We start from the raw sequence: 68,699 nt of genomic DNA on the forward strand, positions 1-68,699 counted from the left end.
GGTCCAGCACAGTCCTGCATGTACAAACTGCTGAGACCTGGACAGAGGCAGTAGTATGGGGGGAGAGACCCCAGAGATGCCCTAGCAAAGAAAGAAAGCCTGAGATGCCAGGAGAGCCAGGGGTGAGAGGTTCCGGGAGAGGGTGAGGACCAGAGGAGGCTGGAAGAAACAATGAGTTCAGTGGTTAGAGGGGCAAGCTGAGTGGAGGAGGAGAGTGGAGATTGGAGAGAGGAATGGGGAAGAAGAAAGGAGAAAGGACAGCACAGGGTAGGGGGAAAGGATGAGGGTAGCAGAGAAATAGCAGGGAGGAAGGGGTAAGAGGAGCATTTGGATCACAAAAGAGAGAAAATGGGGAGAAGATGAGGGTCACAGGTGGGGACAACATGGAGCATGAAGGGGGTGGGGGAGCAGTGTTTTGCTGGGTCCTCCAGCCCCTTCCCAATTGCCTGCTAATTAACTCCTTAATTGTCTCTGCATTTGCTGAGCTAGCAGATGAAGTGGATGCAGCCAGATTGGGGTGCGTGTGATTTCACGCAAGGGAGCGGAGAAGAGCTGCCTGGAAGTCCCAGGGGGCCTTGTGCCCCCTTTACCCTCCTCCCACCCGTCTCTGAGAGGCTGGAGGGTGCTTCTGCACCTAGAGCAGATGGGGCCATCTGCAAGGGAAGCGTCCATGGGGAATTTGCTCTCATCAGCTTTTCAGGGACGATTGTCATGCTTGCCACTATTGATGGAACACCCACTGTTTGCTAGACACACATTGTTTCATCAGCATGGGCATTAGCTGGGTTTTATGGTTTGTGGAGAAAAGTGAGACACAGGCTAAGTAAGTTACTTGCCTAGGACCACCCAGCACTGGTGTGACAGAGCTGAGATTTCAGGTCAGCAGGATCCCAAAGCGCTGTGTGGGTCCTGGCTAGATGCCTCTCACCAGTGGAGGGAGGAATATTTCCAAGCCTACTTTCCTCTTAGCTCTGGGGCAGGTGGGTGGGGAAGTGTCCTAAAGTCTAGGGACTGCAGGGGCCAGAGATAATGAAGTGCAGACACAGACACGAAGCTGGGAAGATGCTAAAGGAGCAAGGATAAGTCAGGGCTTGGACCAGAGGTGGGTGGGTCAGAGAAGCAGAAAGAAGCAGTGGGAAACTAATTATAGCCCTTGGATCCATCCCTCAAGCATTATCTTAGAGAGGCCCACAACACCGATTTCCTCTTTTCCTCATCTCTGCCTCACAAACCCCTGTCAGAATGACTGCCCCTGCCACTCTAGTCTGGCAGCCCTGGCCCATCCCTGTATTTCAGTCCTGGTCTTTGCATGAGAGTCACTGGTCAACATGTTCGCCTCTCTTTTCACAGTGGGATATTTGAGGGCAGGGACTACGCCACTCCTCACTTTGTCCACAGGGCCAATCTTGGGACTTGACACAGGAAAAACCTCAGTGGAGGTTTGCTGCAATGAACAGGGGAGAGATGGAGGGATATATGTGGATTTAGGGACCCATTTCTTCTCTAATGAAGAAGAAACAGCAGCATGAGGGATTTAGGCTGTGCATAAGAAAGAACTTCCTAAGACTGGGGACTGTGATATACTATGGAAGCCTTGATATAGACCCATAGATTCTGAAGAGCAAGGTTGCTCAAAATTGGCTGCATATTAGAAGGTCTTAAAAAGTTGAGAGATCTGGGCACCACCCCTAAAGATTCTGCTTTAATTGATCTATGGTGGGGTAATTGCATCAGCATTTTCAAAAGTTCCCTAGGTTTCAAATGCACAGCCTGGGTCTGAGAACCTCTGACTTAGATTCTGCCCTGATTTAGCTGCACTGGCGGTTTTACCACTGGATCCAAATACTAATGCTAATAATAACAGTTATTTACTTATTAAGGATTTACTAAGTACAAGCCAATGTATTAAGCACTTTCCATGCATTAGCTCATGTAGTCCTCAAAAAATCCTGAGAAAAAATATTATCTCCATCTTACAAATGAGGAAACTGAGATTCAGAGCGGTCAAGGGATCTGACTGTGCTGATGAATGGCTAGGCCAGGTCTGGGCGCTGAGATCACAGGTTTCACACCTCCTATCTTCCCCCAGACTCTTCATGAAGCTGTTCATTGGCCTCGATCAGTCCTTAACTGCCTCCACCTCACCTCATCACCTTTCCTCCACCCCCGCTGCTCCCTCAGTAACATCCCAGGTGACTGAAGCAATTTGCAGCCATTTGAAGAGGCTCCATGTGTCACTCAGCCTGTGAGGGTGGGGAGGTGGGGGAATTACAGATGCTCCAAGATGGTCTTCCCCTCCCCCTGAGAACATTTGTTGGGAATCAGAAATCAGACTCTGCCCAGTGCTTCCTAAGGTTTCTGTTTGGGACCCTCCCTGGAGAATTCCCACTCCCAAATGCCCCCTTGAGTTGATTCTAAGTATCTGGGAGAGGGCTGCCACCCAGTGGCTGCCCAGGGACATGGCAACCCTCCGGCACTTCCTGGTGCTGCTGGACAGCTCCCCAACCCAAGACCTGAATGGAAGATCCTCCCTTCTTCCTTTTGACAGCTCAGTGCCCCAGCCCTGAGCTGGGGTTAGATGGATCATAACCTCCCTCCTCCAGTCTTAGTCCACACTCCATCTAGGGATCTCCAGATCCCTTCGCTGGTTTCCCATGTGCCCCCTACCCTCAAGCCTTCACTTCTCATCAACTTCTTTCCACTGTGCTATCCCCTTCTCATGGCAGATTCTTTTCCAACTTAAAGCCAGGCACCATGTCCTGGGAACATGCTTCTCACCTTCCTTCCCCCAAAGCTGCACCAGCCTGCAAGTGGAATGAAGGAGCCACTAGAGATAGAATTCTGGTCCCCCGCACTGCACCCTCCTCCTCATCATCTGACACCATCAGACCTCAACAGTCTCAGTGCTAAGAGCCCCTAATGAGCATCAGCAAATTAACAACTTCCCCTTGATTGCTCCTTCTCTGTTAACTGGATAGGGAGCCCCCAACCCCCGCCTCTCAGAAAGGAGGAGGGAGGAAGGGAAGGAGAAAGGTGACAGCTACAGAAGCAGCTCCTCGGCCTGGTTTCAGCGCCCAGACTCCTGCTCCATCCCTGAGCATAGCTCCCCCTTCCAGCCCCTCCTAATCCTGTCCCCTCACTCCTTTTCTTACCTCTGTCCAAATTCCCTTGACCTCTGGCTATTTCTCCTTCCTTCTCTCTGCTCCTTCTTTAGTGATTTGGCAGTGAGGGGCTGCAATATGCCACCAGCCTTCCCATTCCTCCACTTGGTCAAGCTCAAGGCTAGAAGGATGGGGTCTGAGTGGCCAAGGCCATGTGTTTGTTCACATGTGTGCATGTGTGTACGTGTCACATGTAGGTGGGGAGCAGGGATAAGAACAGGTGAGTGCTTGCCATGTGGGTCAGGCCTCTGGGATGTGTGGGCGTCTGTGGGGTGTGTGTGTGGCTGTAAGTGGTGTGGTGTGACTCTGGGCTGTATGTGTGTCTATGTCTCCATATGGGCCAAGTGCTTGAATCACTCAAGTGTGACTCGGAGCTTGTGTGTGTGTGTGTGTGTGTGTGTACACGAGCGTGTGTGCCACCAGAGGAAGCAGCAGCAAGAGGCAGGAGCATCGATCCGAAGGAGACAGCGCGGGGAGGGGGACGCTAGGGGCAGACACCCTCCCTCCTGCGCGCACACACTCGCGCGCACACACACCCCACACACACGGTCACACACACAAGCCATACATAGGGCCTCACGGGCAGGGAGACGGCTGGCTCCGGGACCGGGACCCGGACCGGGACGAAGAGAGGCAGGGCCGCTGAGAGCGGCCGTGAGAAGGGGGCGAGCCAGTGGGGGAGCCCTCGGTCCCGCTCCCCGGTCCGGGGGCCCCGCGCGCACACCCGCCCAGAGACACCCTCGCAGACACTCGTAGGCGCGCACGCGCACCCTCTCCCCTCCCCCTCCTCCTCCCCTCCCGCCGCCTCCCGGCCGGACGATGGATCCCTGCAGATCCCGGGGCTGAGAGCACCGCGCACCGCGCCGAGGCCGGGCGGACCGAGCCGAGGCGGGCAGGCGAGCGAGCGAGCTAGCGCGCGCGGGCGGGCGAGCAGATCCAAGCCGAGCCGGCCGGGCGGGCCGCTCCCTGCAGGGCTCTGCGCGGCGTGCCGCGGCTGCAGCCGGCTCCGGCTTCGGGCCATGAGCCCCTCCGCGGCTCGGCGCTGAAGCCGCCACCGGTCCCGCGCCCCAGGACCCGCCGCTGGCTGCCGGCTTTCCGAAGCCCCCTCAGGTAGGTTTCCGAGGCCCCCGCCTTTGGCCGCGGGGCTCCCCAGCGCCCCGCAGCCAGGACTCTCCTCCCCTCTGGATTTCCCCAGCTGCTGCTGGGGCGGCTCGGTGGCTGGGGAGGGGGGCGGGGGCGAGCGGGGAATCTGACTGCGACCAGAAGCTGGACTGGAGGGGTGGGGGGTGCGTCCGGGGCGGGGACAGCTCGCTGTCATACGGAACCGCGCCCCCCCCATACATCCACCTCGGGCAGCCCGCCACCCCTTAACCCCCACTCCCAACATACACACACACACAGCTTGCGCCTGTATAAGAACTGGAGACAACCGCTGGTGAGGACTGAGGCTGGGCCCCTGCTCAGATGTACCTACCTCCCTGGGGGTTTTCTGGCCCAGGTTTAACTCATGGGGTGAGAGCCCAGCCCTGGGGATACCCTTGACCGGAGAGGAGCTCCTGACCCAGGGTTCAGCCCGTCTCAGGGAGTTTTCATCTCCAGGAAGGGGTGGACATTCCTGTCCCAGAGTGACCCCACATCTGGAGGGAACTCTCATGCTTGCCTGTGAAAGCATCAGGACTTCCCTTTCACCCTCAGATGACTATATCTAGGGTCTCCCTGACCTGGGAAGCTTCTCTGGAAGAACATTCTCTTGGCCTGAGCTGACCCCACAGGCTTCTGTATTTGGAGAAACCCTGTCCTTTGGTCAGCCACCTCTGGGTTTGCACACCAGGGAAGTCTTCTGCCCCAGGAGTGGTGACCTCTGGTGATGGGGATTCCGGATGGACACATTTGGAGGGGCCCCATGTGTACTCTCATTCCAGGACAATGACAAACTGTCCTCCCACCCCCACCCCCAGGATTCCCTTGACAAGGATGGAACTGAAGGCCGAGGAGGAGGAGGTGGGTGGCGTCCAGCCGGTGAGCATCCAGGCCTTCGCCAGCAGCTCCACGCTGCACGGCCTGGCCCACATCTTCTCCTACGAGCGGCTGTCTCTAAAGCGGGCACTGTGGGCCCTGTGCTTCCTGGGCTCGCTGGCTGTGCTGCTGTGCGTGTGCACGGAGCGTGTGCAGTACTACTTCCGCTACCACCACGTCACCAAGCTCGACGAGGTGGCTGCCTCCCAGCTCACCTTCCCTGCCGTCACGCTGTGCAACCTCAACGAGTTCCGCTTTAGCCAAGTCTCCAAAAATGACCTGTATCATGCAGGGGAACTGCTGGCCCTGCTCAACAACAGGTGGGTGGCTCCCCACACACACACTCAGCCCCACTCCTAGAGTTGCACGAGTTCCAATCAGCGTGTTTGCTTCCTTAACCTACCATAGAGCCTAGCTAATCCTGCCCTCTAGCCACCCCCAAACCTGCCACTCACAGCAAATCAGTTGAAGTACTGCTGAGCACCCAATTAAGGGCACTCAATCTCTGATCCCAGCACAGTCCAACACGGCTCTACCCCTACAGCCTGAGCTGTGAGACATTGCCACCCTGTCTGGAGTGAGCTCTGCCCTCCCTCTGGCCACTACGTCTTGACCTCCTCACTTGGGGGATGGGGACAGATACAGACTATAGTATAAAAGCCATTGCTCCTGCCTTGTCTCTCTGCCCACCCCACCCTTATCCATGCTTCCTCCCCGCCATGTGCTGAGATCCCGAGCTCCTGGGCAGCCACTACAGATCCTTCTGTTGTCTCAGACCCTGTGTGGCAAGTCCTCTGGACATGCCCAGCTCTTCTTCCTTGTCCATGTCTAGTCTGATCCCCAAGGGTAGATGCTGCTCCCCTTCCCCTACGTTGGGTGTGAGACACCAGAGGTCGTACTGATCCATGTGCTGCTCACTCCCGGGCTCCAGGTATGAGATACCAGACACACAGATGGCAGACGAAAAACAGCTGGAGATATTGCAGGACAAGGCCAACTTCCGCAGCTTCAAGCCCAAACCCTTCAACATGCGAGAGTTCTACGACAGAGCGGGACACGACATTCGAGACATGCTGCTTTCCTGCCACTTTCGGGGGGAGGTCTGCAGCGCAGAAGACTTCAAGGTGGTGAGTGAGTCCCCTGGTGTGGTACATGAGTCAGCCGGACCCCCAGAGGAATAGGTAACAAGGAACAGGACAGGCCTTTCACAGTGCTTGCTACTTCGGAAGAGGAAGTTGTATGTCCTAGGGTTTGCTTCTGGTAGGAAGGGACTTTGTTCAGCACAGGGGCACATTTGCACTGTCTGAGGGCCTGAGCCATCCATGATGGCAGGAAAGAGAGCCTATGGTGCACAACACACACATGGACGTATGCACACATGGCCTGGCATAGCCGCCAACCCACCAGTCTTACTTTCCGGGCCACAGGTGTCAGAGCTGGCTGTGGTGGGTGAGCTACAGCCTTGTTACTTGAAGTGAGTATAGGGACCATTACTGGGGGGCTTGAAAGAAATGCTGGACTTTGCCACCCCACTTCCCAGACCTACTGAATCAGAATCTACATTCTAATAAGATCTGCAGATACACATTAAAGATTCAGAAACACCACGAGGCATGGAAAGGGAAGCTTCCTCTTAAATAGCCAGACAGGCTGTTCTGTCCATGCCAGCCGCACCCTGCACACACCACACACATGCACGCCGTCTGCGTAGGTTCCCTCCTTGCCAGCAAGAGCCGCAGAGCCAGGGTCTGAGGAAGGAGAGACGATCACAATATACAATCATGGCTGAACTGGAGGCTCCCTTTGCTTGTTAAAAAGGAGAAGCCTCACAAACACCCCATAACCCACAGGTATGGCTGTCTCAGGCCGGCACCTTGGCGAGGATGTAGGGGAACTGACTTTGGCATCTGATGTGCTAGGTGATCCTGGGAAAGTCGCAGAGATTCCTGAGGGATAAGACCTGGACAGAGTCTGAAAAGAGACCAAAAGACCTGGAGCTATGTCTGAATAATATCAAAGGAGAGGACAATGTTTCTAACTCTTCAAAATGCTTTCTGGGCTTTCCTCAATCCCCTTGACAAATAATCATATTATCTCTGTTTTACACATGCATGAACTGAGACACACAGAATAGAATGATTTGCCCAAGCTCACACAGTTGGTTGGTGACAGATTTGGAATTTGAATTCATGTCTTGTTAAGCCTCAGTGCAAAGCCTCTCTTCATTAATAGAGCTGACCCTGAGCTATCATGTCCACTTTCAGTTCTGGCCATCGCTCCTTCAAAATCCAGTCTCTTCTAGGATGCTTCGCTCTCCAGGCCTACTCCGAATTCTCCACTCTCAGACCTCTTTTTTTCCTGCCCTTCTTCTCCCCCACCTGCTTGCTTTCTCCTAGTATTACAGGAGCATGAACTGCATTTGTCTGTGTAGAAAGGTTGGAGTCATGGTCATGCTTAGTGTTTCCTGCTGAGGTTACAAAGACTTCCCAATTTCACTATACCCTGCTCTGCAGACCCATCTCATGGACCTTTGTCAATTCTGCTGGACAGAAGTCACATGGCCACATTCCTTGCTGAGTCAAGCTGATGGGGAGCTTAGCCTGGATTCGAGAACCATTTCCTTCCCTCCTTTCCTCCTTTACAGTAGGAGAGCTCTGGTTTCCCCAGAGCTTGAGACCAAAGGGTTCCCAAGCTCACAAACTGTGTTTCCAAGAATAATGGAACTGTAGGTGAAGGTGGAAGGGAAAGCCAGAGCCCTCCCCCTTTCCAACACATGCAACATGTAAACAGAAGAGACCATCAGAAAGAACAGAGAAAACCTATTAGCTAGGATGGTTTGTTGTGTTAGATGAGGGAGAGAAGTGCTTGGCTCAACTCGGGAACGTACTAAGGTATAAAGCTGGGGTACAATCAGGCCATAGAAAATGTTCAGTTGAGGCTACATTTGTCCACCATGTCCAGAAAGATTCCAAGTGGTGATGCTGAGACGTGTTTGGCTCATAGTGATGGAAGTACTGAAGTGCAATTGGTCCATGCAGTCTGGGGACATTCTAAGTAGTCAGGTGGAGGTATGATTGGTTCACAAAGTTCTGAGCAATCTGAGTCCTTTTCGATAGGGGGAGAGACATACAGGCCAGCACCCTGCAGGCCCAACTGTGGCACTTCTTGATTCTGGACTGTCAGGAAAGGCTAGGTTTTTGCTATTTCTCAGCCTGTGGCAAAGACCAACCCTGAAATCTGGCTCTGCCCTCCCTAGTTGACCTCACTGCCAGCCCCTTTCCATGTCAAGAACTTCACCACTTCTGCCCATGCGGATGTTCCTGCATGGATGGGAGTCTGGCTGTGTGTGTGCCTGACACCTCCCTGGTGGAGAAGGGCCGGGCAGGCATCCTCCCCAGCTCCCCAGTCCCTGGGGCTCACAGGCTCCTTGCCTCTGCTCCACCTCTCTCCTCTCTCCTCGATCTCACAATTAACATCCTTGCCATTCTCTGCTAGGCCCAGGGTGTGTTGGGAGAGTGCATCAGCCCCTGGGCACATGCTGCACTGAAAGAAAACATCTGTCTATAGGGTCAGGGCTTGGGGGGACTGTCTTGACATCTTTTGCAGCCTCAAGAGGAGATTTTTAGCTGAGGAAAGCAATTGGCCAAGGGAGAGGCTGGGCTTTTAGTTGCTTTTTTGGCAGCTCAGGAAGGAGCTACGGAGGCCTGCCCAGCAGGATTGCTGGGGGGCTACTCCCCTCACTGCCCTTGCTGTCCAGGCCCTTGCTCAAGGTGCCTGCAAAAGATAGTGTGGGGGCAAATGTGGACTCTTCTGTGGATTTCTAAGGACAACCCTTATCGAAACAATAAGAGCCCTGTCCCTCGAGGGCGGTTATGGGAGGGTGTAGGAAGGAGGCTACTCTGGTCCCTCAAAGACCCCAGGTCCTGTGACAATGATCTGCAGTAACAGCCACTTCCCCAGATATGCTTCTGAATCCTGTTCAACCTCAGAGGATGGATGGGTGGTCACAGAGTGTCTGGCTGGGGTCCATCCTCCAGATGTGGCTGAGTCAGCTCAGGAGAGTGGGGGAGAATATAGGGAACCTGACCTGAATCTGGGAAAGACTGGTTTGGAAATCCTTTGGGACAGAAGAGGCAGAAGTGCAATGGGAGGAGTAGCCTCGCAGTAATCCGGTTGGGTGGGCCTCAGTGGCTCCCTCCTGGGCTACCAAAAGAGCAACCAAAGGCCCAACCACAAGGCCCCCTCTTCCCAGGCCACCTCCTTGCCTTCCCTGTGGGGTGCCTGGTTGCCAGGACAACAGGGACTGAGGCTTCTCTCTCCTACCCCACCTTGAGGCCAGCCAGGCCAAGGCAGGGCAGGGGTTCCATGGAGGGGGGTGGGGGTGCAGCTGTCTGCTGGTGTCTGGGTGGGGGCCCGGAGTGAGCACAGTCGCAGCTGGTGCCAGCCTCCAGCTGCACCTTGTCTGTCCCTGGCAGTGGGAGCGGCTGATGTGGCTGGAATGCTGAGCAGCAGCAAGGGGGGGCAGCAGATGGCTGCCCAGTCTGCCCTGTGCCACCCCTACTCCAGCTGAGACCCAGACCCTTTGCCTAGCGGAGAGAAAAGCAGGAATTCGCTTCTGGACCCTAGGAGAGGAGAAAGAGGAGGGCAGACAATGGTGTGTGGAGCAGATAATCATCTCTCTCAGGAGGGTGGGGTTGGGAGACAGGAATCCCAGGGTCCCCACAGGAGCCTCCCCCAGGATCCTGGAAACAAGAATCCCCAGAGGAGAGGTGGGGTGAAGGGAGTGGGCACAGAAATCCCCCCAAGGTTCTGAGGGGACCGGGAATCTCCTGGAGCACCCAGGGAAGTGAGGGGCTAACATGACAGGTGGGTGTGGTGGGCAATCCTGGGACCCAGAGGCAGGACAGAGAGAGATCATGTCAAGGCAAGCAGAGCCCAGGGAGGGCCAGGACTAGCATGGGAGTCCCTTGGGAAGGCCTGACCTCACAACCTGGGTCCGTTTCCTCCAGCTAGGGAGGGCCGCTGAGGGAAAAGGCTGTCCAGCCCCTGTGCAGGGAGAAAGCAGGGTGATGGGTAGCCCCACACAGGGGCCTTGTGGTCTTCAGGGGTAAGTGTGGGAGGGGGAACACGGACAGATTGCAGAGGGATAGAAGAGGCTGAAGTGGAGAGGTTCACCTTGGAGAAGGGGCCCTCTAGCCCCAGGGGTGCACGGACACCCCTCTTGCCCTATCCTTCCCCTCTCTCCTTCCCTCCCTAGGGAGTGCCTGAACTGAACATAGGAAGGTGGAGAGAGGAGGCTGGAGCAGGAACACAAGGGATGGGGTCTGAGTTGGAGTCTCAGATTGCTCCTTTGCCCTCTCTCTCATGCACAGATATACACAAAGAGCCTTTGGGTAACTTAGTTTCCTCTCTCACCTCCTCCCCTTCTCCCCCAGCCCCAGCCATTTCTGACTCCACCCCTCTCCCCAGACTGCTATCAGCTAAGAGGCTACTCAAAGCTAATTGATCTCCTGGCTGTTGGCTAAAGTAATAGGGAATTGATGTAAGTGACTAAGTGCCTCTAGGGGCAGAGCCTGGAAGTGGAGGGCTGGGGAGAAGGAGGCCTCCAAGCCTTGGGCCTTGGTGCAGAACCCCTAAGTGTGGCCTCTGTACCCCCACCCCCACCCGGTGTGTCCAGGAGGCAGAGGGGAGGCCCACAAAGAGGTGGGTGCCTTCTGCTGTGGGTGAAGATTGCCTCTGAGTGTGCTTTCACTTTGTGGAAAGAAATTTAAATTCTGGGTATGGCGAGGCAGATTGGATATTCCGAATGAGGAGCTGGGATGGGGAGTGTTGAGCTCCAGTTGACTCATGCCTGTAACAGTCAGCGCCACCTCTCAGTGCCAAGTCCTGTGCTGGGGAAGTCAGAGCAGCACGCAGGCTCAGGGCTGAAGGCAGGGGTGGCAATAGAGGAAGCCGGGGGCTTCAGAATAAGGAGGAACATGCTAGGGATGAGACGACTTCAGCATCCAGGTGGCATCCTCCCAATCTCCCCTGCCCAGCTCAGCTTCTCAGAAAATGCCAGTTTCATAGAATGTGTTAGTGTCTCCCCTGCCCCATATTCCATGGCTGATTATTCAGACAGTTCTCTCCAGCAGGGGCCATTCTCCTGCCTGACACTCACATGTCTGACTGGCTGCTCCAGAACCTTCCAGTCAGGACACTTGGGTGGGCATTCTGAGAGGCAAAACTGGGAAGGAGACAGAAAGAACGAGAAATGGTGCCTAGTTGGGATAGAGGAGGGGGCCGGGCATTAGGGCTCCTGGGTTCTATTTTAGGCAGAGTTCCACCTGGCTCCATTTCTCATCTTCTAAGCCCAATTTCCTGTGAGGAGAGGGCTCTATAAGGAGTTGTAACATTATTCATTGTCAAAGGGCAGCCCCTCCTTCAACCTCCAGAAAAGCCCCTCCACTGGAACTCTCTGGCCAAGCCCACGTGGGCCCAGGTGTAATGGATGTGCATCGCCGACTTACCTGGACACGTGTGTTGAACATCTTCCTCGTGGAATATTTAAACATGAGCATGAAACTGCTGTGTATTCATCTTAAGGGGAAGTTTTCTTAAGAAACTGCAAGGACAGAGACTCTGCTGCTCCAGTCTCTCTAAAGCCACTTACAAGGGAAAGGGAGAGGAAGCTGTGATCTTTCTGAGATCCTGAGTTCTTGGAAAGAAAATCCTTCCCCACCTCTCATCTGCACCTCAACTTGGCTGATAGTCCTAGGGGCCTGGGGATTTGGGCTGTGTAGCTTAGTGTCATGTGTCTCTAATTGGTGTGTCACATCAGTGTGCCAGGCTGAGAACATCCCTAGGGGAGACACTGCTGCAGTGGCCTTGACCATGGACAGCAGCCATCTCACATGGCCTTCCTTACAACCCGCTGACTGCCTGGGCGCCCCAAGTGTGCAAGCACATATGTGCACGTCCGTGTGCATGTCTGGGGGAGAATGTGGATGTAGACTCGAGTGTGAAGTGGAAGTATGTGGAGGTGTCTGTGGACACATGCAGCTCAGTGTGTGTGGCTGTGGGAGAAAGCTTTTGTGCAGGCAAACCTCTGGTTGCATTCAGAGCACATACCAGCAAAATTAATCATCTCTTTCAGTCGTGCTTTGCAATTTACAAATTCCCTTTACTTTAGCTCATATGATGCTCGTAATTCTGGGAGGCAGAAAAATGCTAATGTCTTCACTGGAAAGATGAGGAAACTGAGGCTCAGAGGTGTTGTGTGACCTGCCTGAGGTCACACAGCTGGGAAATGACAGAGTGAGACTCTGAATTCAGATCTTCTTTGTCAGTGGCTGGAGGAGCAGGAGTGGGGGGAGGAGGGTGTCAGTTGAGAAGCAGCGTGATGGGGCAGGAAGGGGAAGAACAGGTGCAAAGGTGAGTGGGCCAAGTCTTTTGACACCTCTGCCTTTTCACTGCACCATCTAGCCAAGTCCCAGCCTTGGATGAATCCACAACTGATTTTGTCTAGGGTGGCACCAGAGGAGCCAGGCCGTACCGAAGGAAGTCACACACCCGGGCAGCTTGTCTTCATGCTCTCGACATCCTTAAATGGGCCTGCAGTGCAGCCTGGCAATCCCACCGTGTTTTCCCGGTCAAGTTGCTCTCCCGTTGACTACTGCAAACTTCTCTACTCTTCTCATACAACCACCCTTCCTAGCTCCTCTCTCACTCTCAGCAGATGACCTTGCCTTCCACTTCACTGAGAAAATAGAAGCCTCAGACAAGATCTTCTCCTTCATCAGGGTATTAACCCCTGGAAGGGAGGATCCATCTTATCTAGGCTGAAATCACCTACTCTTTCCATCTATCCCCTTATGCCTTTTTAGGAACTTTGTCCTACTAATTACGCCTTTCCCTGCTCTACACTTAGTCTTTCCTTCTCAAGTGAAATCGCCCCATTGACAATGAAACATGCTTAAAATGCTCCAATCCTAAAATACATAGCTGCGATGACAGCAAACATATGTTGAGTACTTACTACATATCAGGCTTTGGGCTAAGATAAAAATGAAAACACATACATCTCTCAACCCCACAGCGCCTCCAGCCCCTATACTATCTCTCTGCTTCCCTTCACAAAGTTCTCAGTAGTGATGTGTATATTTCACTGTCTCCATTTCCTCATCGTTAACTCACTTTCTGATCCACTCCAGGTTGCCTTCTTTCCCCATCCCCACCACTATTCCTAAATGGTTCCAGTGAGGCCAATAGGGACCTTCATGTCGCCAAGTCCTGCAAACATTTTCTATCCTTGATCTCTCAATAGCATTCAAAATAGTTGACCACCACCTCTTTTTTGAACTACTCTCTTGGTTTTCCTTCTATGTCGAGCTGCTACCCTGTCTCTTTGCCAGTTCATTCTCATCTACTTGGCCATTAAGTATTGTCACTACTAAAGGCTCAGTCCCAAGCTTTACTCTTCTTTCAAACCACAAGAGTACAATTTAATGGTACAGCTTGAAGAATTTTTACATTGGCGTATTTTTACACTGATATATCTTACAATGTAATATTTTGCATATTATATTGGTATGTCTTTACATTGGTATAGAACATTTCCAGCACCTCAGAAATTTTCTTCAGGTATTTTCTAGTTAATACTACCCCTAAGAGTTAACCACTGCTCTATCAGTATAGATAAGTTTCACCTATTATTGAACTTTCTAGAGCATATGTATCCTCTATACAGTATATACTCTTTTTGTCTGTCTTTTCTGCTTATGATTATGTCTGTGAGAGTTAGCCACATCGTTGTGTGTGGCAGTAGTTGGTTCTTTTTCAATGCTGTATAGTATCTCATTATATGAATAGACCACAATTTTTTTATCCCTTCTACTGTTGCTAGACTTTTGGGTTGTGACTAGTTTTTGGCTATTATAAATAAAGCTACTACGAACATTCTTATTCATGTGTTTTGGTTGACATATACAGTCATTTCTCTTGGGTATATAACTAGGGGCAATGGTTAAGTCATAGGGTAGGATTCTGTTTAGCTTTAGTGCATGTTGCCAAATCAGGCCTTTTTATTCTTTCTATCTTTTTTTTTTTTTAACTTTGTATTCTATTTTTGGGCAGTCTCATCTTCACTCATGACTTCAAACGCCATCTACACACTGACAAGTGCCAAATTTATGTCCCAGCCCAGCTCTCTCCTCTTAGCATCAGCCCCAGTGGCCAATTTCTCACTTAACATCTCTATTTGGATGTCCCCAAGGCCCCTCATAACCAGCGTGTACAAAACCAAACTCATCATTCAACCTCCCAGACTAGTCCTTTACCTGTGTGCTTGATCTAGGGAGCCCCACTGCTCACTGCTCACCCAGTTATGCAAATTGGAAGTCACCCCTGACCTCCCATCTCCCTCCCCTGCCTTGGCAGGATCTGCCAATTTTGCCCCCTGGGTATCTCCACTCCACCTGCTGTCCCAAGCCATCCCCCCACTGCATATCTCATCTGGACCACTGCAATGGCTCCCCAACAGGCCTTCTGGCAGCCCCTCTGGTTCCTCCACTCTGTAGCAGAGCGGTCTTTCCAAAACACAGCTCTGATCACTTGAAATCATTCCATTGTCTTTGGACCAGAATCCTTCCTGTGGCCTTCAAGGCCCTGAGTGTTCTGGGTCCTGCCTGCCCTTACCTACCTCTCCAGCCACATCTGCCTCCTCTTAGCTCTGTCGCCTCAGGGCCTTTGCACATACTCTGTTCTCTCTCTGGAATACCCTCCCCCTCCATACACACACACACACACACACACACACACACACACACACACACACTTTTACCTAATTACTGCTCTTTATTCTTTAGATTGCAATTCAAACATAACTTCCTCAGAGAAAGCCTCCTGATTCCCCAGTGTGGGTCAGATCCCCCTGTCATTCATTCCTGCAGAGTCATGTTATTTTTTCGTAGCACTCATAATCGTTTGCAATTAAATATTTATTTATTTTTCATTTTTTAAATTGATGTCCGTCTCCCTTGTTAAACAGTAAGCTCCATTAGGGCAGGTCCATTATCTGCTCTCCACCGTGGCAGTGAGGAAATGAAAGAGTGAAGCAGCAAGGGAATTGGAGGGAGATGACCTAATTCCAGCCTCAGCCCACTACTTGCTTTCTGGGAGATGTGAATGGGCTGGTGTGGCTCAGTTTTCTCAGTTGTCAAATGGGGGTGAAGTTACTCATACCTGCTTATTTCACTGGGTTGTGTAAGGATCCCATGAGATATGAATTGAAAACCATGATACATTGTGAGGGATGGTTTGGAATTCAGAAAGAGATATGGAAAAAGTCAGAAACCACTCAGTCCCCACACACCACTGAAGAGAAGAGAAGTTCTGGGTGGGGACAAAGGGCTCAGAATTGAGCTTGGTTCTGTGTATGTGACTGCTTGGCACCTCTCCTGGGCCTTCTGTGTATGCCTGGGGGTCTGTGTATGCCCCTTGACACTTTCCTCACCTCTTTATTACTGTAAAAATGTTGGATTTGTCTACTTGAACAAGATGGAGGTGGGAGAGAATGCTAGAGCAGCAAGGATACAGGGGATGGAGCAGGGAGGAAATGCAGTTGGGGTGTGTGTGTGTGTGTGTGTGTGTGTGTGTAGTGATGTGCAGGCGTGCTGTGTGGGTCTGTGTTGGTGTGGAGGAAGAGGTATCTGGCTGTCCAAACTCGAGGTCCTTTGAAGCTGCTCTGTGTGCACACCCTTCTCTCTCCGGTGGGGGCTCTCAAACCTCAGTTTCTTTTCTTCTGGAAATCCAATTGTCCTCCCCTTCCAGGACGTCTGAAGGAGGGGGACAATGCCCTCTAGTGGGCATGGAACACATGGGCAGCTGCAGCTTCCCCAGCCCAAGCCTCAGCCTAGGCGCCCCCCCCCCCACAACCCACGTGTGGACCACTTCCTGGGGAGATGCTAAGGAGGAGGCCCCTGGCCTCTGAGAGCTTGAGGTATGGTAGGCAGGAGGAAAATACACACGGGGCAGGAAACATGAATTCAACGCCTAAGGACATCAGCTGAAGGTGGGGGTCTCTTTCATCATCTCTGCAGTGACTTGTCTCTGGTTGTCCTGGCTGTTCCTAGTATTTCTCACTTCCTGTTTCTCTGCATGGTCTCTGGGTCCTGCTCTTTTACTGTCACTGTCCCTGTCCTTGAGGAGCTACTGGTCACTACTTATGCCTGAAGGGCCTTGAGCAGAACTGGACCCTTCAGTCTGTTCCCTGGGTGGGCACTAATTAGGCCCTGTTAGGAGTCAGGGAAGGCTTCTCAGAGGAGGTAGCATGTGAGTAGGGCCTTGAAAAATGAGTAGGAGTTCTCCAGATGGAGTCTGGGCAGGGAAGATATGGAACTGTGGACAAGCCCACTGGGTCTGGGGAGGGCCATAGTGGCTGGATGTTGGCCTGGGGCGCTGGAGCAGTGAGTGGTAGGACATGAGGCTGGAGAGGAAACTGCTCTGCTTGGGGAGGGTGAATTCTACCAGGAGGCGCTGTGGAGGGAGAGAAGGTCTTTAGGCAGGAGGACGGTCAGATTCATAAAGCAAGCACTGAAGGTGGGGAGAAACTGCAGGCAGTCATGGGGCAGCAGGGAGACCCTGTTGTTTAGGCAAAAGAGGATGAAGCCAATTTGAGGGCATAAGGGTGGGGAGGGGCCGGAGTTCAAGACTCCTCTCCTCCTGGGGCCTCTGTGTTCCTGGCAGCAAAGCTGAGGCCAAAGTCTCCAGAGCAGTCAGTTCTGCTAGAACCTGGCACCCTGACTCCCAACCCAGCACACTCTAGGGGCTCCCTGTGCAAATGGAGAAAGGAAGCCACATGGAGGACAGGGAGGCAGTGGAGAGAAGGAGGAAGGGGAATGTGGCCTGGGGCTATGGGATGGCTAAGGAGTGGGGAGACTTGTCTAGCCCCACCGCTCCTCCTCTGGCCCTGCAGAGGAAGGGTTAACCTGCTAAACCTCACTCCCTCTCTGCCACTCAGGTCACCTTCTTGGCCCTAGAGACTTGGCTGGTGGCTCAAGTTCCTCAACCAATGGGCCTGAGTAATCAGAGCACACAGAGGGGCCAGGGGCCTGGGGGCAGGGAGTGGTAAATTAGGGGTAGGGAAGCCTCAGAACCTGAGGGGTCAGGGGGTCTGCGAGACTGGGACCTTTAAGGAGAACGCCAGGTTGGTTCGTGATGCCTCCACCTGACCCAGGATCACCCTGTCTCTGCACTGATCTTAATTTCTTCAACCCACAGAGATTCCTCAAACTCCTTTTCTGAACCTTGGGGTGCAGGCAAGCTGAAAGGGCAGTGGCAAAATGCCAGGAAGCTTTCCAGCTCCAAGAGACAGGGTCCCTCCCCCCCAGTGCCGGGAACTGGCCAGAAATGAGGCTGTGGTCAGTGAGAGAACTCTGCTAATGGAACCTGGGCTGCCCCACAAGCCACAGAAGTGGGTGGGGGAAGGGGAAGAGAAAGGGACCTCAGTTCAGCTCAGCATGGGGGTGGGCAAAGCTGACCTGAAGTAGAGCTGGGGCCAGGGACTGGCTGGAGGGAACTTGGGGATCAAGGGGAATTGGGGGTTTGGGGAGTAACAGAAAGTTAATTGGGGTCAGGGAGGGATTGGAAGGGAACTGGGGATCAAAGGAAGAATTCGAGGGGATCAGGGTGTAGGGTAGGTTGGGAGAATTGGGCGTCAGTGAAATAATTAGGGAAATTGTGGCCAAGAGAAATTAGAGAGGAATTAGAGGTCTGAGAGCATGCGGAGGTTGGGAGCTCAGATAACCCAGAGGAATAACTCAGCCAGGTGAGAATGAGGGAGAAGACCCAGAATTGGGATGGGGGGTGCTGAGGGGTGTTAAGGTGCAGACTGGAGGATGAGAGAGAGCATGGGGGGGTGTCCTGGGTGGGGGAACTGTTGTCCACTGAGGTCATCACGGCACTGGGAACAAATGACTGTGCTAAGTCCCCCCTCACTGGGGAGGTGGGTCCCAGGAGTCCCAGTCCTTTTCCAGGGTCTCCATTCTGTCTTAAACCCCCTTTGTGCTGCCGGAGCGGCTGACAGGAAGGGGGCTGCAGCCCCCTCCTCTCTATCAGCCTCCCTTTGCCGCTGCCATCAATTATTCATCAGCCAGACGCCCGCCCTCCCTGGCAGGGCAGGCTGGTCCTCCCCTCCACGCCCCGCCCATCTCAGCCGCTCTGCCCCAGAGGCCGGGTTAGGAAGGACAGCCAGCCCCAGCGGCAGCGGACACCCGGCAGGCGGGCTGGGTGGCCGGCCCTGCCGGACCCTGTCCTTCCCCTCCGGCACCTTCCCCTTTTCTCCTGCCAACCCCCTGGTACCAGGAGGCCCCTGGAGAAGATGCCCATCCAGATCTTCTGCTCTGTGTCATTCTCCTCCGGAGAGGAGGCTCCAGGGCCCTTAGGAGATGCCTGGGGTCCCTGCCACCGGCGGCAGCAGCAGCGGGACCACTCAGAGTCAGAAGAGGAGGAAGAAGAGAAGGAAAAGGAGGCAGCGAGGAAGGAGGCCAATGAGAGGGATTTACCCGTGGACTTGGTGGCCTTTGCCAATAGCTGCACTCTCCACGGCGCCAACCACGTCTTTGTGGAGGGGGGTCTAGGACCAAAGCAGGCCCTGTGGGCAGTGGCCTTTGTCCTGGCACTGGGTGCCTTCCTGTGCCAGGTAGGGGACCGCATTGCTTATTACCTCAGCTACCCACATGTGACTCTGCTACATGAAGTGACCACCGCGGAGCTGGCCTTCCCAGCGGTCACCCTGTGCAACACCAATGCTGTGCGGCTGTCCCAGCTCAGCTACCCCGACTTACTTTACCTGGCCCCCATGCTGGGGCTGGATGAAAGTGATGACCCTGGGGTGCCCCTGGCTCCACCAGGGCCTGAGGCCTTCTCTGGGGAGCCCTTTAACCTGCACCGCTTCTACAATCGCTCCTGCCACCGGCTGGAGGACATGCTGCTCTATTGCTCCTACCAAGGAGGGCCCTGTGGCCCCCACAACTTCTCAGTGGTGAGTGGGGGCCCACACCTGGTACAGCACCCTGAGAGTGTCTGCCATGGCTCTCCCTGACCACCATCTCCTGGGGTAGTGACCATGCTGCCCCCACCTCGCCCGGCCCGCCTGGGCCAGTGCTCACCCAGGAGCCCAGGGTCTGGAGCCGGCTGACGTTCCCAGGTCCACACCAGTACCGCACTTCCTATTAGAATCTTGAACTGTGTCTGTCCTGATTAGTAATTAGCTGCTGTCCTGAGGCCCCTGGTGTCTCCATCCTCACTTGCCCCTCCCCAGACCTCCTCATGGTCCAGCAGGGCCTCTGGACCTTGCTCCATCTGTAAGGTCAACCTTTGACCTGTTGGCAGATGCCTATGCCTGGCCAGTTGTTCACTATTTTGACTGTCAGCCCTGGACTGAAGCTGGGTGGGTGCTACCTGGTCTCTGGAGGTGCGGGAGAGGGGATGGAAGGCAGACGATGGAGGAGTAGGGACAGACCCCACTTCCACCCCACCACATCCCTTGTCAGCAGCTCCCACAGCAGGGACTTCATAGACCCTCACTCCGTCTTCCTGTTTCTCTCCTATGGGTGCCCCCCCAGCTGTGTCTGTGTGTGTGTCTGAGGGTGAATAACAGGTCTCTTCTATGTCATTCCCCTTCCCTCCAGCTCAGACTAAGTGGCCTGGGACTCTTATCCCACAGAAGCCCCCACCAGGAGAGTTGTTCTCCCACTTGGCCCTCCCACTCAGGGACTTGGGGCCTTCTCTGCTAAGGGACCACTTGACACCCGCTCCTCTTCTCAGTTCACCTTCCAGTTCTGTCTGGCCCGAATGCCCTCCTGCCTACCAGGGTCCAGATGCTAGGCCTTCCCTCTCCTACACCATCCCTCAGTGCCCCACCTCTTTCCTACTGTCAAAGCAGCTACGTGTCATCATATCAGTGCACCATGGGATGACTGCCGACATGCAGAGAGACCTAGGGGTTTGGGCCACTGGGCCTCAGGAAGGCCAGCAGATATGGGAACATGGGACAAGGAAGGGGTGAACCAACTTCCTCTGTGCCTGAGGGTAGAGCAGACACTTCTCACCCAGAACCAGCAGGTGGCAGCAGCAACCCACCGCTCAGCTCCAGGACCTCTAAGCCAGAGCAAGGCTGGGGCGCCTCCTCCGGAGTTGGGGTGTCCAGCCTGCAGCTCGTGGCTGAGTGCCACAAGACCTGGTAGCGTGGCTGCGGGATTAGGAGCCCTCAGAGTTCTCTCTTAGCCTCATCTCTGGACCTCACCCACAAAATGGGGGAGGGCAGCATGTTTTCTTTTCTAGACGGGCATGGGGAAGGCTGTTCTAGGAAGCGGGAAGGGAGTAAAGACTATTTCCTAGTAGCCATCACTGCCCCCGCTTCTCCAGTCTAGCCCGAAACTCTTTTGTCTCTTCCCTTCTCTGAGCAGTGTCTGTACTGGCCTTATGGCTCACTTTGTGAACTTTGTCACCATCCAGCAGTAGTCAAACCACATTTACCCCATTTGTGGGAACCTGAGGACATTCATGGAGGCTATAGGAAAAGGGCCATGAAGAATTGGTTTACACTCCTCTCTGCAGCTGTGTGATCAGAACTGTGATGAGGGCTGTGCTGGGGCATGGAGTTGGGGGAGCTGGGGAGACTGCCCCCAGGCCCAAGTAACCTTCTGAGGCCCTCCTAGTTCTGCAAAAGTGTCCTCAAACATGCCATGCCTCGGCCGGGCGTGGTGGCTCTCGCCTGTAATCCTAGCTCTCTGGGAGGATGAGGCGGGCAGATTGCTTGAGGTCAGGAGTTCAAAACCAGCCTGAGCAAGAGTGAGACCCGTCTCTACTATAAATAGAAAGAAATTAATTGGTCAACTGATATATATATATATATATATATATATATATATATATATATATATAAAATTAGCCGGGCATGCCTGTAGTCCCAGCTACTCGGGAGGCTGAGGCAGTAGGATCGATTGAGCCCAGGAGTTTGAGGTTGCTGTGAGCTAGGCTGACGCCATGGCACTCACTCTAGCCTGGGCAACAAAGCGAGACTCTGTCTCAAAAAAAACAAAACAAAACAAAAAAACATGCCATGCCTTGGGTGCTCAGTCTCTGGTGCTGGGAGGAGAGGTGCTGGTGCCTGGGTGAGCATGGTCCTTGGCATGGCAACTGGGTCTACTTTCCATTTCTAGTGATAATGGGATAGACATAAGGGGCTAATGGATGAAGGAAATAAAAAACGTTAGCTTGGGTCTCGGGGAGAGCAGGATTTCAGACACCTGGGTGAAATCTAGATGAAGAGGAGACATGTTTCAGAAGGCCTCAGGAGCTTGGGTCTGTGGGGAGGGTCCCAAGGAAGGACCAGAGGTCTGGCTGGGACAGGATCCTAGTGATGAAGGTGCATATGTCAGGGTCCCTGCAGGGAAAAGATTACTGCTTGATGGTTCTATTGAAAAGACTTTAACAAAGGGACTGTTGACAGCTGTGGGCAGGGTTAAGGAAACCCATGAGGGGGGTTAAGGCAGCTAGCATGAGTAGGAAATTGTTATCCTGTCTAGGCTGAAGGAGCACAAAAGGAAACAGTGCTCTGCAGGGAGCTCTCCTGGCAGGATTTGTAGTCACGGAGGGCCTAAAACACTGCCAGGATTACAGAGGGGAGGGGTGGAGAAGGATCAGTACTCAGTCTTTCCTCCTGCTGTCTGATCCCTCACTGATGCTCCCATTGGCCAAACACAACCAGAAGCCCATGCAGGTGGCAAAGGAGCTCAGGTGATGTACCCCACCAAGATCAGCTTTCCAGGGCACAGCAGGGCAAAGAAGTGTAGAGAACAGGTGGGAGAGAGGAACAGATGGAGAATGGGCTCCACAGAAGGAATCATTTCCAAAGGGTGTTGAGATTCCAGCAGCTGGGTGATGTGGGGACAGCCTTTAGTGAGGAGGGGGTGCTGGCAGGACTCTCAGGCTCTCCACTCTGCCCTCACCAGGTCTTCACACGGTATGGAAAGTGCTACACGTTCAACTCTGGCCGAGATGGGCGGCCGAGGCTGAAGACCATGAAGGGTGGGACAGGCAATGGGCTGGAAATCATGTTGGACATCCAGCAGGACGAGTACCTGCCAGTGTGGGGGGAGACTGGTATGTCATCCCCTGGGGTCCCTCCCCATGGCTCTTGGCCCCAGCCTCTACCAGGGGACTCCTGGGCTCCACTGTGGGACCTGGCAGGGCTCGGGCTCCCCCCTCCCCCAGAGTCTTGCCACCTCCATCTCCGACTCTACCTGACTTCCACGCTCACATATCTCTGGCTCCCCCTTCCTGGCTCAGTCACTCTCCAAGGTAACCAGTCATCTTTTCCATCAGCGGCCGCCACTCACTCTATAAATAACTCCCTCTCTTCCTGGGCTGCCTGCCTGTCTGGTCTCGGGGGGCCTTGGGGCAGAGAGAGATGGGGGAGAAGGGAGAAAGGGAGGGGGAGAAATGGAGAGCGTCTGAGACAGTGACACTGTGGGAGAATGTGAAACACCAAGATGCAAAGCAGAAGCCAGGTAAGGACACAAGTGTGTAGGACACAGGGGTCATCAGAGCGGCATGGAGCTGGGAAACCTGGAAAGAGGCTGGGGGTGGGCTAGGATCCACAGACTCCCCCATCCCGGTCCCAGTGTGTGCTGTGCTTATTCCCAGGAGAGGTCGAATGCCCCCAGCTCTGAAGGGAATTGGGGAGTCAGAAGCCCTCCCAACCCACACACCCTCTTTCCCATAGACGAGACCTCCTTCGAAGCAGGCATCAAAGTGCAGATCCATAGTCAGGATGAGCCTCCTTTCATCGACCAGCTGGGCTTTGGCGTGGCCCCAGGCTTCCAGACCTTTGTGGCCTGCCAGGAGCAGCGGGTGAGAGGACTATGGGAGGCGGGTCTGGGGTAGGGTGTTGAGGGGTCAAGATGGAGTGGTGGGTGACAAGAATGGGAAGGACAGGTGAGCTAGGGCCTATGTGGTCATCTGGCTTGTCAGAAGCACAAATTATCTAATGAATGAGAGTGTTCTGTAAACTCTGAGACCTTCAGAGGCTGCAGAGGGAGAAGGGGCAGAACTCCTGAGTTCTGCATTTTGTTAGAGAAGTCCATCAGGGTAACTCGGGGAGAAGCCCCACACTCCCCCAGCTCCCCGGCTCTCCCAGCAGCTCATCTACCTGCCCCCGCCCTGGGGCACCTGCAAAACTGTTACCACGGACTCGGATTTGGATTTCTTCGACTCCTACAGCATCACCGCCTGCCGCATTGACTGTGAGACGCGCTACCTGGTGGAGAACTGCAACTGCCGCATGGTACACATGCCAGGTCAGGCCCCAAGGCTCCAAGCACAATCCTGGGGTCCCTTGACCTGCATTGCCCCTCACCAGCTTCCCATTCATGTCAACCTCCTCACCCCAGTTCCAGCCTGCCCCATCCCATACCCATCTGGCTTTCGTCTCTCTGACCTGAAATCATGCCTGTTCCGAAAAGGATAGGTGGGAGGGGCCTAGTAGGGATGGACTGGGAGGGGGCTATTTCCAGGGCAGACTGAGGACTGGCTAGGCCTACCTCCCTACTCTCTCCAGCTTCCACCTCCTAGGCCTTCCATCATCACAAGACCCCTTTAATCTCCATCCGGCACCACTGTCTTTTCTCCTCTCTAGGGGATGCCCCATACTGCACTCCAGAGCAGTACAAGGAGTGCGCAGATCCTGCTCTGGGTGAGATGCCCTGTCCTGGGGAAGTTTGGGGGAGGGAAAAGGTGCTGCCAGCCACATGCACATGGGTTTCAGACCAAGCTCCCAGAAGCTTTAGATAATTTCTGGACTAGTCTGCACCCTCACCTGTATCTGACTGTGAGGCTGAGAATAGCATCTTTAGAGGCCCCTATGGAAAATGAATGGGGGTCACCTGGGAAGGGCCTTCACCCTCTTTCATCAGCTCCCCAGCTGGTTGACACTGGAGGGCTTTGAGAGAATGAGATATAAGATTAAGAAATATCCCTGGGGAGGCTTGGTGAGGATTAGCATAGGGGAGCACAGGGCTGAGGTGAAGAGCAGGTCAGGAAAAGAGGAAGGGGCCCAGGGTTCCTCTGGGCAGGGCCAGGATGTGTGTGTTGGGAAGGTGCTGGCAGAAGGCCACCACTCAACTGGCACCTCTTACCTGGCTGGGCACAGACTTCTTGGTGGAGAAGGACCAGGAGTACTGCGTGTGCGAAATGCCCTGCAACCTGACCCGCTATGCCAAGGAGCTGTCCATGGTCAAGATCCCCAGCAAAGCCTCAGCCAAGTACCTGGCCAAGAAGTTCAACAAGTCTGAGCAGTACATAGGGTAAGGTCTCTACTGTGCAGAGCAAGGCCCTCAGGCTGAGACTGTGAAAGGTATGAGTGGGGTGTGATGGCGGCTGGCAGGCAGAAGGAAGTTGAGATGGCACGGGGAAAATCCAAGAGGGAACCAAAGAGTCTAGGGTGGGTATAGAGGGAAGAGCAGAGTGAGAATCAGCAGGGGAAGCACCCCTTTCTCCTCCCTCCTCTTCATCCTCTTACCATAACTGGGATCACCTCATACTGGCCCGTCTGCAGAGCATTTTTCATACATGCCATCTCATTTAACCCTCACAACAACCCTAAAAGGCAGGGAACTCCATCAGCATCTCATTTATGGATATGGAAACTGAGATTCAGAGAGGCTGACTTGCTAAGGTCACTGGGCTAATAAGAGGCAGAGATATGACTTGAACCTAGTTCTCCTCCCCCAACCCCTGTGCAGGGAGAACATCCTGGTGCTGGACATTTTCTTTGAAGTCCTCAACTATGAGACCATTGAACAGAAGAAGGCTTACGAGATTGCAGGGCTCCTGGGTGAGTTGCCAATGGCACCTGTCCCCTTCCCATGCCATGGGCATGGTGTGGCTCCCTGTCACCCAAAACAAGGTGCTCACCTCTGTCCCATGAGGGCCCCCCATCCCCAGTGCCTTCCCCAAACCCTGTTGTCTTGGTATGTGGTGAGGAAAGGGATCTGAGCCTTTTCTTAGGGCAAAGTGGAAAAGACAGGCGTGGGGGTTGGGGAGGTGGTGGAGGTGGAGACTATTTCACATGCTCCTAAAATTGGCCCAGAGACTAAGAGTGTTGGTGTATTTTGTAAACAATTGTTTTTCCTGAAAAACACCTGTTCGTTTTAGAAAAGTAGAAAAATGCAGATAATTATACAGAGGAAAATTAAAAAGCCACCAGAGTCTGCCTCTGCGATCTTTCTGCACGAAGGCTGCCAATCCCTTTGCGAATGCGATTTGCCTGCCCCTGTCCCAGTAAGCCCTGATGCCCTCACGGTGCCCTGACCCCACTGACCTTCCTGCGCCCCTCACCCCCGCAGGTGACATTGGGGGCCAGATGGGGCTGTTCATCGGGGCCAGCATCCTCACGGTGCTGGAGCTCTTCGACTACGCCTACGAGGTAAGGGGGGGCGGGGCGCCGGGGGCGTGGCCACGCGGGGGGCGGGGATCCAGCCGGCCCACGCGCCCGCCCCTGTGCTAGGTCCTCAAGCACAAGCTGTGCCGACGGGGGAAGTGCCAGAAGGAGGCCAAAAGGAGCAGCGCGGACAAGGGCGTGGCCCTCAGCCTGGACGACGTCAAAAGACACGTGAGGGAGCGAGCTAGGGGCGCTCTCCGGCCCGCCCCTTCCCCCACCACCCCAGGATCCCCCCACCCCTATGCTGCCTTCTCTCCTTTGCCTCCCCAACGCCCCAGCGCTACCTGTGGCCCTTCCGATAACTAGTTCTTGTCGGTGCCCTTCCCCTAGAACCCGTGCGAGAGCCTCCGGGGCCATCCTGCCGGGATGACGTACGCTGCCAACATCCTACCTCACCATCCAGCCCGAGGCACGTTTGAGGACTTTACCTGCTGAGCCCTGCAGGCCACTAAACCAAAGGCCTAGATGGGGAGGGCTAGGAGAACGAGGGGGTCCCCAGCTGCCCCCCCCACCTGCCCTGGGGACTCGCCCACTCCTCCCGGGCGATTCTTTCCTCTTGTCTGTGGTGAGGAAGGAGTCTTGAATCATGGAGTCCTCTGCCTGCCTCGATCCCATTCTTTTTATGTTTAACAAAACTAAACTAATCTAAATCTAAAAAAGAAACTAAAAAGGGAGAATGGGGCAAGGGACCTCAAGCTGCCCCTCTCTCCTCCATGCTGCCTCCCCTAGCTCTCAGCCTGAATTCTGTCTGTCTGGCTGTATGTCATCTGAGTGTCCACCTACATTCTGCTGCCACCAGTCACCAAAGCCCCCTCCCAGTGAGGGGTGGAAGGGATCCCTGGGGTCTGGAATTTGGCCCAAAACCAGAGAATGTACCTTAAGGGGGAGGGCTAGTGGGGGGGCTTCCCCAGCCTTAAGAGACCCTCTCAGCCCCAATGACTGCCCCCAAACTCAAGTTGCCAGGCAGGAATAAAATCCCAGTCCCACTCCCTTACACCATGTGGAATCTCTAGGGAGTGGGAGTGGGGGATTCACTGAAGAAGTGGAGATGGGGACGAGATGTGGCCCTGGTGCTGTAGGTCATGTCCTGATATCACAAGTTCACCCCCCCCCAAAGATGCTGGAGAGAAATCCCAAGAGGCAGCCCTCCTCTACCATCCCATAAAAGACCTGGCTGGTTAGCTTCCAGCTCAGGGAGAGGGGCACTGGTGCCTGACCTCACTGGTCTCTCTCCCAGAGGCCCTTGCAGAGGCCACATCCATAAATTTTCTTATGGAACTCTCCCAAGTCCTTTTCCCCAACTTCATTTGCTTCTCTCAACAACCTCATCTGCATTTTCTATTTCTATATGATACAGACTCTATATTGCTATATCTCTGTATATACTTTCCCCTAACCCTGTCTGTCTCTACCCCATCCCCTCTTGTCTCTGAGAACCATCCTCCCACCCTAAGTTTCCCCTTCTATGTTTCTGCCCCCTTCCTGGTCTCTGAATGCCTTCGCCTGTATAAAGAGTTGGACTTTCTCCCCTGGTGTCTGTACTGTGTACACACATCCCTCTGAGAAGCACAAGGAGACGACACGCGCATTGTAACCTTCGCACTGTCTCGGTGGCGACAAAGGAAGCTGTGAATCACAAGCTCTGCCTCTTTCTGGCCTTGTCCTCTCCCCACAACCTGGGCACCCTCTGCGCTCCCTGCAGCCTTAACATTCCCTTCCCCTGCTCCACCCATCCCAATGCCCTTTGCCCAGCTGACTGTGGCCTCCCCAGGGAAGGGGTTGTTACATAGATAGCCCCTACCTAGGGGATGGAGATCTGTTCTGGACAATAAGCCAAGAGTGTCAGAAACAGAAGGGAGCTGGAGATTGGTGACTCCTGAAGCCAGGGCAGCAGGTTGCTGGCAGGCAGAAGCTGAGGTCCTCAGTCAGTGGCCTTTCCTTCCTTTTGGGTGCCCAGCCCCCCTTCCTCACGGGATATCCAAGCCCACCACTTATATTTTCTGGTGAGGTAGGGTTTGGTGGGAGGAAAGATACAGGCCTATAGGAGGAGTTGGAAAGCTCTACTATTCTGTCCCTCCCTACCTTTATGAGAGACTAGTGAAGTGGAGGGACTGCCCTACCCCCTCCACCAGGCACTCACTCCTCCCAGGCCAGAGCCCCAACCCCTTCCCAGGCCTTCTCTGCCCAGATGTCTTTTGGTCTCCAATCCCAGAACAGGACCTGTGGGCAGGTCACCTGTGCATTTGTCTGGAGCTGGAGAGTAAGGCTATAGGATCTTTGGAAACTCTTGGTTTCTAGGAGTTCCTTAGAGGTCATACCTCCCCAGAAGGAAGCAGGAACAAGGCCAAGAAGCGTGCACTGGATAGGGGAACAGCAGGCAGGGCTCTGGGTGACGCATGCCTCTGGTCTAATAAACTGGGTTTCAACCATCTCCTCTTCAGTGTTGTTCTTCTCTTATTTGAAAAGTATTTAGGTATTCCCACTAAGGGTCTAAAGCTGAGCTTGTCTTGTGGCCAATCAGGGGAGGAGTAAGGAGAAAGGTTTGAGCAGGGAAAGCCTGGTCCTCCTGGGATGGGACAAGTTGGCCATCATACCAAAAATGGTTTAAACCATTAGGCAGGGAAAGAGGGAGGGGTCAAAGGCAACCTAGACCTCAAACTTAAGTCCCAACACTCTCTTCTTTGGAGAGTGGGCAAGACCAAAGTTAAGATAAACTGGAACTTAAAATCTGGAAGTGGTTTGGGTTAAACTTCAAAGACAGAGTTGGGTCAAAGTTCCCACATGTGGTAGTTATCGAAACATTTTTTTTTTTTTGAGACAAAGTCTCACTTTGTTGCCCAGGCTAGAGTGAGTGCTGTGGCGTCAGCCTCAGCCTCGCTCACAGAAACCTCAATCTCCTGGGCTCCAGTGATCCTACTGCCTCAGCCTCCCGTGTAGCTGGGACTACAGCCATGCGCCACCATGCCCGGCTAATTTTTTGTATATATATTTTTAGTTGATCAATTAATTTTTTTCTATTTTTAGTAGAGACGGGTCTCACTCAGGGTGGTTTCGAACTCCTGACTGAGCAATCCGCCGGCCTCGGCCTCTCAGAGTGCTAGGATTACAGGCGTGAGCCACCGCGTACAGCCGTTATCTAAACATTTTATCTGTGGAATGAGTCCCGGGCTATGAGCCAGGAGATCTGGATTCTTGGTTTTGACTTTACTGCTAACTTGCTGGTTGACCTTTGACAAGTCATTTCCTTGAGTTCAGCTTTCCCATTTGTGGAATGGAATAAACAGTACGTTCCTCTCTTCAGCCCCCATGGTTATAGCAGTAAGAGAATGAAACGAAGAGCAATCAAAGCGCTTTAGAAAGTTAAATGCACTGCACCAAGATGAAGCCGTTACTCCAACGACCTCTTCATCCGAGGGCTGGAGTAAGGGATGGGACCCTGACTGGGGCTGTGGTCCCTCTTTCCAGGTCCTTGTCTTCCTCCCGTCGGCCTGGGGGCGCCCGCTCACGAGGCCTCTCTATCCTACAGCTCTTCTCTATGGTTTTCCCTCCCGGACCGTGAAGGCGGGAGGGAGTGGCCAGTACGCTTTTCCGCTAGTCGCCCCCCTCTAGCCCACAGTCTCGATGCCCTGAGCCTCCCGCGCCGGCCGGCTGGCCCGGCGAACAGGCAGGCGCTTGGGGGGCGCTTGGGGGGCGGGGGGAGTTCCGGTTCCGGTTCTTTGTGCAGCTGCAGCGGCGGCTCCGGGAAGATGGCGGCCCGGGCTGGTTTCCAGTCTGTGGCTCCGAGCGCCGGCGCCGGAGCCTCTGGTGGGGCGGGCGCGGCGGCTGCACTGGGCCCGGGCGGGACTCCGGGGCCTCCCGTGCGAATGGGCCCGGCGCCCGGTCAAGGGCTGTACCGCTCCCCTATGCCCGGAGCGGCCTATCCGGTGAGTGGGGCAGGAGGAGGGGCGCGCGGGCCAGGGGCGGGGCCGAGCGGGGGCCTGGGAGTGTCAGGAGTGGGGGGAGAAGTAGGAGGGACTCCCCTGGGAGGGGTTTGTGCCCTGGGTGGGGGCGGGGGAGGCTGTGCGGAGGAATGCTAACTGCCTCCCCACCTGCTCTTAGAGGCATTGTTTCCGTGGAGAGTCAGTAGAGAACCAGGGTGGGTGAAGCGGGGCTAGGGATGGGCGTATGAGGGCTGCAGTGCAAAGGAGCTGGAGCAGTTCCAATGCTCGGAGGAACACAGAAGGTGTAGCTGGTAAATTGAGGTCAGCTTCTAAGGAGATAGTAGCTAGCAGAGTAAATGTGAGACTAGGAATGTCTGATAGGTCATTTCGAAGATAGATTGGGGATAATTTGAGTATGCTCTGTCTCTTAGTTTTTAGACCCTATTTTTCTATGGGATCACTACCGGAGCAGAAGAAAGCTCCAGTTACCTATATTTCAAGGAGGCAGAGGGCTCTCCTGTCATTGTCCTCCACCCCCCTCTCCTTGTTTCATTCAAAACTCCCGACATCCCCCACTTTCCCTTTCTTGGTAGGGTTAGCAGGGGAAACCATGACATCTCTGGGTCCTCTCCTCTCTGTAGAGACCAGGTATGCTGCCAGGCAGCCGAATGACACCTCAGGGACCTTCCATGGGACCCCCTGGCTATGGGGGGAACCCTTCAGTCCGACCTGGCCTGGCCCAGTCAGGGATGGACCAATCCCGCAAGAGACCTGCGCCTCAGCAGATCCAGCAGGTCCAGCAGCAGGCGGTCCAAAATCGAAACCACAAGTAAGGTGACCCCTTGGGGCAGAGGGAGGGAAGGAGGAAGGGAGGAGGCAGCAGGTGGTGGGTGTATCTGAATCAAGAAGTGGTGGTGCTGTGTCAGCAGATGGTGCTGCAAGACTCATCTTTGAGAGTGTCTTGTGGTGGTGTTGGGGCGGGGGAGGTTTCTTTGATTTGAGGGAAGATTTACGGTCCCTTCGCTTTAGTATAAATAGAGGTGCTCACAGCTTATTTTCATGTTCTGATTAGTTCTATCCCAACCTGATAATAGTATTTATTCCAAACAGTGCAAAGAAAAAGAAGATGGCTGACAAAATTCTACCTCAAAGGGTGAGTCCAGGCTATAGGTCTTGAAGATGTGGTGAGTTTCAGAATAGAGGTGATCATCTCTAGATCCCGATTATATTTTTCTGTTCCTAAGATTCGTGAACTGGTACCAGAATCCCAGGCCTATATGGATCTCTTGGCTTTTGAAAGGAAACTGGACCAGACTATCATGAGGAAACGGCTAGATATCCAGGAGGCCTTGAAACGTCCTATCAAGGTAACACAGAAAAGCACTAGGCAGAGAGCCAAAGGAGAGGACTCAGGAACCTTCAGCAGGCTTAGGATGAGAAATCAAAGGCGCAACACAGCTCTGTTTGGCATTTAAATTGCATCTCTCCCTTCCGCCTACAAACTGAGAATTACATTAGAAGCATAAGAACAGAATGGCAAAGGGGGAGGAGCTTTTGATGTCTCTTGCACCAGAAATATACTGTCCATGTATTTTCTGTAACTGCTCTGCTACCTTGGGAATCTGGCACCTTGCATGACTTTGTCCACCTGGCATCCCAGTGTACACACTTGTACTAAGGCCAGTAGCCTGTACTCCTCTTCTAAATGGAATCTTTATCCACTCACCCGAGGGACTGGGTAGACAGTAGACCAGTCTGTTAGGAGTAATTTTGGGGTTTGGGGAGACCATTGTCTTCAACATCAAACCATTGAAGCCCCACCATCAATACTGTTTCTGCCTTCCTCAGCAAAAACGGAAGCTGCGAATTTTCATTTCTAACACTTTCAATCCGGCTAAGTCAGATGCCGAGGATGGGGAAGGGACGGTGGCTTCCTGGGAGCTTCGGGTAGAAGGACGGCTCCTGGAAGATGTGAGTTCAAGGTCCACCATGGTTGGTGTTTAGGGTGGGAGCTTCTGGGATAAGCAGTGTTGTCTGGTCAGCAGGAAGCCTGACTGGTGCTCACAGCTCCTATTGGGAGCAGGAGGGAGAGGGATACTCTGTTCACTGCATTGAAAGACAATGGTCCTTTGTGTTTGGCTCTCACAGCTTTGGCCCTCACTGGTGTCATATCAAGAACCTTATTGTCCTGGGATCTGATTTGTTGTTTACCTTCCTCCTAGTTACTAGATTTAGCAGTATCTGCAAATCATTTAGTTCAGTTTTTTTTATTAAATCAAGTCAGTTTGTACTTAGCATTTGAGGCCATGTTTCCTCTCTGAGTCCTTGAGGTCCTTAATTCCCACTGTGGCACCTCCATCTTTTCAGCGTTCATTGGAGACACTCCACGGTTTAAGTAGGATAGACTTCTCTGACAGGCTCTTTGTTGCTTTATGGGGAGCATCTGCTGATGGGTGGTAGCCCCCAAACTCCTCTCCCCCCCAGCAGCTCCTTGGGGAAGCTCACCTTTCTCTCGTTCCCTTACATTTTCTGGCTTTCTATTTTTAGTTGCTCACGGCAAGCTTATTTGAATGCAATTTTGCAGGAGAACCAGAGCTCAGTGTCAAAGCCTCCTTCTTCTCTATATAGGTCCAGTCCATCTGCTGGTGGTGTCATTCTGTCCAAATAAAGCTGTTTTTGTTCTGGCTGCTTGTTGCCTGTGATTCATTTCCCCTCTAAAGTCAGACTTTTCTCTGTTCAAACTTGCTTTATTATGTGCAACGATTTGGCTTAACTTGCCTCATTTCCCTTGGGCAAATGAGGTGGGTAAGTCAGTGACCCTGTATTTGTTATAGGCTGCTTCCTCAGGGTTCTGTTGCTACCATGACTGGTTTAATATCCACAGATGCCTACTATGCCATCTCCTAAGAGATATTCAGAAGATATTTTTTAGTCTTTTCCCATTGCTCTTGAGGGTTCATTTTTTATAGGACTTTGTGTTGGGAAATTTCTTCTGGCCTTTTCTAACATGACTTTTCGTCTCTCTCCTCTAGTCAGCCTTGTCCAAATATGATGCCACCAAACAAAAGAGGAAGTTTTCTTCCTTTTTTAAGTCCTTGGTGATTGAACTGGACAAAGACCTATATGGGCCAGACAACCATCTGGTAGAAGTGAGTAGTTCTGCCTTCTAGGCTTTGACTCTGTTGGAGGATGGTGGACTTGGGAGCCAAACTTTAATGTCTAGGGAAAGGGGAGGCTTAAGGGAAAGGGTTACCCTTGGTATACAGTACCACTATTGCAGTTTGCATGTTGAACTCCAGGTGGCACTAGTTATGTTTAGTTTGGATTCAAGAGCTTTTGCAGTCTAACTTGTCCCACCTTTTTAATGTTACTATCCTGGTTGCTGTGTCCCCACATTCAAGGGAAATTCTAATGGCGGCCTCTTGTACATGCCAGGCCATCTCTGCATCTTGCTTGTTAATAATGGTGAGATGTAGTTATCCACATGCCATTCATACTTTTTCCTGATAGCAGTTCCTTTAGTTAAAGGGTTGACTAACAGGGCACTTAGTACTTGCCAGGGTTACCTTTATAGATATGGCACTTCCTCTTGGTCTCTGTTTCATTTAGATTCACATTCCAAATCTCCAAATTCCTTTATTGCTAAGTTTGAATGTGCAATGTTTTGAATACCATGTTTAGCAACAGTATTCTTTGGGATACAGTCAAAACCAGAATGACAGTCCAGCGCTCCAAGTGAACTTAACTTACTCCTTTCTTTGCCAGTGTAGCTGCAGCCCCTTAACCTCAACCACTAAGAGACATGGGAAGGTCTTTACCATCTAATAAGGGAAGTAAGTCATAGAATCAATAGAAATTTATAAATATATCTAACTTAATTTTATAGCAGTAGAGTATAGTGGCTAAGAATGTGGACTGTAGAATCAGACACAGCAGAGCTCAAATTGCAGCTCCATTGCTTATTGGCTCTGACCTAGGCAAGTTAACTTTATTCTGCTAAGCATTAGTTTTCTCATCTGTAAAATAGGTATAATCATGCCTGTCTTGTATGGATGTCTGGGAATTAAATGAGATAATCCAGGTAATGTTTTAGAATACGCTCATGCATAGTACTCAGTAAATGAGAGCTACATTATGTTATAGTTGACATGTGTATTATCCCTTTTGTGGATAAAATTATCACTGAAAATTCAGGCTAATTTAAATGTGACCCCAAACAGTCAAAATTAAAAGGTTAATCTATTTATACATGGACAATCCCAAAGCCATCTGTAGTTTTTTAAAATGCTTCATGCTATTGCTCTTCTCCAATAGCTTCAGTAATCAAAGTTGAATATTCAGTCATTACAGAAGCTCTTCCCTCCCACCCTAGCTCTTCCTCTGGGAGAGCACCCCCTGATATCTTCCTCTCTGTAGTGGCACAGGACCGCCACTACCCAGGAGACTGATGGCTTCCAGGTGAAGCGGCCAGGAGACGTGAATGTACGGTGTACTGTTCTACTGATGCTGGATTACCAGGTATGCTGTGGTGGTGTGCAGGGGTCCAGCTTTCACAGCCACAGACCATCAGCAGTCTGACTTTTAAAGGTTTGTGTGTAGCTGTGAATAATTTGCCACGGTAGTATGGAGATAGAGTCTTAACCGTCCCTTAGTTTCTCCTAGTATTTTCCTGTCCCAGAGAAAGCACTATGTTGATGTTTGTTGAATAGCTTGAATGTAGTGCTGAACATAGACCCAGCTAACTGGCTTCATCCTTTATACCCTTTGGTTCTCTGCAGCCTCCCCAGTTTAAATTAGACCCTCGACTGGCTCGGCTCTTGGGCATCCACACCCAGACTCGTCCAGTGATCATCCAAGCATTGTGGCAATATATTAAGACACATAAGCTCCAGGACCCTCATGAGCGGGAGTTTGTCATCTGTGACAAATACCTCCAGCAGGTAACTAAAGGACTCATTCTTTTGCTAGAACCACTGCAGTGCTATTATATTCAAAATGCCAACTTCTAGTTTTTTCTTCTCTTGTTCCCATAGATCTTTGAGTCTCAACGTATGAAGTTTTCAGAGATCCCCCAACGACTCCATGCCTTGCTTATGCCACCAGAACCTATTATCATTAATCATGTCATCAGGTAAGCCTATGTGTGTGGTGTGCTGGAGCTGACTTGTACCAGCTTACATGAGCTATTTGTCAAATTTTCAGGAATTTGCAAGCCGGTTGTTAAACACAGCCGTCATTTAAAATTAAACTATATCAACTTAAATATATTAAAAGTGAGGGTAATATATATATCTAAAATTTATTTCTTAATTATTTTATTACATTTTACTAGTATTTGTGCCCTGGAGGTTATTTATGTCTGTGGTGTTTGTATGGTAGAAATACTATATAGTGATGTGTTATTGCACATCTTTTCCCAACTCCCTGAAAAGTGATGGAATGTTGGTAGATGGAAATCAGCCATGTTGGGAATATTTAAATCACAAAGATCAGCATATGCTAAAAGTCAGAACCATCCCCCAACCCCTCCACTCCTTTAGAGGATCAGTTGTCAAACATTTACCAGCTCATCACTGCATCACTGATGGTAGGGCATTCTGGTCTGGGACTCTAGATCCATTACTTCTATTCACTTTGTTGTTCAGAAGATGGAAAGCAAGGCATATCTAGGCAGATAGGGCATGAAGAAAAATACTTCTTACTCAAAGCAGCATGTCTTTGTAGTTGGATGTAGTCTCTTTGCCTTCTCTCCTTTATACTAATTTCAGTAATGACTTTCCTTTCTTTAGACCCTGAACCATCACTCATGCAATAGTAACTCCTACAACCTATAACTTAGGTCAGTAGAAGCCAGTCTGACCTGTATTCCTATGCTTAAAATTAGGCCATTTTATTTTTTTTGTGTGTGTTTTATTTGACTTTACTTTGAGGATCAATTTTAGTTTAAAAGGGAAAAAGACATAGAAGATACTGTAGCATTAGTTTCCTCTGGGGAGGAAGGAACTTACTTTTTTTAAGATATCAACTTTATTGAGGTATAATTTGTATATAATAAGTTGTACCCACTGAAAAAGTATAAAGACTCTTGGCAGATGTATAAACCATGTAGTTAGTACTTCAGTAAAGGTACAGAACATTTCTGACACACCCAAAAGTTCTTGGGTGCTTTTTCAGTCAGCCCCTTTCCCTTCATCCCTGGCCCCTCTTTTGACCCTGTGTATTTAGCCTAAGGGGACAGGCTGTTTACCAGGTCCTCTTGATTTCTTCCCCAGTGTTGACCCAAATGATCAGAAAAAGACAGCTTGTTATGACATTGATGTGGAAGTGGACGATACTTTGAAGACCCAGATGAATTCTTTCCTTCTGTCCACTGCCAGCCAACAGGAGATTGCTACTCTGGACAACAAGGTAGGAGTCACTGCCCTGGGTGGTTTGGGTGCCACCAGCCCCCATCACAGCTTCTAGGCCTCCTTTTGATTCTCAGTATTCATTCAAAATATAGTGACATCCAGTACATGCTTGGTGGAGCCAGACTCATGAGATCTGATTTCTGGCTGTACTTTTTAGTAGTGTTGAGCTTTAGTTTCTGGTTTGTGAAATAGTACTGATTTTACTAAGGTTACTATGAGGATTAAATGAGACAGTGTATGCAAAGACATGAGACTGTGTCTGGCACATAAAAAAAACAAATGATGGCTGGGTACAGTGGCTCACACCTATAATCCTAGCACTTTGGGAGGCTGAGGCAGGAAGATTGCTTGAAGACAGGAATTAAAAACCACCTTGAGCAACATAGCAAGACCCTGTCTCTAGAAAAAATAAAAAGATTAGCTAGATGTGGCACACACCTATAATCCCAACTACTGAGGAGGCTGAGGCAGGAGGATCCCTTGAGTCCAAGAGTTTGAGGTTGTAGTGAGCTATGATTGTACCATTGAACTCCAGCCCACACAGACCCTGTCTCAGAAAAAAAAACCCCAAAAATAAATGATAACTCCTGCTACTGTTATTGCTATCATCATTATTAGACATGGTCCCTGCAAATAAAGCCAAAAATATTCTGGGAACACAAAGGAGAAAAGGCTTTCCTGGAAGAATTGATGCCTCAACTAAACCTTGAAGGACAAAGTGGGAGTTAATAAAAGGGGAGAAAGGAAATCGGTGCTGGGGGCATGGGAGGCAGATGACATTCCAATGGAGTGAACAGGGTATGTAAAGGTCCAAAGAGGAGAGTGCAAGCATGGTATGTTCAAGAAGCACAAGCTGTCCAGTGTGCTAGATACAGCACAGGGGACCAGGGATGGGATGTTCTGGGAGAGGAGGCTGCATAGGAAGGTGGGTACCTCATCATCACCAGTGGAGGGACTGATGCTGTTTGTATTTAGAATGATTACTGGCAGGAAGGTGGAGACTGGTGTGTTAGAGGGGCCGATCTGGATGGGGGCAGATCTGGAGGCTTGAAGCCCAGTTAAGAGGCTGGTGCAGTAATCCATATGAGAAATATCAAGGCCCTGAACCTAAGGTACTGACACTGAGGATGGAAATAAGTAGACAGATTTGCAAGGTATCAAAGTGGAATTGAAGGAGTTTGGCCACTGTTTGGATGGGGGTGATGGAGAAGGAGGCATTATCATGACTCCCAGGTTTCTAGCTTGAGTGGATAATAGTGGTATTCACTAAAATTGGGAACAGGAAGAAGATCAGGGTAAAGGAAGAAGATTGGGTAAAGGGTAGTGAATTTAGTTTTAGAGATACTGAGTCTAAAGTGCCTTAAGATGTCAAGAAAGCAGTTGGATTGGTTGGAGTTTAGAAAATAAACTCTGGGCTCGGTGTGGTGGCTCACCCCTGGACCTAGCAATTTGGGAGGCCGAGGTGGGAGGATTGCTTGAGGCCAGGAGTTCGAGAGCAGCCTGAGCAAGGGTGAGACCCCGTGTCTACAAAAAATAGATTAGCCAGGTGTTGTGGTGCATGCCTGTAGTCCCAGCTACTCAGCATGCTGAGGCTGGAGGATCACTCAAGCCCAGGAATTCAAGTATGCAGTCAGCTATGATGAGGCTACTGTAATATAGTCTGGGCAACAGAGTGAGACCCTGTCTGAAAAAAAAAGAAAGAAAAAAGAAAATGGACACTCTGGCCTATAGACTGGGAACTCATCACCCCGTCAGTGTGGTAAAGGAAGACATACAAGTTGATGAAATTGACAGGAAGAACATGTAGAATGAGAAGGGAGCTAAGAACAAAATGTAGAGACTGGAGGTTATGAGACAGCTCTCTATACTGCTCCTTTTCTACCTGAGAGTGCTTTTGGACCCGTTTGTGCTATGAATTAAGTTGTTTTTTTTTTTAATTTTTTTTTTTTTTTTTTTTTTTTGAGACAGAGTCTTACTCTGTTGCTTGGGCTAGAGTGCCATGGCGTCAGCCTGGCTCACAGCAACCTCAAACTCCTGGGCTCAAGCAATCCTGTCTCAGCCTCCGGAGTAGCTGGGACCAGAGGCATGTGGCACCATGCCTGGCTAATTTTTTCTATATATTTTTAGTTGGCCAATTAATTTATTTTCTATTTTTAGTAGAGATGGGGTCTTGCTCTTGCTCAGGCTGGTCTCGAATTCCTGAGCTCAAAGAGAGAGATCCACCTACCTAGGCCTCCCAGAGTGCTAGAATTACAGGCGTGAGCCACCATGCCTGGCCTGGATTAAGTATTTACCATGTAGCTTTGCCCATAGTGGGTAGTGAGTAGATCAAAAGGAAAACTTTCCTCACATGGAGTAAACGGAGAGACAGGAACAAGTGCAGATTACGTGCTGAAAGAATGCTGAGGGCCGGAGCCTGGTAGTGCTGGCTGTGGGCTGCATTCTTCCTAGGTTGGGAGTGGCACATGGAGATGTCAGGCACTGTCTGCCATTTAACTTTGCATTTCCTTAGTTTGAATATGGTATGAGCTTCCTTCTTCCTTTCAGATCCATGAGACAATAGAAACTATCAACCAGCTGAAGACCCAGCGGGAATTTATGCTGAGCTTTGCCAGAGACCCTCAGGGTTTCATCAATGACTGGCTTCAGTCCCAGTGCCGGGACCTCAAGGTAAAGAACCTAGGAAAGGTCCAAAGTGACTTAGGTCAGTGAGTTACCCTCTGCTTTATTTCTGTAGCAGCTAATGAAAGAGCCAGAGGGGGAAGTGAGGGACCAGGTTTTTCTTTAGCATGTTTCAGGGTCCATTTTACAATTAAGTAGGGAAATGGAGGCAGAACCATCAAGTGTTGTTTAACTTACCCAGTGCTATCACTGTGTTCCATATTGTTGGGATTACAGAGTAGAAAACCTAACTTCTGCTTTCAAAAGCAGCATGCAGAATATTTGGAGAAACTAGGCTAATACAATAAAAAGTAGAAGACCATGTAAGGCATCACCAGTACTTACCAGTACCAATAAGATAATCCAAAGGAGAAGGGATAATGGATGAGGCTAGCATTGCTGGGTAAGGTTTCATGGGAAATTTGGGATTTGAAGATATTTCCCAGAAAGAGTTACACCATAAGCTCAGGCAAGAAGATAGAAGTGGGCACAGAATGTGAAATGTGCCCTCAGTTCTCGCCCACCCTGTGGTGACTATAATTATAATTGCACAGGCTGAGCGGACGAGCAAGGGAAAAGGGGTGCCAGGAAAGATCCCTGAACAAGGCAATGACTATTGATAGCAGAGGGTGACTTGGGTGTTGTATTAGTTTGCTAGGGCTGCTGTGGCAAACTACCACAAACTGGATAGCTTAAACAAAAGCTTATCTCCCAGTGGTGGAGGCTGGAAATCCAAAATCAAGGTGTCAGCAAGGTTGGTTCCTTCCAAGAGTTGTGAGGGAGAATCTATTCCACGTGGCTTCCCTAGCTTCTGGTAGCCTCAGGCGTTCCTTGGCTTATAGGTGGCATTCTATGTTTGTCTTCACATTGTCTTTCTTTTGTACGTATTTGTCCAAATTTCCCCTTTTTGTAAGGATATCAATCATATTGGATTGGGGCCTACCCTAATCTCAACTTGATCATCTGCAGAGACTGTATTTCCAAACAAGGTCACATTCACATGGGGGGTTAGGGTTTCCACATTTTTTTGGAGGATACAATTCAGCCAATAACAAGTGTGAAGGAAGGAAACAAGTCTATTCTCCATTTTCCTCCTCCTCCCCCCACCCCCATTTTCCTCAGACAATGACCGATGTGGTGGGTAACCCGGAGGAAGAGCGCCGAGCTGAGTTCTACTTCCAGCCTTGGGCTCAGGAGGCTGTGTGCCGATACTTCTACTCCAAGGTAGGTACCTGGGGTGCACAGGAAAAGGCAAGGGGTCTGCACCCCTGGCGGGGATGTGGGTGTTGGATAACAACTTCTGGTTTGTCTCATCTTGCACTCCCTCCACTATTTTTTCCCTAGGTGCAGCAGAGACGACAAGAATTAGAGCAAGCCCTGGGAATCCGAAATACATAGGGCCTCTCCCTCAGCCCTGATCTGGCTGCACCGATTCTTTATTTGGGCCCAGTGCTGCCGGCCTCATAGCACCTGCCTTGGTCTCGCTTGGGGCGTTCCAGGGGATGCTGTTGGTTCAAGGTCAACACCAGAATGAAGAGGGTCTCACATTTCTGTCTTACAAGACAGTTATTACCCTCTTCTCTCACCCCATCCCACCCCACCCCCAGCTTCCCTTTGCCCCACAGAGTTCCCATGTGCCTCTACCCTCCCCTGGTCTACATAGGACCTCTAGATAGTGTTAGAGAGAGAACCTGTAGTGGTAATCAGTGCTCAGAATGGATTGAGCCTAAGGCCAGGTGGTCTTCAAGGGGACCAGCTACACTGATCCTGCCCTTCAGAGACCCAGGAGTTGAGAGCTTTAGCCCCTTCTCCAAGACTCAGGCCTGGGGGCACTCTATAAGCTAGTTGATCTTGGCTCTCCTGATAACAGAATCCAATTTCCTTCCTTCCCTCCACAGGTTTGGAGCAAACTCTCCCTTCAATTGTTGCCCTCTAGCACTAAAGGAACCCTGGCTTTTGGGCTCCACTGAGCCCCAGGTCAGTCCCCAGCCCTCTGGATTGGCCTGCTATCTCCTTAGTAAGGGGTCCACATCAGTATTGGAATTTGTTCTTTAACTGTTGCTCCCCCTCAGCACACTCCTGTAGCTGCCCTTTTAGCATTCCCTTATATCTACCCTAACCCAGGGCATTTGGGTGGGGGAGTCTTGCCTTTCCCTTTCAGGTCCCCAGGGACCTAATCTGGGGTACTGTCATTGCCAGCGGAGACTGTTCCTTCCTGCTGTTGCTTGGAGATGTGACTCATTCACTCCACCCTGCCCCCCTTACCCCATCCCTTAATAGAGAAACAGGCCTAAAATCAAACGGGTAAAAGCCCTGGGCCCTCCCTGTCTTCCTGTCCCTTGCCTGCCCAGTTGACACCCGCTGGTGACTTCTAGGGCACTGAGGAGTGAAAGCGCCTAGGGCTGGAGAATAGCGCTGAGTTGGGTTTGTGACTCTTCCCTCTCCCTGCCTCACAGGATGTGACTCCCCAGCCCCTGCCCTCAAAGCTTCAGACCCCTCAGGTAGCAGCAGGACCTTGTGATCTTGGCCCCTTGGAACTGAGATGGTTTTGCATCTTTCCAGGAGAGCCTCAGATTCTTCTTCCAGGTCGTATCACCCCCAAGTTAGCATATCCCAGGCTCGCAGACTCTACACAGCAGGGTGGGAGACAGCTGGGCACAGAGGGGGATTCCGTTCAGCTTGGGCTCTAGACCCACAGAACTGACAAAGCCCCTGCTTCCCCACCCCTCCTCAGGCTCCTGCGAGCACATCCCTTACCTAAACTGCCTGTTCTGCACTGGGGACAGCAGAATTGTCCCCCATCCTCCATTTCCTGCCATTATCCTCCCTTGAAAGGTTCTCCCCACAGTGACACTGGACAACCTTGGGGCAGCTGAGCCCTGGCCCGGCTCCTGGCTGGAACCATGAGAAGGAAGCTCAGCACTCCTACAGTGTCCCTGTTGAAGATAACTGTTTTTATTAACTGAATTATTATGTTTTTTTCATGGGCCAAAATTTTTTTTGTACTGTCCCCTTATCGATGTCACCCAGTTTTAATAAAAGATTCTTCTGAAGGATGGGTCCCCCTACCTCCTGTGGGAGAGCGTGCTTCCGTGAGCTCTTCCTCTTTCCAGGGGCCCTGAAACTTTTTAAACGGGGCCAGTTCACTGTCCCTCAGACCGTTGGAGGGCCAGATTATAGTTTAAAAAAACTGTGAACAAATTCCTATACACACTGCACATATCTTATTGTGAAGTAAAAAACAAATGGGCAAAAACACCTGCATGTGGCCCGCGGGCCATGGTTTGAGGACACGTGTTCGATACCTTTAGTCACACTTGTAGTGTTTGTTCATTTTACTTGACAAATCCTTATTGAGCACCTGCTACATACCAGTTGTGCTAGGCACTGAGGACAAAGTGGAAAACAAGATTTCTACCTTGTGGACCTCAGGGTCTTACCTTAGGGGTTGCTCTCTCAGCCTCAGTGGACCAAGCAGGCTAGTTTGCTGGCTGGGATTATTGGGCTTCACTGAATTTTAGAATCCTGCCCCCAGATCCCCCAGAGGTCAGTGGCACTGACTTTTTCTTCTGAGCTCCCCCAGGGAAATAGTTGGCTGGAGTGACTTGTCCTTGGGTGCCTTTGATCCATTATGTGTAACAAGGACTTTCATTTCTCTCCCAGACCTTCTGTCTAGATATGGGCCAGGGCCTGGATGACTAAAGACATTTTTGTGTCTGCCACTCTTCGAGGTTCCACTTTTGTGACTCTGAGTAAGAGTTCAGGTTCTTAAGACCGGGCTGGGAGTGCTATGTTACCATAGCATACCAGACAACCAGCCCCTCATTGGCAGAGTTTGGAAGACTGCTCAGGAGTGATTACTCTTGTTAGCAAGTGCATGACATTCTGCTGCAGTTCTGTCTGCTCCCCACCTGGTGCCTCATTACTTTTCTCCTTTGTGCCATTATCCAAGAAGGGGGTTTAGAATATAAGATGAGTGCAACCACATTCCAAAGTTGTGGTTTAGAAACAATCCGTTGCCTCCATGGAGGGGGACACTCCACTATTGCCTGTTTGATATATGAATCAAACCCACCAAAAATACAACCACTGTTTCCAGTCTGGAACTTGGAGGTTTTATCAGACTTGAGAGTGGAAAGCAGAACACTGTGTTGGGGTGATAACTTGAAGTGGAGAAAATTGATGTCAAGGACATTGAAATGGCATCTGTTTTTGCCCAGGCTAATTACATGTGTAACGAATGGCTGATGAACCATTATTAATTTCAAGCAAATAATCTACAGTTAGCTCTTGGGAAAAGAGTTCTAGTGATACAGATAACCTCCTATGATGAGCCAATTCTGAATCTCTGCACCCTCTATATCCCTATAGATGAGCAAATTCTTTGTCTACAAGCTACCTAAAATGACTAGGGGTAAAATGAGAGAGGGAAGCATTTAGGCAAAAACAAGGAAGTTATTTTATGCATAAACATCCATTCTTTGGGGTTCTCATAATATGTGCCAGGGACAGAAAGCATCCTTTCTCTTCACCACCCATAATCAGTGATCCCAGCTGGCAGCCTGGCACTGGTGACTTTGTCAGTGCCAGTGCAATAAAGGAGCGGACTGTGTGGGAGGCTGTCCATGTTAGGTATAACTTTGTTCTAAGGAGAACAGCCAACTACTGAATTCATCTATGTTTCCCTTATGGGAACTCCCCGGCCACGGAAGGAGAATATGGTGGGCTTTTCTTGGGCAGCCCCTGGAACTTGGAAAACCATTTCTCCTGGAATAAGTGGTAAGTGGACAGGAGTCTTGACCTCCTGCCCACTTACCCTCACCCATCAGTTGCACACAGACTCCCCTGTAGCCCAGTGCTTATTACCAGTTGTGGGCCAGTAGCGGGCCAAGAGGATGGTGACACACATTTATTAAGCAGGCTGCCAAGCCAGGAGGTCAGCACGTGAGCATACAGTGGTATCTGCCCTCTAGGCCAAGGTGCATGATGTTAGAAGTCTCTTGCTTCATTCTCCAGATCAGCCTGGAAACCAGAGCTCCCTCTATTAGTCAAACAGATGGCTGTGGGCGACAGAGCCCTGAATTGCTGAATATGTTCCTTCCATTCTCCCCCTCCCCCCAGAATCACACCATAGTACTGCCCAGTAAGGTATCTGAGACCATAAAGGGCCAGAGGACACAGCTGCCCCAGCTTCTACCTCCCCCTCTCTGGCCTCTGCAAACTAGCCATTAACTTGAGGAAGTTCTTTGTGTGGTAGCTTGGAAACCCATGAGAGAAAGAACTGAAGGAAGCTCAAAGCCTCTCAAGGACAGTGTACACTTTGCCCTGTCTCATATTTTCTCTTGTCTTCTTTAACCCAGAGTCTATAAAAGGAGAACTACGGGCCACAATCCTGAGTCCCCTAACTTTAACCTTTCCCACTATCCCTAGAAAACTTTCTGGTGGGGATTGTCTAGGAGAGGCCCATCGGTGAGTCCCTGAGATGACCACTGTGGGTGACCAAGATGACCTGAGTCTCCTGTGGTCTTATCCTTGGGCTGGGTTGTCCCCAGAGCAGGCCCTTACCTCTTATGTGGTCTTTAAAAGTGGACCCACATCGCCACCCCCAGCCCTACAGTGGAGCTAGTGTGGGCCTGCTAAAAGACAAAACTAGACAGTATTTGGGGGTCTGCAAGGGTATGTGGCCAGGGAATGAAGGGCGGAGAATTCCCACCTCTGAAAAAGCATTCCCCTAGTTGCTAAGTCTAAATACAATTTATTTCAGTGCTGGGGGACAGAAGGGAGTGAAGGGGACCAGTCACTTGCTCCTTATATGGGCTATTTTCTTGGCAGACTTCAAAAGGAGACCATGGCTAGGCGGGGGGTGGGGAACTGGGTTGGGGCCAATGGAAGCAGCTTGGCAGCACTGTCAGCTGGCAAACCCAGAAGCCAAGCCTGGTCTCTGCCCCGTTCCTGTTCCCCACCTGTCTCTACCCTTTTCTCCCCTTTCCCTGGCCCTGCCAGACTCTCTTATCTCCCTGGGCGCCAGCCTCCACCCACCCCTGGAGGGCGGGGCTTGGCTGCACCCACGTGTGGCAGAGTTAAATGCTCCCACCGGCAGAAGAGCTGGGGAGTGTGGCACGGAGCCTGCTTGGGCAGAGAAGCAGAACCATGGCTGGCAAGAAAGTCTGCATTGTAGGCTCCGGCAACTGGTAAGCGGCTCTGTTAAGGGATGTGGGGGCAGCGTGGGTCCCCCTAAGTACAGAGGGGCTAGGGAGGGAGGCTTGGTGGACAGGAGGCAGAGAGTGGGTAGGAAATGCCCTCAGGTTCCTGTTTGGCCCCTGCTGCTATCGTCTGTGCCTACAGGCACAGGACAGGCAGTGCTCAGACCGCTCCTGGCCCCTGCCTGCCTGGGCAGCCGCACCTGTTCACCTTAGGAAGGGAGTCTCCAGGGCATGCTCTGTTTGAAAAGCTGTTTGGGTTTGGGGTGGGGAGATCAGAAGGCTGGCCCCCTTCTCTGTCAGCAAAGGGTGGGGTGGACTGAGTCTCCTTTCTACTGCCTGGTCGTTGGGGACACACTTGTCATGGGAGTGGGGGTGGCACGGACAATGCGAGTAAATACTCTGGTGGGCTGCTGTGAGATCCTGAGATGGGGCACTGCCCCAACCCCTACCACTGTTCCCTCCCTCACTCCTCCACTTTCCTGTGATCCCCCTCTTGTTAGGGGCTCTGCCATCGCCAAGATTGTGGGTGGCAATGCAGCCCAGCTGGCATGCTTTGACCCACGGGTGACCATGTGGGTGTTTGAGGAAGATGTCGGAGGCAGAAAGCTGACGGAGATCATCAACACTCAGCATGAGAATGTCAAATACCTGCCAGGGCACAAGCTGCCCCCAAATGTGGTGAGCCCCAATACCTTGCAAGGAAAGGAGAGAGGAAAGTAGAGGGAGGGAGAGCCAGGAGCATGGATCTTATTCAAGAGGCGCCTTCTGCCGAGAGGGGCAGCTTCAGGTGGGACCTGGACTTGGGAAGCATCTCAGGAGGGCTGCTGTGGGTGCTTTCTAGGACTGAGGAGAACTGGAGCATACCTCCCCCCTTACAGGCTCCCAGGCAGGTGGGTGGGGAAGGGATTGGAAAGGAAGCCAGTCTCCTTGGCAGCCAAAGACTAGGCTCCCAGACTTGGGGTCCAGGTAGTGCCTGCCGCAGGCGCTAATCCTGTTACTCATTCACTGGGTTATTAACAGATGTGGAGGCTGCTCCTTGGACTTACGGTCTTTGGTCACATCTATGTGGTTCTCTCCCTACCTGGAAAGGGGGAGTAGGGGAGAACAGAAAGACTGGGGCTCTCCCTTCCCAGCTGGGGCCCCTAGGGAGCAGGGTGAGGAAATCTTATTTAGCCTCTTCCTCCTGCCAAGGCCAGGCTACTTTTGACTTCCCTCACTGTCCCACAGCCAAGGGGTAGAAATGCTGGAACGAGGGCTAGTGATGGCTGGGGGAGGGAATAGAGTGTCTTGTTCCTCCAAGTTCAGTCCTTCTAGATTCTGTCCCAAACCACCCTTCCTTCTCCCCCACCAGCCTCGCTGTTTGGCTCCCAGATTTCCTGTATGGGGTTCCACAGGGGCTAGGAGAGATCTACCAGGCCCATGAGCACCTGGTCACCCCCACAGGTGGCTGTCCCAGATGTGGTCCAGGCTGCAATGGATGCTGACATCCTGATCTTTGTGGTGCCCCATCAGTTCATTGGCAAGATCTGTGACCAGCTCAAGGGCCACCTGAAGAAAAACACCATTGGCATATCTCTTATTAAGGTGCCAGGGACACGTTGATGTGGGTGGGAGATGGTGCAACTGTTATGGGGCTCAGGGAAGGTGAACCAAGGAGAACATAAAATGGCAGATGTAGGCCAAGAGTTGCCCAGAGAGACAAGAGGAATTGGCTCTGGAGAGGCTAAAGAAAGCAGTCAGAGGCTGAGGCCACTGGAAGGCTGGGAAGTAGGTGAGAGATTGGTCTGAAGGCCAGTGTCTTCAGCGAGTTTGGGATGTGTAAAGGGATGCCTGGAGGATATGAGAAGTGGGCTGGTTTGAGGAGTGTGAAAGGGGAGCTGGTTTGGAGCAGTGACATCACTACATGGACTACTTCCTGTTTGAGGCAGTCAGGAAAGAGTTGTCTAGAGACATGGAGGGGATACATCGCCTTGGAGAGGTAGGCCAAAGGTATGTGGCAGGAGAATTTTTCACATGTTGTCCACCCTCCTCACAAAAAACTTTAGCTGGGTTGGATGGGGCAGCACCTCTGGGAGGGATAATGATGAACAGTGGATTTGGAAGGGGCAGGATTTCTGGGTGGGAAGCCCTCAGTTGGCTATCAGGGCACCTGGCCTGAGCTCCATCCTGTGCCCAGGGGGTAGACGAGGGCCCCAATGGGCTGAAGCTTATCTCCGAAGTGATTGGGGAACGCCTTGGCATCCCCATGAGCGTGCTGATGGGGGCCAACATTGCCAGCGAGGTGGCTGATGAGAAGTTCTGTGAAACAACCATTGGTGAGAGCCCCCCGCCACCCACATATGCAGGAAGCTCTAGTTGCATCCCTTCCCCATACTCTCCTCCAACCCCACTTAGCTGTCTCCTTCCTATAAGGCAGGGAAAAGGAAGAAGACCCAAGCATCAGAGGTGAGGGAGGTTGGGACATCCCCAGGAAGGGGCTGCAGGTCCTGCTTAGGGCAGATGTGAAAAGAACAGTTCAAGAGCCCCCCCTCAAAGCCTTGCCCCTTCCCCACTTTAGGCTGCAAGGACCCGGCCCAGGGACAACTTTTGAAAGAGCTGATGCAGACACCCAATTTCCGTATCACAGTCGTGCAAGAGGTGGACACAGTCGAGATCTGTGGGGCCTTAAAGGTGAGAGGGGCACAGAGGCAGCTATGGGGTAGGGAGAAGGTCCTAAAGGAGAGCCGGCTTAGTTCTACAGGGTTGTTGGTACTCCAGGCTCTCACTCTTGAGCAGTTGCTCCTCTTCCCCACTTAGTCCCATACACACAGGAACTGCAGAAGCAAAGCTAGGGTCATTCAGGCCTGCTGATTATTCATCATCAGACACTGAACCCCCTCTTTCTTTCCCCCTTTCCCTGTCTCCAGGAGGTGGTCTAGGGGGAAGAGGAGATGCTCAGGCTAATAGGAGAGGCAAGACAGCCAGGACACCCAGACAGACTGATAGTCAGAACTATGGATTCTGAACAGCTATGGACATGAGGGCTACAGAATGGTCATAGATGGAAGGACAGCTAGAGGAAGAGTGCTTTCAGAAAATGTCCTCAAGGAGAGAGTATGGGGCAGGGTTTAAGAGAGTGGGTACATCAAGTGGGAAAACTCAGAGGTGGAAATTCTTTAGGAGCACATACGTTAGACTTCACTTATGCAGTGGGTGTGTCATGGCTGATGTAAGGAGCATGAGGCAGGTGCTGAGGGCTCCACATGGGGCCTGCAGGAGGAGGGCCCTTTCTCACCTATGACCTCTACTCCCCCAAGAATGTAGTGGCTGTAGGAGCTGGCTTCTGTGATGGGCTGGGCTTTGGTGACAACACCAAGGCAGCGGTGATCCGGCTGGGACTCATGGAGATGATCGCCTTTGCCAAGCTCTTCTGCAGTGGCCCTGTGTCCTCTGCCACATTCTTGGAGAGCTGCGGCGTTGCTGACCTCATCACTACCTGTTACGGAGGGCGGAACCGCAAGGTGGCCGAGGCCTTTGCCCGTACAGGAAAGGTAGGCTCTGGGAGAAGGGAGAAGGGAGAACAGAGGGTGGGTGTCAAGGTAGAGACTCTCAATGAGAGGCATCTCTTGAGTACAAACATTAAGATTTCTGAACCCCAGATGTACTGACATCCCTCCTCTCCTACTTCCCTCATGTGCCCTGTTTTCTGCACAGTCCATTGAGCAGCTGGAGAAAGAGATGCTAAATGGGCAGAAGCTGCAGGGGCCCCAGACAGCCCGGGAGCTACACAGCATCCTCCAGCACAAGGGCCTGGTAGAAAAGTAAGTGTTGGCCACAGTCAGAAGTGCTCTCCCTGTTTGTCATTTTCCTGAACCCTCCATAATCTGAAGTGGACAGAGAGAGGAGTGTGACCTTATGTTTCAGACAAAGAGACTAGAGCTTGGAGAGAGTCTGGTATGCCCATTGTCCCATGGCTAGTTCATGGTCTTTGAATTCCTTCCAGTCTAGTGCTCTTTACACTACATTACTTGCACCCCTCTGCATCCTTTCCTCCTAGTCCTCTGCTCTGGGGGTTGGAGCTCTGAGGCAGCTCATCTGACTGTCCCACCTCTCTGTGCATCACCCCTAGTCTGAGTCTCTCCCCCAAGGCCAACCTTTCTGTCCCCTGAATCCTGTCCTGGGTGCTGAGGTGTGAGGAGAAGGATGGGCTGCGCTTCAAGATGCTCCTTTTCAGGGAGCACCAAGACAGCAGGGGTGACAGGGCTGATCAGAGCAGACCTCTGTTGGTCTGGGAAAGAATCCCAGAAGAGTGTATGAAACAGGTTCAGAAGATCAGCTCATGGCTGGTCAGGGTAAAGTCTCCTGGTAAAGGGGACAGCTGGGCAAAAAGATAGGAAGAAGGAAACTGCTATTTATTGAGCACTTTCACATAATACATAATCATATCTTCACATACACAATCATGTCTTCACAACTTTGTTATATTGGCCCCATTTTATGGTTGATGACACTGAAGCTCAGATAGGTTAAGTGGGTTGCCCAATTGGAACAAAAATTCAAGCCAGGGAAACATGCAGGTAAGTTCAACATGTTAGGAAGCAGGGTAATTTAGCAACCTGACTCCAAAACCCAAGGCTAGGGAGTTTAGATTCTTGGCAGGTGGAAACTGAGAGCCAGAGTCTGCCTGAGCTCCAGGGTGGGAGGGTAGGGGAGTGGAGTGTTAGGCAGTGAATAGGGAGTTGGGGGCGGGGGTAGAGGGTGGACCAGGAATGGAAGCCTAACCTGAGCCTTTCTCTCTCCGCTCTAGGTTCCCTTTGTTCATGGCTGTGTACAGGGTGTGCTATGAGGGCCAGCCAGTGGGTGAATTCATCCGCTGCCTGCAGAATCATCCAGAACATTTGTGAGTGGGGCCAGGGCCCAGGCCAGCAGCTTCTTTACTCCAATGGAGACTGGCAGAAGCTTGGGGCACCTAGTCACAGGGATCTCTGGGACTCCCTGTAGAGCAGAATCTTCTCAGCTTCTCACTGGAGGGCAGGAGGCAGTGGGCCAGCTACGCACCTGGAGATCCTGAACTGCCAAGCAGCCTGCAGTCTCCTGCCACCACATCCTGCCAGAAATGGAGTTGCCACGTCCCTCTCCAGATGTGGGGCTTTCTCCCTGTCCTCTGGAAGGGCAGAATCAAGCCTCAGTGCTGCCTGCTTCAATTGTGTGTGTATGGGGGAGGGTGGGGAAAGAGGACATCAGGGCAGGGGCTGCCAGGGAGGGGTCTGGGCTTTTGAGCTGACACAGGATCCAGAGACCCCTTAACTGACTTCTGCCAGGCTCCACACAGCTTTAATGGATCTCAATGTTTGTTAATAAAATACAAAGATCTCAAACAAACCCCTTCTAGCTTCTCCTAGCAACATCTGCGTCCTCAGAAACCTCTGGTCATCCCCTTTGCCCCTCCCGCAGGCTGCCCAGGCGCCAGAGTTGCTGCCATGCTGGCATCTCTAGCCCTGTGGCTTGCCATTCTCCCTGGGGACTTCCTGGTTCCTAGTTCCTTGCCAGCTCCTCCCACCCTGTGTGACCTTTCCTAGCCTTCCCTCACACTCCCCGCCAGCACCCTCTTTGGGGAGCAGGAACTTAATCTGCTGACAGAGCTATTCCTTTTCACAGTAGGCTCAGATCACTGGGCTCCCTATGACCTTTGCATTTGCCCTGCCTCTCTTCTCAGTAGCTCTAGCTGGGGGAGGTGACAGCTGGGCCCCTCCTGCTGCTGTCTCCCCAGAGGACATCCCTGACTCTTACCCCATTTCCTCCTCCCAAATCCTGTACCTTTTCCTCAGCTGCCCCAGACCAGCCAGCGAAGCTAACCAGCACCTGGCATCTGGAGGCCAGGGGGCCCAAGTAGTCCAAAGGCTGAGCAGAGGTGGGGAAGGGTGAGCAGGTTCCCATGTTGGTGGGTCCTGATATTCCAAAGCCAGCTCTACTTTGTTCAGTGAGGGCCTTCTCACGAGGTACTGACCACGTCAGCACCTCAGAAGTGAAGAAACTCAAGGAGAAGGAAGAAAATAAAAACCAGCCTACTCTCTGGGGTGAGGGAAGAACAGCAGGGGGGAGGGTGAGTGTGCTTTGCACTGGCCTTGCTCCAGAATGGGGTGGTGGCAGGGGAATGTCATGGGTCAGCAGCCTAAGCCCTCAGCTATAAATATCCCCGAGGGCCTGAGAGGCTCCTGTGTCCAGGTCCAGCAGGGGTCTCACCTTCCTGTGTGGCAGTACTTGGCATACTGTGGCTCTAGCCAGCATTATGTTAACCCTCCCTTACTCCCCAACAAGCCAGGGAGGCCCTAGCCCTTGAGAATTCACTGTCTTATAAGCGAAGGGCAGAGCTGCTCCAATCAGGCAGCAAAAGTGAGAGGTCCAGGTGGAGGCACTAAGTGAATCCAGAGCTGCCTCCCCAGGAGGTTAAGGTAGGGGCAGAGAGGCAGCTTCAAACTCTTTTGCCTAATTCTGTTCACTCGACAGTTAACTGTGAATCTGACGCCTTCCTGTCAGGCCTACTTATCTACCCAATAAAGCATGGTTTTTCCAGAAACAGAGAGTTGGGGAAGGGAGCTTTAGTGAGTGTGGCAGTGCGTGTGCTGTTGTGTGTATCACTGCATGTATGTTTTCACTCTTACCGTAGTAAAAATGAAAAAAGATCCCTTCTTGATAATCCCAGCCACTCCTGGCCCTCGGCAGAGGTGCCCACTCAGTCCTCTCTGTCCCGTATCCCGCCAGCACCCCTCACGCTCCTCCCTCAAGCTGGCACCCAGCTTTCCCGGAGCTTCATCATACCGGCTGCTAGGCGGGGAGGTCACACACAGGACACAGACATTAGAAACTCCCCCCGCCTCCCCCCGTGCCCACTCCGTGTTCATGGCTCAACCTGCCACATCCTTGGCGGTCCTGGCCTCGCGCTTCCCACCTTTCCCACCAGGGTTCCTACCTGAGCTCCGCCCGCAGCCCAGCCACCCGGGAGAGGGCAGCTCCCGGCTCTAGGGGGCGCGCGGTCCACCTCCACAAGGATAGCGCCGAGAGAATCTACCTAGTTACTGGAGACGTCACCGTGCTGTTCGCTGGGGATTGGCCGACTCATCATCCTAAAACTTCCGGTTCCAGAGCGTGGGTTACAAACATCCTTTCTCAGGGGAGCGTAACCACAATCCCCAGAATTCAATGGGCTTCTCCGAGAGGAAGGTTCGTCTGAGGATGCGTAGTAAGGATAATTGGCCCGGAAACCCAAAGCCGGCCACCAGCTGGAATGGCTGCAGGCGCGGGCTTCCGCCTTTAGTGGGTGGTGTTATGCTAGGCCTGGCCCGTCGGGAGCCGAGTCCTAGAGGCTGAAACCCGCGAGTGGGAGGAAGAAAGGGTCGCTTTGCGCACCAATAGCTGAGGCGTTCAGTGTTGTTCCTGGGCTGCTACCCTCACGTGTCTGGTTTCAAGTGGTGCTGCGTTCGGTCGCACTAGGAAGTTGCGCAGACCGTGGCAGTAAGACGCTTCCTGCAGAGGCCTCGGTTGGACGCAAAGGAGCTGCAGCATCCAGGTACGCTGTCGGCTGGGCAGAGCAGGGGCCACCGATTCCGCTGCGTGCACGCCCATCTGAGCCAACCTCTGCTTACCTCATCCTCTCATCCCCTAGTCTTCAGGCTTCGGTGCCCTTGAGGTCACGGGCTTATGCTGCGCGGCCGACTGCCAGTCGCGGTCCATACTGCCAACCCCCTTGCAGCAGTAGGTCAGCCTTGCCGGAGCACATCGCTGATCCTGTTAAACCTCGAGTCTTGTCGTCTTGGCCCTCAACGCTCCCACTCCAAATGCCCCTTCCTTGTTTCCTCTGAGCTCTGATACATGGCTTTCTCAGTCATTCTTCGTGCATATTGGTTATCCAGCTCCAATCTATTTGCTGCTTTGCACTCCGGAATGTTGTCCCCCTGTCTCTTCTAAGCTGTAAACGATGTAAATCCTGCCCACCCTTCTAAAAGTACACCTCCACCCCATCCCACTCCTACACCTTTCTGCTAACTTTTCTCGAGCCTCCACCCTGTAGCTGAACTAACTCTCACAGTGCCTTTTCTCACTCACTTTGTACTTTGTCTAACGATATAGGCTACATAGCTTATCCCCATCACACCATAAGCTTCTTTGAAACGGAAGCCATGTTCTTTTCCACGGCCTTCATAGCATGATGTGCCCTAAGTGCCGTGAAGACGATAAATAAATGAGTGAATCTAAGCTGAGATGATAGACCCATTTGAGGGAATAAGTTTTACCAGGGGAGTAACCTGAGCTTTGAAGGTCCTGCCATGTTTAGGGCAGAAAAACAGAAGAGCCTCAAAGCCCTTGGAAATTGCACCCCTTTGACATTTTTCAGAAATGACTTTTTCTATGTCTTTTCCTGTTTTCTGAAACCTGCAGCCTGACCCCATCACTCCATGAGATTTCATCTTTTACTGGGCCATCCTCTATCTGGTTCCATCCTGCCCACCTCACTTTTACCCTCAGTGGTAGCCACCAGCTTCCTCCCCTTTAAAATATACTCAAATCTTCCTTATTAATAAGCAAAACAAAACTAGAATTTTCTTGATCATGTTACCTTCTCAAGTTACTGCCCTATCACTCTCATCAGTTCTTATCTTGGGGTGAGGAGGTTATGATCCTTCTAATGATCTCTTTATTTATGTGCTGGAAAAATGCTAGACATGTATGAACCGTATGGGGGTTCATAGACCTCCTGGGGCCCTGGCTAAGAATCTGTGCTCTTTACTTGACCTATACTGCCTGTTCCTGTGCCGCACACTAAATTGACTTATACCCTAGGCTTACTAGTGTCTTAGTGGTAAGCCAGTAGTCCCATCTGACCCGTCATTATGGCAGTTAACTTTGCAGTAGTGGTACCCAATTTTTGTTCTAGCTTAACACACTGGAAAGATACAGCACACCTCCATCAGTGGCACTGATTCGATACAGCAGTGATTTTCTTTTTCTTTTCTTTTTTTTTTTTTTTGAGACAGAGTCTCACTTTGTTGCCCAGGCTAGAGTGAGTGCCATGGCATCAGCCTAGCTCACAGCAACCTCAAACTCCTGGGCTCAAGCGATCCTGCTGCCTCAGACTCCCAAGTAGCTGGGACTACAGGCATGTGCCACCATGCCCGGCTAATTTTTTCTATATATATTAGTTGGCCAATTAATTTCTTTCTATTTATAGTAGAGATGGGGTCTCGCTCTTGCTCCGGCTGGTTTTGAACTCCTGACCTCGACCAATCCGCCCACCTCGGCCTTCCAGAGTGCTAGGATTACAGGCGTGAGCCACTGTGCCCGGCCCAGCAGTGATTTTCAACCAGGAAGGGAGATGTAGTTAAAATAAAAATTCTGCCAGATGTTTCTGGAATTTCTTGTCTTCTTTCCTTAATTGTTCCCTTCTTCCAACTATTGCTCCCTTGCCCTTTCTCTTTCTGGTCTTATCCTCTGCTTTGGTGTCACTTTCAGTATCTATCTGTTTCTGAAAGCTTCTCTCCCAAGATCTGTATAGATTTGCATTTCCATCTGCCTGATAGACATCATCACATGAATGTTACGTTGAGCATCTTAATTTTAACATGTCCAAACCCAGGTCCTGATCTTGTTGATTGACACTGCCACCACCCTATACATTCAGTGACACCTCTTTCTTCTCTTGCTTTTTTTTTTTTTAAGTCACAAATGCAGTTCTATATGGAAGTGTTTGCCTTATATGGACACAAGATAAAAGAGCGAAAGATGATATAAACACTCTCCACACCAAAAAAGGCATGGGATGAGAGACTGGTTTTTTAAAAACATACATATTAAGTCTGTTTTAAAATAAGTAAACTTATTTGGTTTTGGAATGTCTCAAATGCCTGCACCTCACTTGAGGGGAAAAAAATGCCAAATGGGCCGGGCATGGTGGCTCACGCCTGTAATCCTAGCATTCTGGGAGGCCGAGGCGGGCAGATTGCTCAAGGTCAGGAGTTCGAAACCAGCCTGAGCAAGAGCGAGACCTTGTCTCTACTATAAATAAAAATAAATTAATTGGCCAACTAATATATATAGAAAAAATTAGCCGGGCATGGTGGTGCATGCCTGTAGTCCCAGCTACTCTGGAGGCTGAGGCAGCAGGATCACTTGAGCCCAGGAGTTTGAGGTTGCTGTGAGCTAGGCTGACGCCATGGCACTCACTCTAGCCTGGGCAACAAAGTGAGACTCTATCTCAAAAAAAAAAAAAAAAAAGCCAAATGATTTTTTACCTCTGCTCTAATCCTGTCCTGGTCTTTCTGCAGTCAGTCTCTGTCTTGTGTTGGCAGACACAGCAGTTCTCATTGGCATTTTGTGCCTGAGAGGGTGCAAGAGGATCATGTCTAGACTTAGCCCATCTCTGTACTACTGCATTACCCCATATTCACTCATTTCATGGACCCAGGTGGCCACCTCAAGGGAGCATACAGGGATATCTGCTTGTTGATTCCAGTCACCTTCTGAAGCTAGAAGAGGGCTCTTCTGATGGTCATCACATGTCCTACTTTAACGAAGCCCACATATTTCCATAAGGACATGGCCCATATGAGCATCCCTTTAAAACACCAGGTTTCCAATGCACTCTGACCATGTGGCCAGGCTGCTGACTGCTGCATACAAATCAGTAAAAACCCAAGCATAGGGGCTTTTACCACTGTTCAATTCTTCCATCACTGCCAGGAAAGCAGTATGTAATTTAGCCCACCAAGCTGGTTTATTTTTACCTTCTTTGATCAGAGTGGCATCCTTCTAAATAGAACGTTGCCAGTGTACTTTGAAACTGCCATCTACAAACCAAGCATCTCTTTTTTAGTCAAGAGCTGTTTATAGGGCACTATGGAATCCAGCAGCTCCTCACACTACCATGTTTCCCCGAAAATAAGTCAGGATCTTATATTTATTTTTCCTCAAGAAGATACCCTAGGGCTTATTTTCAGGGAATGTGTTTTTTTTTTTTTTTTTAATTTCTTTTGACAGCAGCCTGTATCTGTAATTGTGTTATTTTTTTTAAGTACAGTACAACAATCTACGTTTATTCAAATATAGTTAAGTCGTCTTCTTCTGGAACATCATCATAACTCTCCAAACCCCGAATTCCATCCTGAATTTCTTTTCTTTTCTTTTTTTTTTTTTTTTGAGACATAGTCTCACTTTCTTGCCCAGGCTAGAGTGAGTGCCGTGGCGTCAGCCTAGCTCACAGCAGCCTCAAACTACTGGGCTCAAGCGATCCTCCTGCCTCGGCCTCCTGAGTAGCTGGGACTACAGGCATGCGCCACCATGCCTGGCTAATTTTTTCTATATATATTAGTTGGCCAATTAATTTCTTTCTATTTATAGTAGAGACAGGGTCTCGCTCTTGCTCAGGTTGGTTTCAAACTCCTGAACTCAAACAATCTGCCCACCTTGGCCTCCCAGAGAGCTAGGATTACAGGCGCGAGCCACCTCGCCCGGCCCTATTCTCACTTATTTTAGTCAGTCTTTTAATATCAATTCCCTCAACAGAGAGGAGCCTAAGAACCCATTCATAGTCCCAGATTGAAGAACATTTTGTTCCAAAGGATTCCTTACTAAACTTTCTCTTGTTCCCTAGCTCAGAATATCCAGGGAACAATTAAATTAAAAGTAATTTATCTCATGAAATGTGAGTTAACAATTTGCTGGAGACCCAGTAAGTTTGTTTTTAGCCAGTGGGATAGGTTCTTAGAGTTTGGAACTTAACATTAATGTTATAAAAAAATTAAGTAAATTTAAATAATATAAAAATACTGTTGGCACTATTTCAGGTGTGTTATGGCTTAAACATGCCTTAGTGCTAACTTGAGAACTTAGCCACTGTGAGATTGTTTTATGGGAAAACAAATTGGATATTGCCTGAAAGATTCCCATTTGGTCCTCTTGGGGAGAATAATTCACTGTAAATGTTTAATCTCTGATTACCTCCATTAGTTCCTTACTGGCCAGAAAAACTGATGTCTGTTCAATGTAATGTGCCAGTTAAGAGCAGTCCTGAGTGGTCCATGCCAGTCACTTCTCTCCACAGGCACAGAGGGCCAAGTGTAGCTGTGATGCATTCAGAGGTGCCTGGTTCCAGCCTCATTTCTGTATCTTGTGTGCAGACTTTATTTGTCCTTTTCAATTGTAGAATTTCCAAACAATATCTTCCAGTGTCCTTATGAGACTGCCTACATGTAGGGGCCACTGGGTATAGAGTGCAGACAGACTAAACAGGATGCAGAAATTAGGGAGTGGCTTTAACCAGAGAGGTGGGCCAGGCAGCTGAGGCCTTATCCTCAGGTCTAAACTCAGTCTGTCTTTGTAGGGGACGACATGCCAACTGCCAAGCAGCTAGCCGACATTGGCTACAAGACCTTCTCCACCTCCATGATGCTCCTCACCGTGTATGGGGGCTACCTCTGCAGTGTCCGGGCCTACCACTTTCTCCAGCGGCGCCGTGCCCGGCGCCAGGCCGCAGAAGAACAGAAGACCTCGGGAGTCTTGTAGAACTGGGGGGCTTTTTTCCCCAAGCAGAGAGGCCTGAGGCCTGCTGTGGAAAGACCTTACCTGCCATCATTTCCAGGTCTAGAGGACTAGGGCCTTGATGATTTTCAAACCCTGCTGGAAGAAAGTGCCCATGGTTTCTCTGGTTCTGCCAGTCCGTGCCAGTTTAACAGTTTATGGAGGCTGTTGAATCATAATAGGAATGTGAGAGTGAGGTACACCTACAGACATTAAATATTTTGCCATGTCTGTGTCTTGGTGTTTCTTTTTACTCAAATAGTGTATGGACCACATAGGGAAGCCTTCACTACCAGTTTTCTGTTCATAGATTGGATTACCATATCATATGCTCTTATCACCCATGAAGTGGGAGGTATACAGTTTTAGGAGTAGTACTGTCAGCCCTCATGATCTCAGAGAAAAGACTGTCCCAGAATTTACATAAATCCCTGAAAAAACTGTAAGAAGCTTTTGTTTGGGCAGTGACCATTTCTGGACCAGTGACTCCGTGTAGGCAATAGGGTACTCTGGCCAGCATGGCCACACGTACATCTCTGCATCAAGCAGAGGCCCTTGCTTGACAGCCCTATTCAAATTGCACTAAGTGGAGGACAGATCATTCCCCAAAGGAAGGGCTGTTGGGGAGCATGTAGCAAAGCAGTTCACCTCCTTAAGTTCAGTGGGTGTAATATTAGCATAGGGGTATATTTCTCACTGTGGTACTGCACAGGAAATCTACCTATAAGTCTTATTGCAGAGATGTGACGATGTATTCAAGGTAAAACCTATGAAGTGAGATATTCTTACCACTATTCCATTTTGAGCTTTGAAGCTCGGCTAGTTCACATCATTCTTAGTGATTTGCCCAAAACATCAGCCCCTTTGCACACCTGTCCTCTCTCATGCCATCATGTGTATACTGGTCTGACCTTTGTCCCCTGCTCATAAACCTCTTCCTTATTAAAAAAGCCACCTTTCTTATATCCTCAACCCCTCTACTCCATTTTCTCTTGGTGGGACTCTACTACCTGCTCTGTTTTCTCACTTGCTATACAGTAGGGTCACCATTCTCCCATATCCCCAGTGCCACATTCCAATGGTACCTTCCCTACCCAAGTATGAAATTAGTCCTTTTTTGTTTTGTTTTTTGTTTTGGAGACAGGATCTCACTCTGTTGCCAAGGCTAGAGTACAGTGGCATCATCAGTTCACTGCAGGCTCCAATTCCTGGGCTTAAGCAATCCTCTGCCTCAGTCTCCCGAGTAGCTGGAACTATAGGTGCACGCCAACACACCTGGCTCATTTTTTCTATATTTGTAGATGTGGGGTCTTGCTCTTGCTCAAGCTATCTCGAATTCCTGATCTCAAGCAATCCTCCCACCTCAGCCTCCCTCAGTGCTAAGAGCCACTGTGCCCAGCCTGTGATGGCTTCTTATTACTTACTCTCAGCAGAAGTGGAACCACCCCACAACAGAGGCGAAAATGTTTTTGAGTGTCACAATGGTTGGCAAGCACATCCATCATTTGGTAGTTAGAGGCCAAGGATGCTAAAACTCCTTGCAATGCCTGGTGTAGTCTTGCACAACAAATTGTCCCAAGTCCTACACAACTATCAAATGTCCTAGATATTTGGTAGATGCAAAAACAGTTTGTAATTAGTTGAGTCTATAACCTAACTCCCTTTTACATAATAAACACAAAAGTATTTTTTGCAGTTTTGTAGGCGTGCAACTAAATGGAGGGAAATTGTACAATGGTTTGTTTTATTCAGAATTTCTGCTTACCATTTCAGAAAATTCGTCTCATTGATGGCAGAGCCAGTTCCTGGTACTTGAACCTCTGACACAACAGAATTGTATCAAGTCTGCATAGGATAGTAAAGGGATTGTTGTAAATGCTTATAGAGAGTAGCCCAAAGGTGATGGGCTTTATAGATGAGAACCACTAGCGACTGGGTCAAGGATAATGTCTTAGTTTGGGCTGTTGTGACAAATTACCATAGATGGTGCTTAAACAGCAATTTATTTCTCAATAGTTTTAGAGGCTGAGTAGTGCAAGATCAAGGTACTGGCAGATCGGGTGTTATCATGAGGGCACTCTTTCTGGTTTGCAGGTGACTGTCTTGCTGTGTCCTCACATGGCAGAAAGAGGAAGCAAGCTCCTATGTTTCTTGTAAGGGCACTAATCCCATCATGAGAGGTGCACCCTCATGACCTAACAACTTCCCAAAGATTCCACCTTTGAATGCTATCCCATTGGGGGTTAGGGTTTCAATATTTGAATTTTGGGGGGACACAAGCATGCAGTCCATAATAGACTCCCTATCATAATATTTAAGACCTCTTTTATGTTCCTTAGAAACCAGTATATACCCCTTTCACAACACTTTTAATATTTAAACAATAAAGGGCATTTTCTTATTAACCACTTCGTTATGGCGCTCACCAGCCAAGAAAACTTGCCCACAGCCAGCACTCATAGTCCCCACGATAGTTTGTGGTGTGTGTTGATGACGAATCCATGTTGCTCTTGTGTGATGAGGAAAGCTTTAAAGCACTGAAAGCTTGTTTTACTTTATAGGCAGCTTTACTTGTAATGTAAATCAGAATAGGTAACATATACACATACGTTTTCATTACGTTATTTTTTTTTTTTTTTTTTTTTGAGACAGAGTCTCACTTTGTTGTCCAGGCTAGAGTGAGTGCCGTGGCGTGGCGTCAGCCTAGCTCACAGCAACCTCAATCTCCTGGGCTTGAGTGATCCTTCTGCCTCAGCCTCCCGAGTAGCTGGGACTACAGGCATGTGCCACCATGCCCGGCTAATTTTTTTATATATATATCAGTTGGCCAATTAATTTCTTTCTATTTATAGTAGAGACGGGGTCTCGCTCTTGCTCAGGCTGGTTTTGAACTCCTGACCTTGAGCAATCCGCCCGCCTCGGCCTCCCAAGAGCTAGGATTACAGGCGTGAGCCACAGCGCCCGGCCATCATTACGTTATTTTTAAATGTTCACAAATTAGAAAAGTCATATCACGGCTGTCGGCTAAAGTTGACGCTCAGCTGTGCGCCCTCATGTGACAGCTGTTGGCTAAAGTCGCTGTGTGCGTTCATCTGTGGCTATCAACTATAGTTGACACTGGTACTGAAGTGGTTAATGGCAATACAAATCTGTAGTCTTTTTTATCAGACATTTAAAGTGTTATCGCCCGGTGCCATGAGACAGGCCCTAAGCAACCAGCCTGGCGACGGTCTCTGGGCCGCTGCCGCCCACCGCCTGCTCCTTGCCAATCTGCCGCTGCAGGGGCTGGGGCGGCCAGGGGAAGGACGGAAGGGGACCCAGTGTGTCCCCACGGTGGCTGCAGGAGACTAAGCATGGATGGCAGCCGGAGAGGTAAAAGGCAGCTCTCACGGCGGCTTGCACTCCTGGCCTCGGTTGCGGCAGCCTGGGTCAAGGCCGCGCTCCAGGGGCCCCTGCTTCGTCTCTAGTGTTACCCCAGTTGTTGTCCCAAGCTGCCTAAGGCCTGCGCACTGGAAGAGGCCCTGCTTGCCGGGCTGGCAGGCCCGCTTCTTTGCCCTGAATTTCTCTCCCTGACACAGGAGGCCCAGTTTCCTGAACTTTGGGGTCGTGCACCCTTTCTTGTCCTGGTAGCTCTGAGGCAAAGGAACCAGGTTTAGTCTTGGGAGTCAGACCACTCTTGGCCCAAAGTCAAACCCCGCTGCTCTCCACAGAGACGACCTTCAGTTTCCTCATCTCTTGAAAGTGAGGGTCAAATACCCATGCCATAGAGTTCTTGAGGATTAAATGCAGATAATATGTAGCAGGCACATTATAAATACTCAGTAAATAGGAAATCCCCCATCTAGTAGCTAATTCTCTCTAAAACTACTGACTAACCAGGGCTTCTGTACCTTTAAGTGGTGTGAGTGGGAAGCGCCTTGGAATCATGTTAAGATGCAGATTATGATTCAGTAGGTCTGTTGGTGAGGGTGGGGGATGAGATTTTGCATTTCTAGTTAGTTTCCAGTTGGTGTGGTGGTGTTGATCGGCAGAGTAGTTTTAGCAACAAAGGACTAATCCATAATCACTGTGTACACCTGTTCTTGATTGAATATTAAGTCATCATGGTGGGGCCGTATAATCTTAAATCTGTACAAATCGGCCCAATCCAAATAGTTTGTTATTTTCATAAAAAAATATAAAGTGTTATTATTATCCCTGACTTAGCCATTTCACTTCTAGGACTCTGGCCTTTAGAAATATTCATAGAGGCCGGGCGCGGTGGCTCACGCCTGTAATCCTAGCACTCTGAGAGGCTGAGGCGGACGGATTGCTTGAAGTCAGGAGTTCAAAACCAGCCTGAGCAAGAGTGAAACCCCGTCTCTACTTAAATAGAAAGAAATTAATTGGCCAACTAATATATATATAGGGGAAAAAAAAATTAGCCGGGCATGGTGGCACATGCCTGTACTCCCAGCTACTTGGGAGGCTGAGGCAGCAGGATTGCTTGAGCCCAGGAGTTGAGGTTGCTGTGAGCTAGGCTGATGTCACGGCACTCACCCTAGCCTGGGCAACAAAGTGAGACTCTGTCTTAAAAAAAAAAAAAAAAAGGCCGGGCGCTGTGGCTCACGCCTGTAATCCTAGCTCTTGGGAGGCCGAGGCGGGCGGATTGCTCGAGGTCAGGAGTTCAAAACCAGCCTGAGCAAGAGCGAGACCCCGTCTCTACTATAAAATAGAAAGAAATCAATTGGCCAACTGATATATATATAAAAAAATTAGCCAGGCATGGTGGCGCATGCCTGTAGTCCCAGCTACTCGGGAGGCTGAGGCAGAAGGATCACTCGAGCCCAGGAGTTTGAGGTTGCTGTGAGCTAGGCTGACGCCACGGCACTCACTCTAGCCTGGACAACAAAGCGAGACTCTGTCTCAAAAAAAAAAAAAAAAAAAAAGAAATATTCATAGAACTGTACAACATATTTATATGAAGATATTATTTGCAGTATTGTTTCTATAGTAAAGACTCTTAAATAAAGAATTAGTTAATTGGCTGGGCGCGGTGGCTCATGCCTGTAATCCTAACACTCTGGGAGGCCGAGAAGGGTGGATCGTTTGAGCTCAGGAGTTCGAGACTATCCTGAGCAAGAGCGAGACCCTGTCTCTACCAAAAATAGAAAAAATTAGCTGGGCATAGTGACACATGCCTGTAGTCCCAGCAACTCAGGAGGCTGAGGCAGGAAGATCGCTTGAGCCCAGGAGTTGGAAGTTGCTGTGAGCTAGGCTGACGCCACGGCACTCTACCCTGGGCAACAGAGTGAGACTGTGTCTCAGAAAAAAAAAAAAAAAAGAAATATTCACAGAACTGTACAACACATTTATATGAGGATATTATTTGCAGTGTTGTGTCAATAGTAAAGAATCTTAAGTTAAAGAATTTGTTAATGAGTAATGGTATACCTGTAAATTGTAATTTAGTCAGTCATAAAACCAGCAGCATATGGTATGTTCTGATTTTTGTTTTTTTTTTTTTTTTTTTTTGAGACAGAGTCTCCCTTTGTTGTCCAGGCTAGAGTGAGTGCCATGGCGTCAGCCTAGCTCACAGCAACCTCAAACTCCTGGGCTCGCGCGATCCTTCTGCCTCAGCCTCCCGAGTAGCTGGGACTACAGGCATGCGCCACCATGCCCGGCTAATTTTTTATATATATATCAATTGGCCAATTAATTTCTTTCTATTTATAGTAGAGACGGGGTCTCGCTCTTGCTCAGGCTGGTTTTGAACTCCTGACCTTGAGCAATCCGCCCGCCTCGGTGATTTTTGTTTTAAAAGAAATATTTGTGTACATGTGGTTATCTGATAAGTGGAAGACTAAATATGAAACTATAATGACTGGGGTGAATGGAGACATCATGTACTTACTTGAATTTTTTACAGTGAGCATATAGAGCATATATAGCTTTTATAGTAAAAAGTATTTGAGTTTCAAACATATACAAAGCTGAGGAAATAGAAATAAAACCCATATACCCACCCCTCAGTTTTAACTGTTGTCAACATATTGACACACTTCTTCAAAAATAGTTGTTTTTTTTTTGTTTAAGAAAAAAATATGTGTTCATTTTCACCATATCTACTAGTCTGTAAGCTTCTTAAGGTCAGGACTCAATATAGGAATATATTTTCAATGTAAGATATTAAAAAATACAGATAAGAAACTGTGCCCCTTATCAACTCCCCCTTCCTCACCCCTCATTCCACTTCCCTACTAGAAATAACCAGTGTGACCAGTATTCTTCTAGATCATTTTCAATGTGTTTACATGTATATAAAGAAATATATGTTGGTTTAATTCTCTTTTCTTTAGTATCTTCTATTCAAAAGCCAAAGACTTAAGAAAGGCTGGTTTATGGTTGTAATACCAGCTCTTTGGGAGGCCTAGGCAGGAGGATCAACTTAAGCCCAGGAGTTTGAGGTTGCAGTGAGCTATAATGATGTCACTGCACTCTGGCCTTGGTGACAGAGACCCTGTTTCTGAAAAACAACAACAAAAATAACTCAGGAAACCCTAATGGACAAGGCCAGGGACACCATGGCTTTCCCCATCCTGTGTAATCAACATCAGCTTTGATGACAGAGTTATAGCTTGTCCTGGGAATGCTACTGGAGGAAGGGGACAGTGACGGGAAGAGGCCAGGCAGACTACTAAGAGCCACAACAAGGAATCCAGACAGTTATCATAGGACAGCAGAGCCATGTTGCTGCCAAAAGGCTTGGTATTGTTTTTGAAACTGCTTTCATAGAGCAGTCATTTGAGTGAAAGCAGATCCCAAATATGCTTTTTTATTTTCATAGGCCTGAGGCTTGTGGCTAAACTCTTCTTGGTGAGATCTGCCCTATGAGAGACCTTACTGAACATGAAGAAAAAGCAGAACTGTATGCAGATGGCTGAGGTGAAGGTGATACTGATAACATTACGATGCATTTATTCTCATACTTCTTCAAATCTTCAAAAAGCCAAATTCATAGACCCCCTATTTATAAAGTCATTTCCCATCTCTCTAAGTTCTAGTCCCAAGTTCTACAATAACCTTCTCCATGACTGTTTTTAGAAGACTCATTTTGCTGCTTTACATCTTTGAAGGCTCCCTTGACTTGCTACCTGTTTAGCTCTTCAGCATGATATTCAAGGTTCTTCACAATCTAGCCCCAAGCTTCCTTCCTGCCACTTTGGTCCAGCTCCAACAGATTATAGTTCCCTTAAAATGCCACATATTTGTTTTGATATTTTTTTAAATTTGAAATTATAATTCCAAACTTATTGAAAGAACACCAAAACTTAAATATATTTTGTACTCATCTTATCGACATTATCTCTCCCCAAAGATAAACAGTGTCCATCCTTAAGTTGCTATGTGTTTCCATACTTTTACTACAGAAAAAATACCCTTACTATTATTTTTGGATTAAAAAATAATGTTAATTGTATCAGATGGGACATACTATTTTGCAACTTGCCTTTTTCAGTCAAGATTATGTTTCTGATATTTGTCCATTGTGATGGTTAACTTTATATATCAACTTGACTGGATCATGAGGTACCCAGACATTTGGATAACATTATTCTGGGTGTGTCTATGAGGGTGTTTCTGGATGAGATTAACATTTGAATTGGTAGACTGAGTAAAGCAGATGTGAATGGGCCTCATCCAATCCACTGAAGAACAGTATGGAACAGAAAGGCTGAATTCACACTGGGCCAGTTGCTTGCACCCGCAATCCCAGCTACTCATGAGGTGGGAGGATCACTTCAGGCCAGGAATTGATCAGCTTGAGCAACATAGCTGAGACCCAATCTCTAAAAATATTTAAAAAATTAGCTGGGCATCTTTATCCACTTGGGGTTGTGTAGAAAAAAAAAAAGAATAGAATTTTTTGAAAATAAGAATAAAAAATTAAAGAAAAAAAATTAGCTGGGCATGTTGGCACACTTGTGGTCTCAACTGCTTGGGAGGCTAAGGTGGGGAATCACTTAAACTCAGGAGTTGGAGGCTGAGGCAGGAGGATCGCTTGAGCCCAGGAGTTTGAGGTTGCTGTGAACTAGGCTGATGCCATGGCACTCTACCCTGGGCAACAGAGACTGTGTCTCAGAAAAAAAAAAAAAGAAATATTCACAGAACAATAGCAATAACAATTCACAGAACATAGCAATGAGCTATGATCACCCACTGCACTCCAGCCACAGTGACAGAGCGAGACCCCCATCTCTTAAGAGAGAATTCTGTCTTTGAGCAGAAACACTGGTCTTCTGCCTTCTAACTTCACACTATCAGCTCTCCTGATCTCCAACTTGCCAACTGCAGATCTGAGACTTCTCAGCCTCCAGAACTGCAGAAGCCAATTGTAAATCTCTTTATCTCTCCTATGTATCTTATTGGTTCTGTTTCTCTGGAGAACCCAGACTAATACGTCCACATTGACAGGGAAACGTGATTCTTTTTTTTTTTTTTTTGAGACAAGGTCTCACTCTGTTGCCTGGGTTAGAGTGCAGTGGCATCATCACAGCTTACAGCAACCTCAAACTCCTGGGGTCAAGTGATCCTCTTGCCTTAGCCTCCCAAGTAGCTGGGGCTACAGGTGTGTGCTACCATGCCCAGCTTATTTTTTATTTTTCTGTAGAGATGAGGTCTCACTATATTGCTCCGGCTGGTCTCAAACTCTTGGCCGCAAGCAATCCTCCTGTCTTGGCCTCCCAAAGTTCTGGGATTATAGGCATGGGCCACAGTGCCTGGCCTTCATTCATTTTAATTGTACACTATCCCACTGAATGAGCATATGAACTTATTCTATTCCCCTAGTGAAGGATCATTGGGTTGTTCCCACTTTTTCCCTCTTATAAACAGCAATGGAATCTTTGTATGTTTTCTTGGGTTTATGTGCTAGTTTCTCCATAAGAAGAATGATTACTAATATTTAGCTTCATTAGTTAATTGCTTTTCCAAAGTAGTTATATCAGTTTCATTCTCACTGGCATTTCCCTGTTCCATGTGAAGTGGCTTCTATTAATTTTAATTTACATATCGCTGATTTCAGCTAAGTTTGAGTACCTTTTTATTGATTAATTGGCCATTATATACTCATCCTCTGGGAATTGCCTATTCATATCATTTGCTCCTACCTCCCCTTTTTCTTTCTAGTGGGTTTCTTTTTTTAATTAGTAGGCAGTTCCTTATATATTCTAGATACTATTAATATTAATAGTATTTTGTTAGTATATGCGTTGCAGGTTTGACTGAGATAATCTTTTGGAGGGAGGTGCAGAGTTCCATGTCATCTGCATCATTGTGCACATGTCCCTCCACAGCAATCCCTTCGATAACTAATCTGAGACCAATTTTTATGTAAGTTCTTACCTAGGGATTTGGTGAAGTGGTGATGGACCCCAGACCACACAGAAAGTATACTCAACAACATGAGGAAGGTTCTCAAAATCACTTAAGGTGCTGATCCAGAGTTTAAATTTTCAAATCTCCCGAGCCCACAAGCCCAGGCATTGGAACTTCCTTGTTTTCTCCCTTTGCCAAGTGGGTGGAGTTTTGATAGTTTCCCCTCCTTCACTAAGGCCATTGCTCTTTCAAGGGTCTCAGCTTCCTGCTTGGAGCTAGTCTCTTGTTGTTAATGTTAAAACAGGTCCTTAAGTTGTTTCCCTTTTCTCCTCAGTAATTGCATCAGCTGTTTTGCTGTTTGCTCTAGTTTTCAATTCCTTTGTGTCTTTTGTCTCTTTCTGGGAAGCTCAGGTATGCATTTTAAAAAAACAACTTAAAAAATACTTTATCCACCATTTCTAGATGTTTGTCTCAGTTTATTTTAGTTTGCATTAAAGTCAGAACTGATCTCTTCTGTATACTCTCACATTTCTTCTAAACATAATATCCTATCATTCCTTGTCTGCCTGGCAAAACTCTACTTGTATGTAATGGCCCAGCTCCACTTTCAAGTTTTCTTCCTCCTTGCCAAGAACGATTTAGAATAATTACCACATTGTGTTATCTTTTCTTTTTTCTTACTGGAGTATGAGCCCTCTGAGGATAGGAACAGATCTTGTTCATCTTTGTGTCCTCAGCTTCTGCCACAATGTCTGTAGGCACTTAGTAAATGTGTTACTAAACTGATATCTCCCTGCATGAAGACTGGATCTCATGTCTGAAGAACTTGATTTAAATTCAGAGTACTGGGGCCAAATGTAGTGGCTCATGCCTGTAATCTCAGTGCTTTGGGAGGCTGAGGCAGGAGGATCACTTGAGGCCAGGATTTGGAGACTGCAGTGAGCTTTTATTGCACTACTGCACTCCAGCTTGGGTGGTAGAGTGGGACCCTGTCTCTAAAAAAGAACAAATCCAGAGTACACTAAACTTATATGATTATTTTTAGAATTAGAATGGGCAATATAAGAGTTTATGTGTTTTAAACAACTTCTGTAACTGTTTCTTCAATTGTGGCAGATTGAATTTTTCTAAGATGGCTACAACAAAGTCTCTCATTCCACATGCTCTTCTTTAGTGACTTTGCCACTTCTCCATCAAGACGTAGAGTTTATTTCACCACCCCCTTGAATATGGGCAGTCCCTATGACTACTTTGATCTATAGAATACAGTGAAGGCGATGTGTGTCTAAGATAACACTCTTAAATGGCCTAGCAACTTAGAACTCAGCCTCTTGTACAAAGTCTAAGACAAGGAAGAGGCCATGTCTTCACTGTCTTGGGCTTTCGAGTAGGCACTTTGGTTGACGGCCCTGACTGAGCTCCTAGGGAACAGCCAGCATCAACTGATAGCCAGGCAAGTAAATCATTCTGGATATCAAGCCCAGTTGAGTTTTCAAATGACTCCATTCCCAGCTGCCCTCTGACTATAATCACATGAGATACCTCCAGCTGAGCTCAATCAACCAACCAAACCATGAGATGATAATAAATTATCCTTTTATGTTTTAGGCTGGTTTGTTACATAGTAATAGATAAGCATAACACTCACTTATGGAATGGAAATGATAATCCCTACTTTTACGGAAGTGTTTTAAAGTTCAGTTATTGATATATGTGAAGTCACTTTCTAAGTAGTAAAGCACAATACAGACTTAAGTTTCTTTTCAATAAAGTTAAAACCCTTTTATAGTAAACAGGAAAGGTAGGGATGATGTGAGTTGGTATCTAACCTACTCTACACTAATTTGGGTCCTTCCTCTCAGGCATGAAACCCTCCCATGGCCAGATATCAAACTGGCATTATGACAATCTTGCTACACCAGTAACACTTACCTTCCAGT

At 49.9% G+C, this 68,699-nt stretch overlaps 4 protein-coding genes across 9 annotated transcripts; all 4 read left to right on the forward strand.

Moving 5' to 3' along the window:
* Positions 1-3,663: 3,663 nt before the first annotated feature.
* On the forward strand, positions 3,664-26,106 carry ASIC1 (acid sensing ion channel subunit 1). Of its 2 annotated transcripts, XM_012761943.3 has the most exons (12): positions 3,664-4,271; positions 5,120-5,497; positions 6,109-6,304; positions 22,172-22,322; positions 22,945-23,072; positions 23,362-23,518; positions 23,857-23,913; positions 24,370-24,523; positions 24,962-25,053; positions 25,565-25,644; positions 25,726-25,830; positions 25,990-26,106. In XM_012761943.3, the coding sequence occupies exons 2-12, from the start codon at positions 5,136-5,138 to the stop codon at positions 26,092-26,094; spliced, it is 1,587 nt and encodes a 528-aa protein (XP_012617397.1). In that variant the 5' UTR covers positions 3,664-4,271; positions 5,120-5,135; the 3' UTR covers positions 26,095-26,106. The 2 variants fall into 2 exon arrangements, with proteins under 2 accessions (XP_012617397.1, XP_012617407.1); XM_012761953.2 differs by lacking the exons at positions 3,664-4,271; positions 5,120-5,497; positions 6,109-6,304 and adding an exon at positions 18,427-19,197.
* Positions 26,107-29,037: 2,931 nt separating this feature from the next.
* Positions 29,038-41,703, forward strand: SMARCD1 (SWI/SNF related BAF chromatin remodeling complex subunit D1). 5 transcript variants are annotated; one of them, XR_001153312.2, is made up of 15 exons: positions 29,040-29,582; positions 30,221-30,408; positions 30,690-30,732; positions 30,824-30,946; positions 31,428-31,550; positions 32,612-32,728; positions 33,996-34,097; positions 34,358-34,519; positions 34,613-34,710; positions 35,852-35,987; positions 38,537-38,659; positions 39,773-39,874; positions 39,995-40,168; positions 40,549-40,627; positions 41,107-41,703. XR_001153312.2 is itself a non-coding variant. In XM_012761963.3 (13 exons), exons 1-13 carry the CDS (start codon positions 29,406-29,408, stop codon positions 40,046-40,048), a joined length of 1,548 nt encoding a protein of 515 aa, XP_012617417.1. In that variant the 5' UTR covers positions 29,040-29,405; the 3' UTR covers positions 40,049-41,703. The 5 variants fall into 5 exon arrangements, 2 of the variants coding, with proteins under 2 accessions (XP_012617422.1, XP_012617417.1); XR_001153311.2 differs by having other exon boundaries at positions 39,995-40,627; XR_001153310.2 differs by having other exon boundaries at positions 40,549-41,703.
* Positions 41,704-44,710: 3,007 nt separating this feature from the next.
* On the forward strand, positions 44,711-50,214 carry GPD1 (glycerol-3-phosphate dehydrogenase 1). The gene is made up of 8 exons (XM_012761983.3): positions 44,711-44,841; positions 45,354-45,531; positions 46,297-46,437; positions 47,030-47,168; positions 47,411-47,523; positions 48,150-48,383; positions 48,547-48,653; positions 49,640-50,214. Exons 1-8 carry the CDS (start codon positions 44,735-44,737, stop codon positions 49,734-49,736), a joined length of 1,116 nt encoding a protein of 371 aa, XP_012617437.1. The 5' UTR covers positions 44,711-44,734; the 3' UTR covers positions 49,737-50,214.
* Positions 50,215-52,078: 1,864 nt separating this feature from the next.
* On the forward strand, positions 52,079-57,634 carry COX14 (cytochrome c oxidase assembly factor COX14). Its single transcript, XM_012761988.2, has 2 exons — positions 52,079-52,399; positions 57,206-57,634. The coding sequence occupies exon 2, from the start codon at positions 57,214-57,216 to the stop codon at positions 57,385-57,387; it is 174 nt and encodes a 57-aa protein (XP_012617442.1). The 5' UTR covers positions 52,079-52,399; positions 57,206-57,213; the 3' UTR covers positions 57,388-57,634.
* The last annotated feature ends 11,065 nt before the right edge of the window (positions 57,635-68,699 follow it).

Source organism: Microcebus murinus, chromosome 10 (assembly GCF_040939455.1).
Source record: "Microcebus murinus isolate Inina chromosome 10, M.murinus_Inina_mat1.0, whole genome shotgun sequence".
Classification (NCBI taxonomy): Eukaryota; Metazoa; Chordata; class Mammalia; order Primates; family Cheirogaleidae; genus Microcebus; species Microcebus murinus.

What these genes read in the sequence shown, in the direction of transcription:
- SMARCD1 (XM_012761963.3), top strand. Translation starts at nt 29,406, where the DNA reads ATGGCGGCCCGGGCTGGTTTCCAGTCTGTGGCTCCGAGCGCCGGCGCC. An exon ending in ACAAAATTCTACCTCAAAGG is followed by an intron (nt 30,733 to 30,823) that starts GTGAGTCCAGGC and finishes TCTGTTCCTAAG; the next exon opens with ATTCGTGAACTGGTACCAGA. An exon ending in CAGACAACCATCTGGTAGAA is followed by an intron (nt 32,729 to 33,995) that starts GTGAGTAGTTCT and finishes TCCTCTCTGTAG; the next exon opens with TGGCACAGGACCGCCACTAC.
- GPD1 (XM_012761983.3), top strand. Translation starts at nt 44,735, where the DNA reads ATGCTCCCACCGGCAGAAGAGCTGGGGAGTGTGGCACGGAGCCTGCTT. An exon ending in ATTGTAGGCTCCGGCAACTG is followed by an intron (nt 44,842 to 45,353) that starts GTAAGCGGCTCT and finishes CCCTCTTGTTAG; the next exon opens with GGGCTCTGCCATCGCCAAGA. An exon ending in GTTCTGTGAAACAACCATTG is followed by an intron (nt 47,169 to 47,410) that starts GTGAGAGCCCCC and finishes TCCCCACTTTAG; the next exon opens with GCTGCAAGGACCCGGCCCAG.
- COX14 (XM_012761988.2), top strand. Translation starts at nt 57,214, where the DNA reads ATGCCAACTGCCAAGCAGCTAGCCGACATTGGCTACAAGACCTTCTCC.
- ASIC1 (XM_012761953.2), top strand. Translation starts at nt 18,535, where the DNA reads ATGCCCATCCAGATCTTCTGCTCTGTGTCATTCTCCTCCGGAGAGGAG. An exon ending in CCGCATGGTACACATGCCAG is followed by an intron (nt 23,519 to 23,856) that starts GTCAGGCCCCAA and finishes TCTCCTCTCTAG; the next exon opens with GGGATGCCCCATACTGCACT. An exon ending in TGGACGACGTCAAAAGACAC is followed by an intron (nt 25,831 to 25,989) that starts GTGAGGGAGCGA and finishes CCCTTCCCCTAG; the next exon opens with AACCCGTGCGAGAGCCTCCG.